Below are 72089 nucleotides of genomic sequence, written 5' to 3'. Positions count from 1 at the left end.
ATCGCGGGTTCCGATCCCCGTCACACCAAAGATGCTCGCCCTTTCAGCCGTGGGGGCATTATAATGTTACGGTCAATCCCACTATTCGTTGGTAAAAGAGTTGGCGGTGAGTGGTGATGACTAGCTGCCTTCCCTCCAGTCTTACACTGCTAAATTAGGCACGGCTAGCGCAGATAGCCCTCGTACAGCTTTGCACGAAATTCAAAACAAGTAAGCAATAAACGTTTCAGAACTCTAAAGATTTCATACTCTGCGCCTAAAGCAAAGATATAAGAGATACTGTTTGGTGTGGAGGGTTCTCCAACCATGAATAACATGCAGTTTTCATTTATTTAATATGCACAGTATTGTTATTGATGTTCCTCTATTTCCTACGTGTTTTTATTTTGGTTAAATTATCGTTAATGTATTTTAGTAACGCACTTAGGATTAATGTAACTTATTTATATTTTGCCCTAAATCATGAAGATGGAACCTGTAGATTTCCGAAGCAGCTATCCACATTCTTTGTGATATAAATAAACAGCGTTGCTCGTTGTAAGTGTGGTTTTAATTAGAAAACATAAAAAACTAACTATTTTACGAGCAGCGAACATAGAGGTTATGAAACCTACAAGATTTTATAACCTCTTTGTTCACAATTCCAATCTGTTTTCTAGTACAAGTTCAAGACAATATTGATACGTAATGAAAATTATGCCTAATTTCACAAATACACCCAGACAACAAAATGCGCTTATTAAAAAGATTTTGTTTTTGTTGAATTTCTGGCAAAAATACTCGAAGGCCATACTTAACTTTGATTTGTTTGTTTATAGCCACATTGGGCTAACTGTTGTGTTCACCGCAGGGAGTCGAACCACAGATTTTAGTGTTGCAAGTTCATAGACTTTCCATTATTTTTCGTGCAAAGAAGCACGAGAGCTGTCTGTGCTTGTCGTCCCTATTTCTCAACGGAAGGCAACTAGTCATCACCACCCACCGCCAACTCTTGAGTTACTTCTTTACCAACGAATAGTGGGATTAACCGTCACATTGTAACTTCCCCATCGCTGAAAAGACGAGCACATATGATGCGAGTAGGATTCGAACCCGCGACCTGCAAATTACGGGTCGAGCGCCCTAACCACCTGGCCATGCCAAGCCACTTACCATTGTCGCACCGGGCTCTAATTTTGAAATGAGAGACTAGGGAGATTCAAAGCCCGCAGACCTTGATATAAATTTAAAACAGAAAAGAGAGTACATGATATATAAATATCACAATAATTAATTACAAATAAAGGAATATCACATCACAGCTTTCCTTATTAGGTCTTTCCTGAGGAATATTCATATCAATAGTTTTATTTACTTAATTTAAGTCTACTTCCTTACCTTGCATAAATTACATTCCTAAAAAATAGTAATAGAATAGTTTTCACAAAAAGTAAGTGTTCTGCAGCTTTTTTCTTATATCTATTATTTCAAAGGCTTAGTTAATAATCAGTTAGTCCCCGAGAAAAGAATATTTTTTTCATTTTAATCATTAGATAGTTTAATTACTATCCTTAATTCCTAACCAGTGTTCTTTTCTCTGCCACAAAATAGTCCAATCCTGAAAGTACACTTTTCTGAATGTTTTGACTACATAAAAAAAACTATTTAGACGAGTTGGTTACATGAAACTATCAAATCTTCAGTTGTGACCACCAAAATCGTTAGACCAACATCTACTAAGATACAAATACTAAAACCATTTGCTCCTAAAATAAACCTGTTTGAGCCAGAAAATACTTGAATGAGCATGGTAAGACTAGTTTCAGGTTTTATGTATGGTCCCGATTGTTTATAGTAGGTGTTTGTGGCTCGTTAGCGATAAATTTTAACAATAAACAAGCAGCACACAATTCACTTGTTTAAAAATAATTTGTTAAAACAAGTCAAACGTATAAACAAATGTTTGTTACATCGTTGGTTATCACGGTAGGATCCAGAGATTTAATTAATTGTCTTTTCTCGTCAAATTCCAAACAGGATGGTTCAGTTATATTTTAAAAATAAATTGTTTTCTTTACTCTGTTATCTCAATAACATCTTCACCACTGTAACCAAAACTGTATTCAGAGCTTTAAATAATTGTCTCTTTTTACTTTTTTTTTATAAACCCAGTACAGACTGGTTCCAATACTTTGTAACACAAATAACGAAACAAATTATTCTGATATACTCTATTATATAGCTAATTAAACTCAAACTACATGTTCGACACATTTATAGCTCGACAAAAGCCTAAAACTTTTCACACACTACAAAATATTATAGTGTAATGATGCTCAGTCTAAAACAACGAGAAAACTTAGAAAGTTCTAGTAACATGATGCAATAATAGAACAATCACCAATTGACAACAACAAAACTAAACAACGTAAGATTACTAACGAGTTACGTATACAAAGTTGTGATGAACAATCTCTTTTCAAAATTAATTCAATTGAATACTTGCCTAATATTTAAATTGAAACAGCTCTGTATATATAACAATCAGTTACTACTGGAATGAACCAAGTAAGACCAGTTACTACAGGAATGAACCTGGTCAGACCATCAACTGTTTCAACTTCCAGCTACTATCAACAACAGTTGGAATTTCCATTTTAACAACCTACACATTCAGTGATATCCATACTATCTATTTTTTACTGTAATATATTGCAAGTCTCTTTGTGTGGTTGCTAAAAACTTAAAATAATGTTCAGCTTTTAACGGGCTATTAACATTCTCTGTCGTTTCCCGACCACCCATTATTTTTCTCTGTATTTCCTTAATTTTTAACATCATCCGTTTCTTGTTTGTTTGTTTTTTGTTAGCAGTTGATAGAGATGTGTTCAGATTCATTACATGGATAGCAACGAATACTATCTTGACTTCCATTTAGGCCTGTTTTGAATTTAACTGTTACTTCTGATTTATTATTTTCACAACTATATCAGTACAGTTTCACCAGTCTCAGAACTTCAGGATGAGAAATGGTATAATCTAGTTCCCAGTGTCTTCTCATTTGAGATATAATACATTTCACCATTTCTTCTTTTTTTTCGTGAAAACCTCCCCTCATCTACCACTCGTACTAAACTATCACAAACCAACTGATAGGTTAATCCACAACTGTTAAAATACTCCTATCACTTACCACTTGTACTCAACTATTGGGTGTCAATGTAGCGAACGAGTTTTTCAAACTTTGGTACCTCATCTTTATGTTTCCTAACTTTACCAATGGTTTGATAGTGACTTCACATGCTGGAATTTCAACAATTAGTCGGTTATAAATTAATCCGAAAGTTTGAAGTTACGCCTGTTCTTTAGAGTTTTCTTCGGCAGAAAAAAATTAGTTTAATCAAAACTTAATTCGTAAAAAAAATAGGAGTTGAAAAAGATATTTCTTTAAAAAAATCAGAACACAGCTGGTTTGCCCACTTAATGTCTGGTTGTTAGTTTTTAGCACAAAGCTACACAGTTAGTTCTTCACGTTCTGTACACCGTGGGGAATGGAACCCTGGATTTTAGCGTTGTAGGCTCGTAAATTTACCGCTGAGGTTTGCCAAATTACAAAACACTTTCAGTAGTCCACAAAATAAAGAAGAATTATTTTTTCTATAAAGAATCAAAATACCAAATTTTTTTAAGTTTTTACACGGAATGTATGTGCAACACACTTCACTGTATTTAGAGTAACATAATTCGCTGTATTTGTAGTGGAAAGTTAAAAAGTTTGAAACTCGGAACAAAATTTTATTGAATTAACATCATTTGTTAACTAATAAGGGTATTTTTCCAACATGAGCTAAATAATGATAATCAGATATTTGTAGAAGAATGACCTAATGAAACATTTAATATAATGCAACTGTCATCCACAGTTAAGTATTACTTCAATGTAATAGCGGATTTGAAAGAAACTTTAACATTCACAAAACCCCAAAAATAACTTACACCTGTGAGAGAAATGGAGAAAATAAATGAAGTGATACTGAAAATATAAAAGTTGTTTTCATTTTCATTATGATTTCACGTCTAATTAAATCGGGGTATCTGGCGATTAAAATTATGAGTTGCCCTGAGCAATTTTTTCATATAATTCAAATACACTATTAAATATTTTCTCTTTTTACCAATGCTTTGTGTCTGCGGACTTACAACGCTAGAAACCGTGTTTCGATACCCGTGATGAGCAGAACACAGACAACCCTTTGTGTAGCTTTGTGTTTAATTCTAAAACAGCATCCACTGCCTTGTAACTTATTTTCAGTTGATTATTATATTTATTTATGAAATTTGAGTCCTCCAAGATGAGGATGGAATAACTGGACAAAACATTATTAAAAATAACTAAGACAGTGTCGTTGTGTGTATGGTCCATGTTATTCAAGATGGACGTTTCCCAAAATACACGAGAAAATGGTCATCTTTGAAAAACACACAAATTTGTCCAGCTGTTGTCAGATATGTGCTTTGGTGGCCTCCAGTAATAACTCTGAATTTGTAAGTTTTACATCTTACTCGACTTTTATTACCAGATATGATAAGCCTCACTTTGCTAAAATATTGTTGTTATTTTTGTTTAGTTTCATTGTAATTAATTAATTGATTGTGTTATTTTTTTAGAATTTGTTATGCTGAAGTATATTTGTTGTTTTCTTTCTGTTCACGTAACAGAGCTACAAACGCTCACGCATTAAGCTCGAGACTCGAGCATCTGGGCCTATTCTCACGCTCACATCTATGAGCATAAATGTCTCACGTTTTGGCCAAATTAACAGCTTTTCATACCGTGTTGTGGTTGGTTGGATTCAAATCAAATTCACCTTCGCACTGATCCAGAAAACGAGCAAGATTGCATCATTTTGCTTGCAACGTCACACAGCAATCTAAAGTTTCACTTTTGCAAAAAGTCTTATTCAAACAGATTCCTCAAAAGTAGCAGTTCTCGCATTATCATACGCCAATAACTCCTTGACAATTATTTACTCTTTAAACATAAAATAAAGTTTTCCAGTATAAAACCTTGTTACTAAATCTTGTTTACAGTCCGTTGTTTGAATAAACATTTTTTTTTATTCTTTATTTTTGCCCTCCCCGGTATGTTTGCACAACTCTCAGTAGACACAACTAATAGTCCAACGTGCCAGGTATGGCCAGGTAGTTAAGGCACTCGACTCCTAATCCAAGGGTCGTGGCTTCGAATTCCCGTCCCACCAAACATGCTTGCCCTTTCAGCTGTGGGGGCTTTATGATGCGACGGTCAATCCTACTATTCATTATAGTCCAAGAGTTGGTAATGAGCGGTCATGACTAGCTTCTTTTCCTCTAATCCTTCACTACTAAATTAGAAACGGCTAACTCAGATTACCCTCGTGTAGCTTTGAGCGAAATTCAAAAATAAACTTTATTATGTTCGTAACAAATTACAAATTGGCCGATTTCACATATTTTGAGAGAACATTCTAAATTTGAATAGAAAAATAACGTTTTTATCAAACTGGCGATAACTTTGACTCGGACTAATCATCACACACCTTTAATGACTGACTGTTCTAAGACATTTTAAATTTATATAATAGGTATTTTGTAAAAACAAACAGGTTTAAAATATACAAAAACAGAGAACTCACCGATTCTCAAAAACATCAGATGGAGGGACAGATTCGTTTCTCAAAATAATAAAAATTCTTATTTCAAGCTTAGCTAAGAAATCTCAAGGATTAACTTAATAGAAGGAATTCTGATATCCTAGTAGTCAAACTAAATCATAATTAACTTTTCTTCAAGTTGTCATATTGACTGTTACTTATAGATTAATAAAGTTAATAGTAGTACTGCGCATAACGACAGAAATATAAGCATTAGAATGTAATGTGCTGATTATTACGATGGTGTATTTTCAATTATGTTTGTTTTTGAATTTCGCACAAAGCTACTCGAGGGCTATCTGTGCTAGCCGTCCCTAATTTAGCAGTGTAAGACTAGAGGGAAGGCAGCTAGTCATCACCCCCCCCCCACCGCCAACTCTTGGGCTACTCTTTTACCAACGAATAGTGGGATTGACCGTAACATTTTAACATCCCCACGGCTGAAAGGGCGAGCATGTTTGGCGCGACAGGGATGCGAACCCGCGACCCTCAAATTACGAGTCGCACGTCTTAACACGCTTGGCCATGCTGGGCCTTGTATTTTCAAACCAAACCTACAAATTCAGCCATCGTTCCAGCACAAGTTTCAACAAAATCAACGTTACTAACAATGGCAACAAATTATAACTAAGCCATAATATAACGTAAATATTCAGTTGTCTTTGTATCACGGATTTCCGACAGAATTAACGTTATTAACCGCGTCAGTAAATTCTAACTATGTCACAGAATAACTTAATTCGATCCACAGTAATGTGGAATTCACTTACATGTAATATCGGCAAATAAAGAAATAAATTATTTTACTGAAAAACACGGACTAGTCTTCATAAATGTAACAGTATGCAATTCATTTTTTTAAAAAGTTAGGAAATAAGTGGTTTAAAAATTTATAATTGAATAGTGTATAGTTACACATAAATTAAAAAACATTCTGTAATCTGATTAAAAAGTAAAACAGACTTAACTTTTTCTTCTATTTTTTTTAGAAAGTGAGAAGCAGAAATTCCTTAAAACGTTAAACCTGAGAAAGTGTCACCTGTAACAGTTCATCACTAATCAGTATTAAAAGCCAGGGGCACGGCATGGCCAAGCGTGTTAAGGCGTGCGACTCGTAATCTGAGGGTCGCGGGTTCGCATCCCCCGTCGCGCCAAACATGCTCGCTCTTTCAGCCGTGGGGGCGTTATAATGTGACGTTCAATCTCACTATTCGTTAGTAAAAGAGTAACCCAAGAGTTGGCGGTGGGTGGTGATGACTAGTTGCATTCCCTCTTGTCTTACACTGCTAAATTAGGGACGGCTAGCACAGATAGCCCTCGAGTAGCTTTGTGCGAAATTCAAAAACAAACAAACAAAAACAATTAAAAACCAAAAGAGGGCCTGAATCAGTAAGAATCTTAACTACAGTTATATGGATATAAATGTAGGAGGCCTAATTACTTTTTATGCGAGGGAGGACTCTGTTGTGGGTATGCCACTGACGGGAATGTATACTTTTTTATTCACTTGAACTTTTTAGATTACTATTGTATTCAAATTCAAGTATTAGTACATCGATGTTTAACTAAAGAATCTTGCAAGGTAAACCAAAGAAACATTTTTAAGCTAAAGCTTTAAGCAGTAGAACATGAAACCTGTGGTACGTCCATACAGAGGAATTTTTTCGTCAGCCTACCTGAATCTTACCAGCGACATAGAAGTAAGAAATCAACACTTGGCTTCTTTGGAAAACTTCCAGAGATAATGAACTGCTCTCTCAATGTAAAATTACGTTACTGCTAGAAAGTGTGAAAAGCTGTTGAGTCCTTATTTACAATATTTCATCTTTGAAATAACTTATTTAAAAATTTTCTCAGTGATTTCATTCACGCTCGTCACATTAAGATATCGTAAGAAACAAAATAAGTCAAGAAACTTTTCGAAAATGGAGATTAACGTTTAGCATTTATCTTTATTTAACAACAGGTGGCAGCACGTGCATGTACTTTGATTTTTTTTTTCCAATACAAATGTATATTTGATCTAATATTTTGCATTCCTTATGTTGAAATCCTTACCGCTTCTACAAGATAAAAAAAAAGAAGTGTAACCTGTACTATATACAAGAAAAACTGATAGTTCATTAAGTTGTCATGTTATTCATTGCTGTTTCTAAGAAACATTTTATAGTGGCACAAATATTTAACTTCTGTAGTAATTCTACCGTTTTCTTTTATTATTTTCAAAATCAACGTATTTACAAGAATACACAATTAATCAAATCGGGTTGAACAAAGTATGAAAACTCTTGAACACATGGTAAAGTAAAAAGAGAAAAAGGCTTATTAAAAGCAACAAAGCTGTTTAGTTGTTACTCGTGCTGACACTAATTAATCCATATAAACGTAATACAATCAGAATACTACACGATTAGCTGCTGCCTTCCCTCTAGTCTTTCACTGCTGAATTAGGTACAACCAGTAAAAAAAAAAAAATCTCGTGTAGTTTTAAGCGAAATTCAAAATCTCTTAAAATATTTATTGTGTCATCTAACAAGATGATAAATTCTCGACCTATAAGGGAAATAAAGCACAACTTTTTTAGGGTTGGTGCGAAGTATAAAGAGGGTGTATAAATTAATAAAACAACTAGCTGACAGAATCATGCGTCAGCACGTAATAAAATACATCGTTCAGTTCATAAAATTATATGCTCACTATTCGTGTGACATGTAATCTGATTGGCTGCTTATAAAATATCGTTATTTTGATGTGATTACACACAATACAGTGCTAGAATATTAAACATTTTTTGACACAAACTCAGGCAGGTTCTGCATTCGTATACAGGTCGAAAAGAACCAGATCAAACTTAATTAGCTTAACACTATGGTATTCTCTCAGCTAATACACTTGTATAGAATTACATTTAATTTCAATTACGTTTAAACTTGTAAACATCATGGTAGATTATTCAAACATTCATTCTGATAAAGATTTAATACTGTGCTTAAAAGTGTTGCTATCTTTGTTGAGTGTAGGTAATTACATTCAATGTATCTTCATAGTTGTTCTAAGATAAAACCAGCTATATGCATTACGAAGCTAGTTACCTTTCAAACTGATGCTGGTTTAAAGCATACTGACTTAATTAAACCCCCTTGCAACATCATTAGGCAGAGCATGCAACATCTCACGATGATCCAATTGGATTTGCAGTCAGTCAGGAAGCGTCTAGACTGAAAAGACAAAAGGTATATCAGTGATGCCCCAAAACTGTGTCTACTGGCTGAAGACTGTGTGTGATGAAATGTCATCATTACAATGAAAATTATAACACATCTTTGTACACTGAGCCATCCCACTCTGAGTTTAGCCAAAGGATATGTCATTCAGCAGAATGTGTTCATTTCTGAACTTAAAGGAAGTGAAGAAGGTTTTCCTTGGAACTTCCTGGACAGATTTCAGCAAAGAAGATGGTATAAGGAGCCCGCTAGCGCCATTATGGAATGATGCCAAACAGATATATTTGGTCACATTCAGGGGAAATGTGAAGGATGAGTTGGACCATTTCATAGAACATTTAAGTAAGTTAATAGAATATAATAGATCTGAGAAGGCATGTCTCTTAAAGATTGAGATGAGATTATCATAAAAAAGTTTATTGAGGTTTACGAAACAAACTTGTGTGGTACCACACTGGGCTAAGGAAAACTGTTTTCGAAACAGGCATTATTGGTGATGCAATTTAAAATAGTTGCATCAAGAAAGAAAACAGTAACTACAGAAAATAGTAACTACATCTACTTCAGTGTCTGTGATGAAACTTAAAACACTAAGAAGTAGAGAGATGTCACTCAATCAGGTCCACTCTATCAGATGCTACAAGGCATTGTGTCACACGTTTCGTGGTTCTTTATGAACCATCAAGATTTTCTAGTCCATTTGACATGTCCACTTTTCCAGTATACTATTTGTACTCTTGATAGTGTCATAGGAGTAAATGAGGAACCTCTTGGTTCAATTATGACATACCTGATCACTGGTTATAGAAATGCCCATACCCTTTGTCAGACAGAATTATTGGCATATGCTATTCAAATCCATACTGAAACAGAGTATATAACAAAAGCAGGAATATCAATGATGAATTATGGCTGTAGGCAGTCATGCTAGTTTACACTAGCGGAGTATGAGTTAGATTTTGCTAGGAGAGAGAGAGCAACAGTAAGAAAGAGAACCATAGATTGGCATCATGAGGTATGTGCTGATAACGATATACGGACTTTCTTCGAAAAAACCATTACCGCCACCCAAATCTTTATACGACAGCTCCAAAATCATTCCCTAGAGGCACCACAAAGTGGAGAAAAGCTTGGATGCTAACGCAAGACATTAGAGGTGAGTTTCTATCTCATTAATGAGCATTGGCTTCTTAACACATAGCCCTGCAGCATATTTTTCTATTGTAATTTTTTGTTGTAAGGATGTCGTGCCCAAAGGTCACCACTCCTTACTAAAGATTTATTATAGCCCATCTATTTCACGAGGATGACGATTTCTTAGTACCTGTTTCAACAGTTTGATCATACATAAATCCATAGATGTTGCATCATGTTACTTGACCAATACGTCTTTATTTTAAATAGCTTGAATAATCATTTCATTCTCCAACTGCTTCGCGTATGCAATAGTTGAATGGGAGGCATGAATATATGCTTTATCTTAGTGAATCATACCTTGTTGGCCTTTAAGGTGGAGATCATTCTTTATTATATTGCAAACCATTGAATGGGACATGTGAATGCCTTTTACGACGCTAATAATTTTTATATTTGTGAATTCTCAACTATTACAAAGCATCACACTTTGCTTAACCTTACTTTGGAACAGTAAGCCGTAGATTTCTTTCCAGAAGATCCTTGTCCTCATATTGATCAATAGTCCTTTGTTTCATAACACTGTTAAGTAAAGGGAATATATTCCTCTTTAAACTTCTAAATGCCCAATCTGTACACGTCTTTATAACCTGAGTGTATAGAAATGGCTGTTACATATTCTTCCCAAACAATTGTCATTTTTATATTATACCATCTAAGTAACACCAAACAATGTAAAAATGTAGTTCTGCTACGTTCTGTTTCACCTCAACTTTATATAAGCCGTTCTTATTATGTGAGTTGTTGATTTGGACACTAAAGGTATTTTTTTAATATAATATAACATATTTAACAATGTATAGGCAGAAAACTGAGTAAAAAAGGTTGCTCGTTTCGAATTTTCGCGCAAAGCTACACTAGGGTTGTCTGCGCTAGCCGTCCCTAATTTCCCAGTGTAAGACTAGAGGTAAGGCAACTAGACATCACCACACTACTTACCGCCAAGTCTTGGGCTATTCTTTTACCAAGGAATACTGGATTGACCGTCACTTTATACGTCCTCACGGCTGAAGGGATGAATTTGTTTGGTATGATAAGGATTAGAACCCGCGACCCACAGATTACAAGTCAAGCGTCCTTAACCACCAGGCAGTGCCGGGCCACAAGAGATTTTCGTGTGTGTATTGAAAGAGGCCACTGCTATTAAAGATGATGTTGATGCAAATACATTTAGTCTTAGCAACATTAGTATTTACGTAAAGAAATTATGTGAGGAAAAACAACTTTGAATCTCAGTTACGTAAAATAACATATTTATTTATCTCATCACCGAACATTGTCGCCCTTTCGGCTGTGGGAGCGTTATATTGTGACGGTCAATCCCATTTTTCTTTAGTAAAAGATTAATTAGCTCAAAAGTTGGTGATATGAGAAAATGATTGGTTTCCTGTCCTTTGATCTTTCATTGTTAAATTAGTGTATCTAGTTTTGGATGAGTTGGTTTGCTCTGAATTCAACAAAGGAATTTAAAATGTTTTAAAACCAAACGTAAAATCACTACCCGACTTTCTCAAATATATTGAACAAAATTCTAGCACAAGTCTCAGAAAATTATCTGACAATTCAGGTGGTTCATGTAATGAGAAGTTTGTGAATCCTTGGTTTAGCTCTATGAGTCCCTTAGGTTTGAGTTTCCATGGTAATACAAGACTATGTTAGCTTATGGGGCACATCACCGAAAAAAGTTTCTACAATAAAGCATTTGCCCACACTATTCACAAAACGTGAACTGAAGACTTGGTAAGCCAGGACTGTAAAGTTATTTTAGCTTCCTGGTGTGTCAGAGTTCACATTTATCACTTACTGACAAAACAGTCCATTAGTTTCCTGGAGTCATATCTCACAACCTCATCTGTTGTGTGGTCTGCTCATCAGAAATGCCGCTATAACACACTGGATGGATTGAGTGATTGTCCCAATCATAGACTATGGTGTGGGCACGTTGTCCACAAATCTTTGAGATTCTTCCTAGTGGGAATGAGCTTTACTTGGAGTTAAGAGTCAAAGTGCCAAGTCTTTCACAACAGGAAGCCAATCTAATTATTCCAAGAAGCAAACCTACGTTTCCATTATCTCTTTTTCTCCATATGATCACCAAACTGCTACGAAGCAATCACTAATTAGTTCAACTTATCTAGGAACTGACTACGTACAGTTTCTTTTTCCACTAAACCTTAGCAATCTCTACCAACATTTAAAAAACTAATATACCTAAATAGCGATACATTTATTTTTTATGTTACGAAATTATCACAGCCTCAATAATTACTCATTACGCATGCGCATGGAAGTAGTTGTTTTAAATGTTTAAAACTTTAGAATTAATAATAAATTTGTTATTAAAACAAGTTAACTGCAGACTTTTCCCCCGCATTGCTAATAACATTTATTCAGTGTGGGTTGAAATCAGAGTCATGTGAAAATAAATTCTCAGATCTATCGCTTCTCTACGACAAAAGCGTTCCCAGATGAGCTTGTCTTTTAATACCAGAACTCGTCCGTTGGGCTGGACGAAGAGAGACAAAAGATTCTGCGAAACTAATTTAATATATGCAGTACAATACTTGAAAAGGTACTGTTTAAAGGGCGAAAGCAATCGATTTTTCAGTATTTCGTTGGCTTTTGGAGTTTAAGCCTTAAATCTTTAGGGTTAAGTTCACTGAAGCATATTTTTTGTGATACCATTCATAAGCCTTCATTTATTGATTGATTTTTTTTTAGTGTAAAATATTGCCTGTCTAACTAGTAACGCTTAATTTTAAAAAATCTTTAACGCTGTTCATCACATACAGTTAGTTATATTAGCTTTCCTTCATAACCAATAGAGATGTTGTGTTGAAGCCGGAGATTTGGAATTTTCAAGACGTGAATAATACTTTGTAGTAATTCTTGTCATTAGATATGAAAGCAAAATTGATTAAATTAGGCTACGGGACCATCCAAAACAGGTGAAAATCAGCAAATGTTCATCGACGCTATTAAAGCAGAAACAATCCAGAAAATTGAAAAAAATTGAAAACATGAGCGTAATGAAATACACTTAATAAAGTAACAGTAAATATGAGCGAGCTGAAATTAAATATACCAAATGAAAAATAGAAAACGTAACCGGACTTAAATAAAATATACCAATTACAAAAACAGAAAATATTAGCGAAATGACATGAAATACACGAAATAAAAATAATAGTAAATATAGAGAAAATGAAATAGTATAAACCAAATAAAGAAAAATAGAAAACATGAGTAAACTGAAATAAAATGCACTAAATAAAATAACAGAAAACATAAGTAAACCTTCAACATAAAGTATACTTGAATAATCTAAGTTTATGTTAAAATCTACCTCCATTACGTGATTGGTTGTTTTCAGTGACCTCTATTATAAAAGTAATAATGGAAATTTTCTCAACAAGTTAATTATGAAATGTATAAATGTGATTAACGATTCGAAACTATTTATTTCAGGATTGTCTCTCTGTGCATGTTACGCGAACTACAGTTTAAAAGAAAACATATTTAATCAAGTGGAACTTTTTATCTTATAACTGTTGGATGTAACTTGTTTCTTAATGCGACAAAAAATAAAGTTCTCAGTTCATTACACACCTTGAAAGTGTATTTATTTGTCATCAAACGCAATATACTATAAATCAATTCTATAAGAATTGTGAGCAATTTCTTGCTATTAGAAAAACAACATATACCTCTTAAAAAAAAAAACATAAACAAACAAATTACAGCTTTAATGCATAGATGTTTAATTGTCATAACGTAATTGGTCCAAAAATTACAATTTTATGACACAACATAATTATTAAAAGTATAAAGCCTATTCATCTCTAGTACCATATGCTAGGCTTATTTTTTGTCATATAAACACGTCTAACCGATTCTCTATGTATAGTACTTACAAAAATATAACTAAAATGTATATAATTCCTTAGTCCCTGATGTGGTATTACACAGCTAAAAAAAGGGATACCAAAGAAAGGCGATATGTTTATTCGTTTCTTCACAAGAGTAATGGTTAGAGGTAGAACTTCTGTCAAGCGATAATAATAAATTAACATGAACCTTTTTGTTATCGTTCACTTTAATAGAGCTTTCTGCACGAGCGCAACACTATTAATTAACAAATTAACCTTTTGAAATTCACTTATTTTTATAAATCATGAAGTTTTCATTAGTTCTTAAACTTATTTTTCCTTTACTCTTGTAAGTTCACTAAAGGTTTATATTTAACAATTATACATGACATACTATTGTTGCGGATAGGGCTGTATGTACATATATAGATATGAATTAATAAAATCACCTACGGTACCGTGTTTCTAGTACCCTGAACCAGCTATTATTGTCACTAATCTGCTACGAAAATCTGAGAAAAGGTCGCTTATTGGAGGCTTAAAGCGCATGAACATTAGAAACACAATACCTTTATTACAAGTTACGAGAAAACTATTACGTGACTGAATGTTACCACAGGGGTTGAGTCAGTTATGTTTAAACGATTTTATATGCATGTCGGTGTTTCGTGATAATCACACTTGATGTTTTTGTAGGTTGTGCGTTGCCTCCGAAAATTAGTTGCTATCTAAAAGATATAAGTAATAGCCCTTACCAACACGAAGTATTCATGTATTTAAATCGCAGAGTTGTGTTGAAGTTGGAGATTTGGAATTTGTAAGACGGAGATAATATCTTGTAGTTAATGTCATTATAAAATAAAGGAGAAATGGGTTAAATTAGGTTATGGGGACCATCCAAAACAGGTAAAAATCACGAACACGAAGGGCAATGGCAAAAGCCGTACACGTGCCCTAGACAACAGCACACATTATAATAAAGAATACTCTCCGTCAAGGAAAGCGACATAAGTTATTTACCCGGCATATCAGATAAGTCGTAATATAACCCAAGCAATTACAGCATTGTAGAATTATTCATATCACTCCATAAAAAGACATACTGGTCTAATCGTCAGAGTCCTTGGACTTCTTTGCGTTCAGACTGTTAAAAGGGAGCTGGAAAATTGTCATCCTCGTACGTTGAACGACCTACTGAATGCATGCAAGAAAGAATAGCGTGTTTTAGACATGACAGTCTGCATTGGAAACTATGTTGCATAGCTATTGTCAAGATGCACGAGCATCAGACAGACCGTGAAGAGACGTACCGTGACTCTCCAAAAATCGTTTAAATATAACGTACTCAACCTATATAATTTAAGAAATTCACAAAGAAATGTTTGTCTATTTTATAAATGCGTGTATATTTAATATGAAAATATTTAATACATAAGATACAAGTAAACTTTTCTTCAATTATGAAAGGTAGCGTTAGACAAATAAACTATCAATACATATTTTATTCAAGTGATTTAAACGTCAAGTATTTTCATTCCTCACATTATAAAATAGATAGATGTAGCATCAGTCAGCTTTTATTAAAAGTAAAAGAGAGTATAATTTTAATCACAGCTTAACTAGCTGCAAATGTAAGTTGAAAATGAGTGGCCATTGAAACTGGAATCCACATATTATTGTTTTTTATTGTTCAGGCCTCCTTTAGAGCCCGACTTGAGTAGGTTATGGTTTACGAATAGGCTTAAAATTTTAAAAAATTAATTTCATCGTAATGATAAATCGGAAAAAAAATCTTCCCAAATGAACAGTTTTTTTGTTTTTTGCATACTTTTAAAATTTTCTTGAAGAAAAACTAATATTTCTTTACAATGTTGATATACGTTTTGAAAATAACAATAGACACTTGTAAGATATGAATTATTGCCAAACATTTCGATCTATCTCTGCAGTTTAACAGACAATGTCTAACGTTTGTTTGTTTGTTTTTGAATTTCGCACAAAGCTACTCGAGGGCTATCTGTGCTAGCCGTCCCTAATTTAGCAGTGTAAGACTAGAGGGAAGGCAGCTAGTCATCACCACCCACCGCCAACTCTTGGGCTACTCTTTTACCAACGAATAGTGGGATTGACCGTCACATTATAACGCCCCCACGGCTGAAAGGGCGAGCATGTTTGGTGCAACCAGGATTCGAACCCGCGACCCTCGAATTACGAGTCGAACACCTTAACACACTTGGCCATGCCGGGCCCATGTCTAACGTGAAAACGTGTCTTCTTTAGGTGCCTAGCAACACGTAAATAAACAGTAATACAAAAATAAAGAAAGTATCTGTAAATGGTTCTGTTTAATTATAAGGCACGATGTTAGCAGTTATATTTCATCCATTATCACACACACTTCAAAATGCAGAAAAAAACACTTTTATACAAGAACCATTGAACTTGGGTCTTTAAAATCTTATATTTCTGTCTCTCTCTCTCTATATATATATATATATATATATAAACTTCAATATACAAAAAAGTAATTCTATATATATATATTTACAATTTACAAAACCTAATATTACACAGAAAACGGAAGTCATGTATTCCATAGAATCCAAGATTTTTAAGTATGTAATCTGAGCGAATCCGCTCGTGTTACAAAATCTAGTCACCTATATATATATTTATATACATATACATATTTAATTAAGTTTGCGTCTGATAGTTCAGGTATAGCACGCTTAAAATATTAGGCTGGCACAAATTCGTGCCTTTGTCGAAATGTACAAAATTATAAGGATATAAAGTACTTTAGAAATACGTTTGCTTTCTTTCTAACTAAGAATATGATATATTCAGCTGGAATTAATCTAGCTTTCGTTCTGGAAACATAAATAGTAATCGACGACAGTAAAAACAAATGTTTTTATGCTCATTCTTTGTGTCTGAAATAAACGTTAAAAACATATTGTTTATTATAAGCTACTAAGTCAGATTATACGTAAATAAGTTAAACGTACAACCAACATCGGTGTAGGCTTTCCGATTAAAAACTGTATCACAGTTTTATCAGTAGCAGCACATCTTCAAGGCACTCTGAAACGTGATCACAGTACTGTTAGCTGTGGGGCAACCTTACATATTTCACACATTTTTACCCGATTGTTATTTTGTCCTATAAGAGGAAAGGAGACTAGGTTTTATTGTCATGTTGCTTTACACTTACAACAGCTACTCCCAAAAGATTGTTGGTTTCGTATCCACGAAGAGTTCCCGGCCTTAGTTTATGAATATTAAATGGTCATTGTAAAACGGATATAGATTTAGTTGGAGAAAAAAGCACTTTCGGATCAAACAGTGGATTCGGATGTGCCATGAATGGATTCAGCGATGGAAAGGCAGCGATTCCAAGGCTGGAATGAGAAGGGGGAAACTGGAAGTGAGCTGGTGATCCACTTGAGTAGTGAGGACTGGGCAGCGACAGAGGACTTATTGGAGTCCAGAATGGTAGCGGCACGATCGGCGAGTTGCTGTCAGAGAGAAACGGGCTGGCCAAAGTTACAACGGGAGTCTGAAGTGCAGAAAACCCGCCTGCTATCGGTCTGGGGCTGGTGGGGACGGGAAAAAACAACGAAGGTTTCGGTTTTGATTTGTTTAACAGGACGGTACTCTCTCCAACTGACGACGCGGAACTCGATGAAGACGGATCGGGAGAGAAACAGGGATCGCGGTGAAAATCGGTTTTTTGTTTCTTTGTAGGAGAAGACGCGTTGCATTTAGAATTGACAGAACAACTTCTAGCCGAATGATCGTCACTGTCCAGTCGTCTTTTCTCCTCGCGTTCACCCGCTTCTGATGCGCACAAAACTAACGCATTTCTATCAGAAAGGCTAGCAGTAGTATTTTCAGTTTCACGTAAAGCCAGTGCCCTTCTTTCGGCGTCTTCTCTGAGATCTAGGGGAGCTGTCTGATACACCTTTTCAGTCTTACTGTGATAAAGACTGGGAGGGCTGCGAGCTGCTCTGGAAGAAGCGTTGTGAAAAACGACGCCCTTGGCCTTGTTGATGCTTTCCATTTTCACGTGGAACGGAATCTTGTTTTCTGTTTTAACAGTTTCTGGAAAAGATACAAAACGATACACGAATTTCTGTCCTAAAACTTTCTTAATAATGTTCTTGTCGTAGTAGTACCTGAGGGCCCGACTAAGTTTGTCGTAGTTCATGTTATGCTTGTTCTTTCTTAGCCCCCAGAGACGAGCCACTTCTTCAGCGTTCACCAGCTTGAATTCGCCCTCATTATTTATCCATGTGATGATGTGGTTGTAATGGTCACTTAGCAACAGCTCCAATAAGAACTGCCAAAGCGTAACGTTGGTTTCCATTCCTGCACGAAAAAGTAAGAACATAATCAGTTAAGAAAGAAGTAACCACGCAATGTTTACAAGTTTCGGTAAGACTTAACCTCAGAAATGACAGTATATAAGCAATTTCTTTGTTAAGAAGCAATAGCTCTACGTCTGACTTTATTTACAATGATAGCTTTAATTCTATAACAAAAATGCACATACTTTTAGAGATTGCGACGAAGACAGATTTTGTCATTTCCAACTTCAGTTTTAAGAGCACCACCCCAATCTCTAGCGAACTTTCTGTAGATCACGATTTAATACGTGTAGGAAAAAAAAAGGCAAAACTGCATTTCCCTAAACAACGTCAACTTATAACATCCTTCCCGTCCTAAAGTGGGCTCTATGACTAGAAAAACTGTGTGGTTATTGGATTAAACATTGAACCGGAAACTAGTCATCGATTGGAGTGTAGTGAGACAAGAAGGAAATGACGTAAATAGAATCATAGATATATAATTTCCTCATCACATTCAAGGCACTTAACAGGTCAGATGTTGGGAGACCACATAATTCCGAGATTTAGAACCAAATTAGTAATAGAAAGTCAATTGCTAATGTCACTTTCTCTAACGTACTTAGTTTTGCCGCTAGAACTGAGTTTTTCGTATAAACAGTACATATATACATATCTCCTCCAGTACACTTCCCTTAATACACCAGGGAATGTAATAGTAATTGGGAGTTTTATTGAATATTTAAATACGTCCCATTTTTTCTTCTTTCGCTTCAGCATCACGAAGTTTCATCAGGCGGGATATCCGGCACTAGTTTTATAAACATGGATGCTAATACGGAATAGGAAACGGAATTCTAACAAATAGAATATGTGTCTTTAAATAATAAAATTGTTGTAAATAAACATAGTTGAAAAAAAAACCTTCCTGTGACAGGTGAGAAAATTGATATCTTTTCGTGTCCACCGGATTTACCAAACATACAGTAGTACAGTTCGTTTTTCTCTGTGTCCTTTTTTTGACCATGCGTTCACATACAAGATCTTTGGCCAATTTGACACCCCTTCCCCATCTTATTTAGCAGCGAGATACCAGAGAAAGGGCAGCATGTTAACACCATCCACTGCCTATTCTATTGGCTACTCCCAAAGAGCACAGTGGTATGATTTTTTTAATGCTAAAACCTTAGAACAACTAACACATATATCACTAATATTATATGCCACTCTAATGGCACAACGGTATGTATGTCTGCGGACTTATAATACTAGAATCCGGGTTTCGATACTCGTGATTGACGGAACCCAGACAGCCCTTTGTGTAGCTTTGTACTTGAACAACGACAACTTTTGTATATATTTGTATATAACACGCTAGGGAAGGACGTAATATATTATTATTTAATTCTGAATATTATTAATAATACGTTATATAAATTTACTTTACATAAGATTTCACTATGGTTAGAGAAAAAGCTACTTGACCAATAACTATAAAGTATGAAGATAGCTTCATTACGTAACGAAGAAACATTATCACCATATAATACACACATACACACACATTATTATCCATTCAAACCACCTGCACACTTTGTTGTTTTAAATGTGAGTTTAAAGTCATCATATTTGAAACCTATACCTATTTTTCTCAGTAAAAATAATCAGACATGAAAATTAACTAATGGATATTTGTACATCAGCTACAGTTTATTTAAAACTTGTGAAAGGATTTCGATTATTTTCGTCATCAAAGTTAACATTGACTTTTTTTTTTCATTTTTTGTGACAGCCTAATCAGACTAAACTGTTTCTGCGCGACCTGGTGGAGTTATTTTGAATTATACTGCAAAACACTATAATTACGTTAGGAATTAACGAGCTTTTCAAATATCTATTAGTCGCAGATTCGATTCCTACTATCGTTATAATATTAAACTATTAGTACAAAGTGGCCTAAAACTTGGAGGTGGGTGGCTTTGACTAACTGTCTTTCCTCAAGTCTATCAGTACTTTGTTAGAAATGGCTAGCGCAGAAAAACCTCGCGAAATTCAACCATAAGAAAAGCAAACAAGGAAGCTTTCAAATAACCTACATCATTCAATGAAATATCGAATATGTGGTGGCTTCTAATACTGTTTATGACAGCTTTACTGCATTGACACATAACTGTATATATTCGAATTCACCAAGAGCAATCTACACGACAGACACGAAAACGAACCGTCATCAAAATGACAGTTTTTGTTTTTTTAGTTTCCTTCATTAGATTAATTACGACGTTTTGGTTTATTTTGAATTTCGCTCAAAGCTACACGAGGGCTGTCTGCGATAGCTGTCCATAATTTTGCAGTGTAAGACTAGAGAAAAGGGAGCTGGTCATCACCATCCAACGCCAACTCTTGAGCTACTCTTTTACCAACGAATAGTGGGATTGACCGTCACATTATAACGCCCCCACGGCTGAAAGGGCGAGCATGTTTGGTGCGACCGGGATTCGAACCCGCGACCCTCGGATTACTAATTACGACGAAAGTTTAAATTATACAATGGTAATTATATCACTTATTGATATATCTTAACAGCTAAAGTATAACTGGTAGCCCGGCATGACCAGATGGTTGAGACGCTCAAGTCTTCATTTGCGCGAAATTCAAAAGAATAACTGTTAAGTAATTTCTTGGTATCAGAACCATTAAGGGAGAGCAAACCATGTCAGCTTTATAGCAAAATAACGACATTTCTAAATATTTGCTCTAACAATCATGTTTCATGAATTACTCATTCTTTTACGCATCTCTTTTCCAAAATGTGTATTTTTCGCCGTCTGAGCACTTTTAAGAGCTGGTTTATAACCAACTATAGAGACACTACTTGAAAAAAACCACAAGTTACGGTGAAAGATGACATATCCATTCTTTGTTTTTACAGTTACGTAAGCATATACACTGTACACAAGCTAGCCTATTGACTCAGCACTAAAGTGTTTACCAATTTTTGGTTTAAAAGAACTTTTTTTGATAAAGCAAGGAGAGAAAATTAGTAGTTAATTTCCAAAATTACACACTATCATAATTATGTAACATTTTCGTGCTTAACTAGAGATATTGTAACTATGGGATATTTATTTATAATTGTTTGCACAGTCCGTTAAGAGACTAAACCTTGTCTTTTCTCTAGACTTGTTAAACCTGTGCTCACTTTAGTTTTAGTTCTGCAAAACATTTCAGAAACCACTTCAGGTGAGTGGAGTTATTACCACTCGAAGCCATTGTTAAAAATGTCCTGGAAATATATTGTACTTCATATTAAGTCAGTTAATCGAGGACACCGTTATCGGATTTTGAATAAAACGATGTTTACTTAAATCCAACATTACTGTTTCGTCCTCACTTTTTACAAGCTAAAATACAAAAAAAGTTCAGGTTTTAGAAATGTCGTAAAAGTTTGCTCCTTAGTATTACAGAGTTCCCCCATCGTTAGTTAGAAGTGAGTTTGCGGACGTACGACGCTAAACCTGGGTTATATTCCTTTCGGTTGGCACTTGATCAGTTGTTTTTTTTATTTCACGCAGAAAGCTACTTAAGGGCTAACAGCGTTAGCCATTTCTAATTTAGCAGCGATAGACCAGAGGAAGGGCAGCAGGTCAGCACCACATACTGCCAACTCTTGGGCTACTCCTTTACCATTGTAAAGTACAATTAGCCGTCACATTATAACGCCTTCTCGGCTGAATGGGCAATAATATTCTATGACGGGGATTAGAAACCGCAACCCACACATCTCGAGTTTTGCACCCTAACTACCAGACCATGCCAGGTTCTCCTGTGGTGGCTCCCTATTGTCTTCAGAGTTACAACGCTAGAAATCAAGTTTCGATACCAGTGATGGGCAAAGCATAGATAGCCCATAGCGTAGCTTGGGCTTAATTGAATATAAATGAACAAATAAACAAACCTGTGTGGTGGACAAATCGCATATAGTCTACTGCATAAATCTGCACCAAACAAAAAAATAACTAAAATTACATAATCTGACACTAATAGGTCATTAATGCCATGTATAGCATCACGCAAATTTCATCCGCTTTCTTGTTACGTCAGGATGTTTCTAAATGAAGAAAATAAACTTACCTATAGGATTTCAATACATATACTGCTAACCCAAATCTTATAGCCTGGACAATTTTATTCGACGACGTATTGTTGGGATTACGACCGAAAATGTCGCTAGCAGCAAGGGTACCCAACAAATGATGAAATGATTCTCGAAGTTATATGTGCTCCTTTTCTAATTATTCTAGATTACTATACAGTTTCCTCTTTCATTAGTTTTTTTATGAAGTTCTGATATAGATAGTTATAATACTTTTTATCAGAATTCCTTAAGTTATGATAACAATATGATTTTGCCCTCGACACTAAATGCCATCTTTCCAGTAACAGGATTCTACTAATCATCTTGGCCAGGTCGTTAGGACGCTTGACCTGTGATAATGGTCTCATTCTGTGTACTAGAGGATTTTTTGATGCATTCGGGCCTTTTCAACCACATTTTTAGAGTAACTACGCCATAGAAAAAAAATATCTATTTCGGTTAATTTACCATTAAAAGAAGGTTTAACAAAACTGTATTTATCTCTCTGTGTATGTGAAAACACTGATCTTAATATCGTGTTTCGAACACAGTTACGACAGAAAGTGTTCGTACCCCTGTGTCCCGAGTGGTTTTTTGCTCATAACTTAAAAAAGTATCACGATTAGGCTAATAGACGTATAATATATTATAAATATTATACTAACACACATCTACATAATTTTTATGTAAATTAAATGGCAAATAAACTGTTTATAAACAAATAACCAAAAATAGGAGGAGCAGAAAGTGTTCGAACATTTCAGAACGTGTGAAAAAACTGATATTCCCGTCACAATTTTGTTTAGTTTGGCGAATAAACTACATTATACCATTCAAGAACTAGACACTGGGTTCATAATTATTGGAATTTAGCCAGCAAAAAATGTACTTCCGGCAATTTAGCGCCGTCTCCGTCATTATCTGCTTGGTCATCATGGCGAACAGAAAACAACTGTCCAGTGATTTAAAAAACCGAATGTCGTGTGTCTCTTTCCGGTATTGCTACACAACTTAATGTGCCGAAATCTACTGTTCAAAGCATAATTGCAAAGTTAAAGCTCACAGGATCAACTGCTAACCTCCCTCGTTCCGGACGCCCCACCAAAATTCCAGAGAGAACCAAGAGGAAGGTTCTCAGAGAAGTTCGTAGGAACCCTCGTTTAACACGTAATGACATACAGAAACTGGGGTTGAAGTAAGCACCTCTACAGTTACGAATATGTTACGCTCTTCTGGGTTCAAAGCATGCCGTCATCGTAGAACTCCATATTTAAAGCCTGTTCATTTAGAAGCACAATTGAGGTATGTAAGAAAGCATGAGATAAACCTATTGGAAGAGTATTCTTTAGTAAGACGAGACTAAAATCGAGCTTTTCGCCCACAATGATTTTCGCTATATTTTCCGTAAGAAGGGGGAACGAAATCTTCCGAAGAACACCGTCCCTACAGTTAAACACGGAGGTGCCTCGATAATGCTATTGGGTTCCTTCATCTCTTCTGGTGTAGGCAGCCTTCACCGCATCAACAGAATCATGAAAAAAGAAGAGTTCGTTAATATATTAAGCACTTATGTCAAGAATGCTGCTCGAAACTTGCGGCTTGGACGTCGTTGGATCTTCCAGCACGACAATGACCCTAAGCACACATCGAAATATGTGCAATCACGGTTGAACCACATAAGCGTTCTGGAATGGCCATCGCAGTTACCCGATCTCAACCCAATTGAAAACGTTTGGCATGAATTGAAGACCAGGGTTCATCAGCGTCATCCGAAAAACTTGCAAGAGTTGGAGGCCTTCTGTAAAGAAGAATGGAAGAAAATACCAGTCGAGTACTGTCAAACGATCATGGAGGGCTATGAGGAGAGACTGCGCCAAGTAATTCACCTGAAAGACTACACAACTGACCATTAAAGTAGACGCACGAACACTTTCTGCCCCTCCTATGTTTGGTTATTTGTTTATAAACAGTTTATTTGTCGTTCAATTTACATAACAATTTATGTAGATGTGAGTTAGTATAATATTTATAATATACCTTACTTTCATTATCCTAATCATGATACTTTTCATGTTACGAGGAAAAAGTACTCCCGTCGCAGGGGTACGAACACTTTCTGTCGTAACTGTATATTGACAGAGTGGGTAGCCCGACATGGCCAGGTGGCTATGGCGCTCGACTCCTAATCTGTGAGTCATGTGTTCGAATCCACGTCACACCAAACATGCTTGTCCTTTAACCCGTGGGAGCGTTATAAAATTACGATTAATTCCATTATTCGTTAGTAAAAGAGTAGCCCAATGGTTGGCGGTGAGTGGTGAAGACTAGCTACCTTCCCTCTTGTTTTTCACTGCTAAATTAGGGAGAGCTAGCACAGATAGTCCTCGTGTAGCTTTGCACAAAATTCAAACAAACGAACTAACTAATCATCTTGATTTTGTAATGAAAAGTCGTCCTAACATTTTATATTTTTCTGAACAAAAAAGTACAATTAAAGTTGTAATAGAACTCTGTCTTACTTAAAAGTAAATCATATGCTTATATAACAACCAGTGTATTTGATTGCTTCTCTTACAATCATCATGAATACTTTTGTGTGTGTGTGTGTTTGGAAACTTAAACTCGTTACTATCACGTGACTAATAACGTCATAAGTTTTACAAACAAATACCTTTACATGTAGGTATATGAACAGAAAAGGCAATATTAAAAATGTAATATATTTATTGATATTTCGAAGCCATGCTTCTGTGACGGCATCACATATAATGAAAGTTTGCGTTGCAGTATTCTAAACCTATATTTCTGCTCGAATAAATAAAATAGAAAAGAAAGAGAGGCACGAAATGTCATACCAAAAACTTACACAAGTATGACGTCGTTCCAACACGGCGAATAGAACTTAACAGCTTATTAAGTTGTGTGTACTAATGTACCCGCAGATAGTCAATGTTGTAACAGGTTACGTTAGCCCTATTTCAAGTAAAAGCCCTAATACTGTAAATTGCATTTCAATAAATGATTTATTAACTTCGGTTCCACTTTTGTCTAGAATCTTGAGATACTTAGGTCTTATAATTTTGAGATCCACATTACTGATTAATTTATTATGTATCTTTGCTACTTCTGATTAATAGTGTATAATCAAAATTATAAAACATTGATTAAATTGTTCTCATCCGTGTTCGTTTTGAACCTTCCATGACTCGCGGCTTTTATGTCCGCTGACAGATGGCGCCACAATCTCATTATATATCTTACACTCGATCTAGTGTTGTTAATTTAATTTTCGAACTTGAAATAAATACTAAGGAAAATTCACCAAAAAAAATCAAGACTAATGAGTACATAACCTTTTATTTCAAACTAAATATTTTGTCTTAGAACATCAGATATGTAAAATGTTAAAATATTGAACGCACGCGGCCTGAAGCGACACACATTACTACAACGTCCCATGCTGAAAATTTGCATCCCCCCTTATAAACTTGTTGAAGTTTACATTCGCTAAACAAATGACGGAAATGATTGTTCAGTAAACATTGTTAATATTATCTGCCTACATATTTTTTCGCACGATTCTGACAATAAAACAAAAAGGGGTAAAGAACTCAGAACAAGAAATTCCTAAAAGAGAATCACAAACTAGAGGGAAGGCAACTAGTCTTCACCACCCATCGCCAACTCTTGGGCTTTTCTTTTACCAACGAATAATGGGATTGATTGTACCATTACAATGCCCCCACGGCTGAAAGGGCAAGGATGTTTGGTTTGACCTGGACCCTCATTAGATCACGAGTCTAGCGCTTTAACCACCCGACCATGTATGGCCTTTTTACGTATAGAACAGCAACTGTAAATTTGATAGTTTTAATTGCACGAAATGTTTAAAAAATAAAGCAAACATCATTAAACTGAATAAAAGGTTTTACTTAACGCTTGATACTTTGTTTACGGTAATACTTTTCCAGGAGAGAGAAAAATTATAACTATATTATTGGAGGTGAAGATTTTGTAAACGTTGAACAAAATAAAAAGCAATTTGGATATAAAACTCTTTCCTACATTAATATTTCTACATTGGATAACACTACGTCCCACCAGCAACAAAACTTGTAATTGTTTCGATTTTAACCCCCTCCCCATATGAGCGGTTGCCTACGTTTTAAAATATGTTGTTTTCAAATTGTTAGTATAACAGTAATTATTATGATTAGTCGTTTACTGTGAAACGTCATTAAGAAACAAAAAATCGTGGCGTTTCGTTGGTCATTTACCGTAATAAATTAATAGGAAACGAATCGTAGGCCTCAAATTTGCCTTTTACTACAAGACACCAGAACGAAAGGAAACTAGTGACGTTTAGTCATTACACTGCTGCCAGGAAGGCTACAAGACACGTTACAAGGACGTTTCAAACTATATGGTGTTCACCAAAACAGGACTAAATATAGTGAACTGCTTCTAGAAACATTAGTTTGGTTATGGTTATTTTATATACGAAATGCATGAACTTTTCTTCTATGTAAGTTGATTAACAGACCACTTACCAAGTGAAGTTACACAACTGACACACGATTCTTCTTCCCGTAACGGCATAGTCGAGCCCTTCAATCAATACAGCCTTCTGAATATCAGTAAAGAAAGTGCTTTAAATATTACGCTTATGTCACACGCAATCAGTTATCCACACAAAGTGACAAGTTTGACGCAGAGTGAAACTGTGGCCGGTTCTTTACACAGACACTCGACAACTCAACGTTTGCCGAACAGGCTACTGATCTCTGTACAGGCTAAATTTCTAGTTCCGGCTTCTAGTCAGGCTAGTGCGTGACGCCTTCTCGACTACCGCAGTTAGCAACACACGACGGCAGATCTAATGTTACCGTAAACCCGAAAAGCGACCGATGAGCAACAAACCTCACTCACTTAATTAAAAGTAGAGAAAAAAGAAAAAAAGTCGCGCGTGCGCCTTCTCTTACTTTCTGTGGTTTGATTATGTTAGTCCATTTTATGGCGGTGTCTCTTGCTGGCCCGGCATGGCCAAGCGTGTTAAGGCGTGCGACTCGTAATCTGAGGGTCGCAGGTTCGCATCCCTGTCGCGCCAAACATGCTCGCCCTCCCAGCCGTGGGGGCATTATAATGTGACGCTCAATCCCACTATTCGTTGGTAAAAGAGTAGCCCAAGAGTTGGCGGTGGGTGGTGATGACTAGATGCCTTCCTTCTAGTCTTACACTGCTAAATTAGGGACAGCTAGCACAGATAGCCCTCGAGTAGCTTTGTGCGAAATTCAAAAACAAACAAACAAACAAACAAAAAAGTCTCTTGCTTTCCGTGGTTTGATTATGTTAGTCCACTTTATGGCGGTGTCTCTTACTTTCCGTGGTTTGATTATGTTAGTCCATTTTATGGCAGTGTCTCTTGCTTTCCGTCGTTTGATTATGTTAGTCCATTTTATGGCGGTGTCTCTTGCTTTCCGTCGTTGAATTATGTTGGTCCATTTTATTGCGGTGTCTCTTGCTTTCCGTGGTTTGATTATGTTAGTCCATTTTCTGGCGGTGTCTCTTGCTTTCCGTGGTTTGATTATGTTAGTCCATTTTATGGCGGTGTCTCTTGCTTTCCGTCGTTTGATTATGTTAGTCCATTTTATTGCGGTGTCTCTTGCTTTCCGTGGTTTGATTATGTTAGTCCACTTTATGGCGGTGTCTCTTGCTTTCCGTGGTTTGATTATGTTAGTCCATTTTATGGCGGTGTCTCTTGCTTTTCGTGGTTTGATTATGTTAGTCCATTTTATGGCGATGTCTCTTGCTTTACGTCGTTTGATTATGTTAGTCCATTTTATTGCGGTGTCTCTTGCTTTCCGTCGTTGAATTATGTTAGTCCATTTTATTGCGGTGTCTCTTGCTTTCCGTCGTTTGATTATGTTAGTCCATTTTATGGCGGTGTCTCTTGCTTTCCGTCGTTTGATTATGTTAGTCCATTTTATGGCGATGTCTCTTGCTTTCTGTGGTTTAATTATGTTAGTCCATTTTATGGCGGTGTCTCTTGTTTTCCGTGGTTTGATTATGTTAGTCCATTTTATGGCGGTGTCTCTTGCTTTCCGTCGTTTGATTATGTTAGTCCATTTTATTGCGGTGTCTCTTGCTCTCCGTGATTTGATTATGTTAGTCCACTTTATGGCGGTGTCTCTTGCTTTCTGTGGTTTGATTATGTTAGTCCATTTTATGGCGATGTCTCTTGCTTTCTGTGGTTTGATTATGTTAGTCCATTTTATGGCGGTGTCTCTTGCTTTCCGTCGTTGAATTATGTTAGTCCATTTTATTGCGGTGTCTCTTGCTTTCCGTCGTTTGATTATGTCAGTCCATTTTATGGCGGTGTCTCTTGCTTTCCGTCGTTTGATTATGTTAGTCCATTTTATGGCGATGTCTCTTGCTTTCTGTGGTTTGATTATGTTAGTCCATGTTATGGCGGTGTCTCTTGCTTTCCGTCGTTTGATTATGACAGTCCATTTTATGGCGGTGTCTCTTGCTTTCCGTCGTTTTATTATGTTAGTCCATTTTATGGCGGTGTCACTTGCTCTCCGTGGTTTGATTATGTCAGTCCATTTTATGGCGGTGTCTCTTGTTTTCCGTGGTTTGATTATGTTAGTCCATTTTATGGCGGTGTCTCTTGCTTTCCGTCGTTTGATTATGACAGTCCATTTTATGGCGGTGTCTCTTGCTTTCCGTCGTTTTATTATGTTAGTCCATTTTATGGCGGTGTCACTTGCTCTCCGTGGTTTGATTATGTCAGTCCATTTTATGGCGGTGTCTCTTGCTTTCTGTCGTTGAATTATGTTAGTCCATTTTATTGCGGTGTCTCTTGCTTTCCGTGGTTTGATTATGTTAGTCCATTTTATGGCGGTGTCTCTTGCTTTCCGTCGTTTGATTATGTTAGTCCATTTTATTGCGGTGTCTCTTGCTTTCCGTCGTTTGATTATGTTAGTCCATTTTATTGCGGTGTCTCTTGCTCTCCGTGGTTTGATTATGTTAGTCCATTTTATGGCGGTGTCTCTTGCTTTCCGTCGTTGAATTATGTTAGTCCATTTTATTGCGGTGTCTCTTGCTTTCCGTCGTTTGATTATGTCAGTCCATTTTATGGCGGTGTCTCTTGCTTTCCGTCGTTGAATTATGTTAGTCCACTTTATGGCGGTGTCTCTTGCTTTCCGTGGTTTGATTATGTTAGTCCATTTTATGGCGGTGGTTGCCGAACCTGTTGCCTCCCGCTAGTGCAGCGGTATGTCTCCGGATTTACAGCGCTAAAATCAGGGGTTCGATTCCCCTCGGTGGGCTCAGCAGATAGCCCGATGTGGCTTTGCTGTAAGAAAACACACACACACGCAAAGCCTGTTAGTACTTAGTCGCTCACAGTGAACAAATTCCAACGTCTTAAACCATACACAACATGCTTCAGCGTGAACGATAATTTCATATTATTCGTGATAGAACTATTTTTCTTATGCGTTAACGAAGTTTTCTCTCAGGAGCTACCTCATGCGGTCACGTAAAGTATGCACCTCCAGAACTGTGTGTGGAGGGGTAGCAAAAAAGACGCCCGAATCAATCACAATAGCAACTCTTATAATAGTAAAATAAATATAGGGGGGTATAATTATCTTCTATACAGAGGAGGGGGCAACTTTTGTGTTACGCCAAAAAAAAAGAAAAAAGGATAAGCATACGTAACTGAAACTTTTCTCTATGTTTTTGTGAAACATTTATTGTTATAGAGAAGTACCTAACGCAATTTAAGTAATAATTTTTGGACAACTCGTTTTGACAAACTTTACTTTCGTTACTTTGCTTGATTTGTTTGTTTGAAGTTAAGCATAATGCTATCTGTACGCTGCCCTCCACGTGTATCGAAACCTAGACTTTAGTGTTTTAAGCCCCCAGACACGGAAGGGGCTATGCTGACTAAGCAAGGGAAGAACCACAAGCAAATATATTTTTTCGTACTACGCAACAACTTATAGACCGTTATCTCTAAGTAAGTTTGTTTCTTGTTCGACAATTAGAAGAAAAAAAATCAAGGAATGCATTGTTAAAGAAGGTGAAATAAGAAAAAGACAAGTGCTCATTAATACCCCTTCTTTTAAACAGCCACATATGTCTTCGGCATACGGTTGGAACAGCTTCGATTTCGTGAAGATTCTAGAGAGTGTAGGGGTGTTATCACTTCCGGAATACATCACCAAGTTTTGAAATAATACACAAGCATTCTAACGATGGATACCAATAAACATACACGTGTGTTCGCGAGACTTGAAAGTTATTCGTTTGTGTTGAACGCGTGCTATGAATGCACTTAGTTAATTATAGATCGAGGCCAAACAAATGTTCGAACCCATGGCAAAGACAAGAGCGAAAACAGTTGGCGTCGTATTCTTTCAAGGCCTAACTGAGTCCATAACGTTCAAAGGCGACGAAAGATTTGTTGAAAGTGTCACTGGTCGGCGCCACTAGTACAGCGGTACATCCGGGTCATTGCCTGGGGTTTACGACAAGTGGGTATGAGCGATAATTAGGCCAGACAGAGACTATGATGACCAAATGTGGGACTTGATGATCAAATTCGCATGTTTCACTCGAAAAAGATAAAAAGCAAAGTTGTTAATCTAAAGAACATATGTGAAATTTACAGAAAGTATTTAATAAAACAGAAATTCCATTAGTACACCATGAAGCAAGCTAAATATTCAGTTTTAATCAGTTTCCCTTGTGCGAAAAAAAATTTTTCTATATATTTTGTGTAAGGTGTTTCACGTATTTTCGAAATACTCTGTTTCAATTTAACTATAATTTTCCAAATCAAAACCTTATAGCTAGCTACTCATGAAATGTTTTTCTTCAGAACCTTATCAAATTGCCAGATATGTGTATGACGTCATTACACCCATGGCTCATTTCCGAATTAACGCATGACGGATTTTTTTTTTTATCACAACACAAATCCATAATATTCGTTTGCTTATTGTTTTGTTGTTGTTGTGTGTGTGTTTTCGGGTGGGATCACACTGAACTTTTACACAATAAACAGCTGCTAATATGGTGAGGTTTCACTATGTACGTGACATCAAGGGACAGTTTTTAGAGTTAGCTATTACACTTGCTCTGGGTTAAAAATAGTGGAGATAGTCCTGTACAATAAATAATTTTTTTATTAGAAAAGAGGGTAGTGGGTCCCTATATCTACAGCTATTAGCATTAAACCAAATGACTTCAACACAAGTATAAATGGCTTAACATGACCTAACCACCTATACTAGAAAAAAGTAAGGCAACTATTCAACAGGACCCTCCGCCAACTCTTGAGCTACTCTTTTTACTAACGAAGATTGATTGCCATATTAAAACAACCTGATAGAGGAGTGTTGTTTTGCATTAAGAACAAAGCTACACAATGGGCTATCTGTGCTCTACCCACCACGGGTATCGAAACCTGGATTTTAGCGTTGTAAGTCCGCAGACATATCGCTGAGCCACTGGGGGGGGGATCCCGACAGAGGAAATAGCAAGCATTTTCCATGACAGGATTCGAACCTGCCACTCGCAGACTGAGGATCCAGTGACCAAACTAGCGAGCTATACTCTATACTTTCTACACTGAAAACTTGAACAGTGGGAGTTCATAACAAAAGAAAAAAACACAACCGTATAAAAATATTTTATCGCGAATTTGTGACCTTGAACTTACCAGTCAGTGTAGGACTATAAATAACAAGATCGAATGAAAAATTCATATAAATTGATCACGTAGTAAAAAACGCTAATTTGTCATTTTATTATTTAGTACACGCTGATTTGTTATTATATTATTTGAAGTATGCTGATTTATTATTTTATTATTTGAAGAACGCTGATTTGTCATTTTATTATTTGGTGCACACTGATTTGTTATTCTATTATTTGAAGTACGCTGATTTATTATTTTATTATTTGAAGCTGATTTATTATTTTATTATTTGAAGAACGCTGATTTGTCATTTTATTATTCGGTGCACACTGATTTGTTATTCTATTATTTGAAGTACGCTGATTTATTATTTTATTATTTGAAGAACGCTGATTTGTCATTTTATTATTTGGTGCACACTGATTTGTTATTCTATTATTTGAAGTACGCTGATTTATTATTTTATTATTTGAATAATGCTGATTTGTCATTTTATTATTTGGTGCACACTGATTTGTTATTCTATTATTTGAAGTACGCTGATTTATTATTTTATTATTTGAAGAACGCTGATTTGTCATTTTATTATTCGGTGCACACTGATTTGTTATTCTATTATTTGAAGTACGCTGATTTATTATTTTATTGTTTGAATAACGCTGATTTGTCATTTTATTATTTGAATAACGCTGATTTGTCATTTTATTATTTGAAGAACGCTGATTTGTCATTTTATTATTTGGTGCACACTGATTTGTTATTCTATTATTTGAAGTACGCTGATTTATTATTTTATTATTTGAATAATGCTGATTTGTCATTTTATTATTTGGTGCACACTGATTTGTTATTCTATTATTTGAAGTACGCTGATTTATTATTTTATTATTTGAATAATGCTGATTTGTCATTTTATTATTTGGTGCACACTGATTTGTTATTCTATTATTTGAAGTACGCTGATTTATTATTTTATTATTTGAAGAACGCTGATTTGTCATTTTATTATTCGGTGCACACTGATTTGTTATTCTATTATTTGAAGTACGCTGATTTATTATTTTATTGTTTGAATAACGCTGATTTGTCATTTTATTATTTGAATAACGCTGATTTGTCATTTTATTATTTGAAGAACGCTGATTTGTCATTTTATTATTTGGTGCACACTGATTTGTTATTCTATTATTTGAAGTACGCTGATTTATTATTTTATTATTTGAAGAACGCTGATTTGTCATTTTATTATTTGGTGCACACTGATTTGTTATTCTATTATTTGAAGTACGCTGATTTATTATTTTATTATTTGAATAATGCTGATTTGTCATTTTATTATTTGGTGCACACTGATTTGTTATTCTATTATTTGAAGTACGCTGATTTATTATTTTATTATTTGAAGAACGCTGATTTGTCATTTTATTATTCGGTGCACACTGATTTGTTATTCTATTATTTGAAGTACGCTGATTTATTATTTTATTGTTTGAATAACGCTGATTTGTCATTTTATTATTTGAATAACGCTGATTTGTCATTTTATTATTTGAAGAACGCTGATTTGTCATTTTATTATTTGGTGCACACTGATTTGTTATTCTATTATTTGAAGTACGCTGATTTATTATTTTATTATTTGAATAATGCTGATTTGTCATTTTATTATTTGGTGCACACTGATTTGTTATTCTATTATTTGAAGTACGCTGATTTATTATTTTATTATTTGAATAATGCTGATTTGTCATTTTATTATTTGGTGCACACTGATTTGTTATTCTATTATTTGAAGTACGCTGATTTATTATTTTATTATTTGAAGAACGCTGATTTGTCATTTTATTATTCGGTGCACACTGATTTGTTATTCTATTATTTGAAGTACGCTGATTTATTATTTTATTGTTTGAATAACGCTGATTTGTCATTTTATTATTTGAATAACGCTGATTTGTCATTTTATTATTTGAAGAACGCTGATTTGTCATTTTATTATTTGGTGCACACTGATTTGTTATTCTATTATTTGAAGTACGCTGATTTATTATTTTATTATTTGAATAATGCTGATTTGTCATTTTATTATTTGGTGCACACTGATTTGTTATTCTATTATTTGAAGTACGCTGATTTATTATTTTATTATTTGAAGCTGATTTATTATTTTATTATTTGAAGAACGCTGATTTGTCATTTTATTATTCGGTGCACACTGATTTGTTATTCTATTATTTGAAGTACGCTGATTTATTATTTTATTGTTTGAATAACGCTGATTTGTCATTTTATTATTTGGTGCACACTGATTTGTTATTCTATTATATGATGTACGCTGATTTATTATTTTATTATTTGAAGAACGCTGATTTATTATTTTATTATTTGAATAACGCTGATTTGTCATTTTATTATTTGAAGAACGCTGATTTGTCATTTTATTATTTGGTGCACACTGATTTGTTATTCTATTATTTGAAGTACGCTGATTTATTATTTTATTATTTGAATAACGCTGATTTGTCATTTTATTATTTGAAGAACGCTGATTTGTCATTTTATTATTTGGTGCACACTGATTTGTTATTCTATTATTTGAAGTACGCTGATATATTATTTTATTATTTGAATAACGCTGATTTGTCATTTTATTATTTGGTGCATACTGATTTGTTATTCTATTATTTGAAGTACGCTGATTTATTATTTTATTATTTGAAGAACGCTGATTTGTTAGTTTATTATTTGGTGCACACTGATTTGTTATTCTATTATTTGAAGTACGCTGATTTATTATTTGTTAGTTAGTTAGTTATCACCATTAGATTCCATCTAGGAACATAGGGCCGCAATCGCTTGCGGATTCTTCAACAAGTATTTAAGTGAGCAGGTTGTTAGCCCACTGCACCGAGCCGTCCCTAATTTAGCAGTGTAAGACTAGAGGGAAAGCAGCTAGTCATCACCACCCAACGCCAACTCTTGGGCTACTCTTTTACCAACGAATAGTGGAATCGACCGTCACATTATAACGCCCCCACTTTATTATTTAAAGAACGTTGATTTGTTATTTTATTATTTGGTGCACGCTGATTTGTTATTTTATTATTTGAAGCACGCTGATTTGTCATTTTATTATTTGAAGTACGCTGATTTATTATTTTATTATTTGAAGAACGCTAATTTATTATTTTGTTATTTGAATAACGCTGATTTGTCATTTTATTATTTGAAGAACGCTGATTTGTCATTTTATTATTTGGTGCACACTGATTTGTTATTCTATTATTTGAAGTACGCTGATTTATTATTTTATTATTTGAAGAACGCTGATTTGTCATTTTTTATTTTGAACTTTTTACGGTAATTTGGATAAACCGAAGTATAAAAATTTCGTAGCTTTTCAAATATAACGATTCCATATTATTCTTTACACCCATATAAAGATGAATCTCTTTATGAGTTAAAAGTTCGTTATTGGACAAGTATGCGCAACACGTGCAGTCCAAGCTGCCGTCGTTACAATTGAAATCTTTCTTTTCGTGTCAAAAATGACGATGGGTCATGGAAGTGTCGCTCTTCAAGAAAAATGGTTATCGTTACGTACGCCTACCCCCAAGTTACCTCGTTCGGTTATGTGACCAAAAGAATATACAATTTCTTTTTTTGGTTGTACACTGGACGGGTTTACACTGTGACCAAATAAATAAAATTTAGTCCTGAAACAAACGAGTCAGAGTTTTCGGGAAACACCCTCTTCATTTGAAATCTGAGGTACGGCGTACACCTTTTCGGGTTTGGTCTAACAAGTAGACGACCGTAAGCCAACTTACATGTCTCAGACAAAGTGCTGTAATGATATTAGTTTGTCCCGATCACGATGTTTCTGATAGCGAACATTATGGGATGGAATAGAAATTAAATGGGTGGCAGTTATCTGCGTAAAGCTTAAGCAGGAAAAAAAAAAAAAAAAAAATAAATATATAAATGTTTTTTGATTTTTGTTTGTTGGACGTTATCATTAGTCAGGGGTTTGGATTTGCTTTTTTTAACACAGTCTTTCCTTTCGATTATGTTTTATTCTACTTGTCTGTTGAGTATTAATATTTATGTGTGTGTGTGTGTGTGTGTACAGATGGAACTAGCACTCAATAAATGCACATGTGGAAGAAAGAAAATGGATAACATGCAGGATCAAACGGATATGTCTGAGAAAGATCAAAATGTGGGTATGACAATGAGTCATGTGGAAAAGAAGGAAACCGTGTGCCACAAATAATTCAAAGGCCAAGAAGGAAAGAAAAGGAAACCGGGCAGTTACGAATAGCTAAACGGCCTTGAGAGAAAGAAAGGGAAACCGGATAGCACAAATAACCAAACGGTCATAAAAGAAAGTTTGTGTGTTTGTTTGCTTTGTATTTCATCAAAACTACACAAGGGCTGTTGCGCTAACGTCTCTAAATTAGTGGAGGGAAGGTAACTAGTCATCATCACCCACCTCCAACTCTTCGTCTACTATTTTACCAATGAATAGTGGGATTGACCGAACTTTATAACGTTCGCATGGTTGAAAGAACAAGCATGTTTTGGTGTGACGGGGATTCGAACCCACGACCCTTATATTACTAGTCGAGCGCCATAACCTCCTGGTCAAGCCGGGCCAAAGGAAAGAGAAGGAAAGCGAATAGCACAAATAATCAAACGGCAATGAAGGAAAGAGAAGGAAACTGAGTAGGACAAAGAGCCAAAACAGATACACAGAAAAAGTAGCGCATATAATACAAGAGATAAAAGGTGTTACAAAAAATAAAACAGTAAACACAAGGGGGGACAGGTAGTTCAAAAAATCACTAGGAAATACAGCAAAAACAAAACAGAAACCAAACAGCAGAAAGATGCAAAGGAATATGCAGGTCAAAAATGCCATACAGGATAAAAAGAGACGAAAATCAGGCTTAGTAAATAATCAAAGAGGAATTTGAAACTAATAAACTAAGCACGGTTAAACATAACTAAAACAGAAAACCTATAGTCTAGGTGACTGACGCACAACTGAACAGAGACGTTTTTACAATTTCTTTATAAATAATTTTGTAGTTGTTGTTTTTACTCATTCATATTTGATAATTCATCACAGGAACGACCTATACACTTTTTCGATGCCAAAGAACGTGATATTTCTAGAAAGTATTTCAAAATTACTCATTCAAAAACTACAGGAAAAAGTTATTTAAGTATTTGTTTAATAAAACACCTCACACAATCTTAGTTATTACCAATCCGCACTTAGTCAACAGAATCAACAACGATTCATAGGCTAAACATCTAATTTAATGTAAAGTCACATAACGGTTTATTAACATTTCTGTCATGAATAACTCACGTAAATACATTTAGTTCGATAATACCTTCTTTTCTAAGTCACAAAAATCATAAAAGGTAATTATCACAAACAGATATAAATATGTACAAATCGAGATACTTTGAATTTAAAAAAATCTTATTTTATACTAACAGTCAGAACAATGAAAAAATAAAGTGCCAACAGTAACTGCAAGATATGGTGATAATATAAGGCCTAGAATGTTACAACTGAAATAACGTAAATTTTCAAATATTAATTTTCGAGATTTTTTTTTTCGTGAATAATTTATTTTGGCTAAAGATAGCAATAAGCCTTTCTGCAAATCTCGTACTGACGGAACATTTTAATCTTCTGCTAAATTTTTGGCAGAATGATACCCAACCAATTATAATTTGAGGACAGTTTTTTAATAGTTTAAAGTATTTTACACACAGAAAAATATCATTTAGAGATGTTAAGTACCAGATTAGAAATTATCTTAACGAACTGGACGCGTAAGAAATTCCTGTTATAAGAACTGTTAACCAATATTTATAAACATAAAATTGAAAGTAAATATTCCTGTTGGTGGTGGTTTTTGTTCTTGTACATTACATGATTGGTTTGAATTGATTTTAATTTTGTGATAGCCATTTCTAATCCATCAGTGATAGACTAGGGGGAAGGCGACTAGTTCAACACACAACCACCGTCGACTCTTGGGCTATTTTTTACCAAAGAATAGTGTGGTTGATCGCAACATTATAATGCCCCTACGGCTGAAAGGGCGAGCATGCTTGTTAAAGAGGATGCAAAACCTTGACTCTCAGATTACGAGTAGAGCGTCCTAACTACCAGACTGTGCCAAAAATGTTGTATGATAACATGTGAAATACTTGGTTTAATCAGTTTAGCAATAAGCAAAAGCTAAGAAAAATGAAAAAATAACCACTATAATGATTATAGATACCTTCTCCAAATAATAAACAACAAGAACAGCTCGAACCTCACATTCTATTAAAAGATATATAAATGTATTATATTTTTAATAATTTCGGCATTAAATTTAGTAAAAATTAACCTTTCTACTCTGAACATTAATAACGATAAACGTTTTTACTTCAGCCAATGTTTCGACGTTTTGGTTTCATATGTTTTTAAACTGATTTTCTGTTTTATTGCTCAAAATTTTGGTAACATGGTTTTAACAATAGTTGTTTTTTTTATTAACTTTAGAACCCAAATGTCTAAAACTTGTATGCACAACAATTTCTGAAAAACGACAGAATATTTCTAATAAGTTTTCAATTTAATTCAGTTATATGAGCAGTCTAAAATCTGAATTTTGTTTTAAAGTCTCCCTAAAATTTCTTTTCTGCGTAAATCAATATTATTCGTACTTTTATCCAATTCTGCAGTTTCTAATAGTTGAAGCGTTTTTTGTTTTGTTTTTTTATCAATGGTCATTTTATTCTAGAGTACGCTGTAAAGCTATTAACTGATATAAATGGGTTATGAATTTTAACCCACATCACCTAATATATTTGCTCTTTCAGTCGTGTGGATTATCTCACTATTTGTTGGTAAAAGAGTAGACCAAGAATTGGCGTTGTGTGGTGTTGACTATCTGCTCTTCCTCTAATCCATGCCAGGTGGTTAAAAGCACTCGACTCATAATCCAAGGGCATGTTTGATGTAATCCCAGTTACATCAAACATGCTCGCTCTTTCAGCCGTGGGAGCGTTATAATGTGACGGTCAATCCCACAATCCGTTAGTAAAAGAGTAGCCCAAGAGTTGGCGATGGGTGATGATGACTAACTGCCTTCCCTCTAGTCTTACACGGCTAAATTAGGGACGGCTAGCGAAGATAGCCCTCGTGTAGCTTTGCACGAAATTCAAAACAAACTAATTCTCTAGTCTATCACTGCTATTTTTAGGGATGGTTAGCGCCAGTAGTCCTCTAGAAACTTTATGTGAAATCAAAAAACAAAGCAAAACGGAAACAAATAATACCTCGAACTGTGCTGAGATCCACAGGTTTTGTCTGTTCCTTCATCATGTATGGCAAATTATCGAAAGATAGTACTCTTCTAATAAATCTGAAACGCAAAAAAAAGAGAGAGAAAGAAACAAATTTATGTGCATATAAATATATTATTTGTAAACATAAATATGCGTGTGTACACAAAATAATAACATGTACTTAAATCAAAATTTAGCTTTGTTGTTTTGTTGTAATCAAATATTGTTCATAAATTATTATTAATTTTGTATCAAAATTTTAGCTTTTCTCTATAAATATTTAATTAATTTCCAGTTAATTTCGGACTTGGATGATGTACCTATTTTGTTAAAAGTAAATATTATTTACGCAAAACATTTAATTAAAAATAACTGTACAACGCTAATTAGACGTACTAGAGATTAAATTGTTTGCCGCTTTTTACTGACTATTGATACACGTAAACCTGCAGAATCGCCTTCAAAAATACGAAGAAAAATTCATAGTATTTCTTGGGTCTGCCACAAGTTTCATTTTACGACTTACATTCGAATTTATTCTCTTTTATTAGCTTCTCTATATAGCTTTAACTAAACCATGTTATTTTTAACAAGTGTAAATTCAAGATATATCATTGTTGTAAAATCGCAGCATTATTAGTGAAAAAGAAATGTTGTTTAAACAGCCTTTGTCACAACGCTACCTAATATATTAAATATTTTTAACAAATCACAAGGAATTTAAAAGAAATGCTCATTTTATTCGCTCTTGCATACTTCTAGTGCGTTTTTTTTGTTTGAATTTCGCGCAATACTACACGAGGGCTATGCGCTTGTGAAACAAGAGGGAAGGCAGATAGTCATCACCACCCACCGCCAACTCTTGGGCTGCTCTTTTATCAACGAATAGTGGAATTTACCGTAACATTATAACGCTCCCACGGTTGAAAGGGCGGGTATGTTTGGTGCAACGGGGAATTCGAACCCGCGACCCTCAGATTACGACTCGAAGTGCCTTAACCATCTGACCATGCCGAGCCGTTTCTAGTTTTAGCCAGAGATTATTGGAAACAAACACTACATCCATCGGTATCATATCTTAAAGAAAACAACTTGAAAAAGAAAATTTTAGAAAATAAATATCTTCCAAAATTTCTAAACTCGAAAGCCATAAAACTATGATGAATATCTGATAAGTACAATCTTTAACACTCCTACGAAAAGTGGGGCCTAATAGACCCCAGGGCAACTTGAAAGGTTATTAATATTAGGCTAATAATTTTGTATTTAAATGAAATTGCCATTTAAATCCATTAATGAATGGATTAACGAGATTCCCACTGTCCCTATCTACTATCTAGCGAAACCACAGCCAGGGGAACGGGCTTGGAGAAATCAGGACTAGAAACGTCTTTTCGTAGGAGTGTTAACAATCTTGCAAAATACGATTCTGTTTGGATGCCATTTCGGTTTGAGTTGTCAATATTTATTATTTGTGACATAAATTATTAAAATAATTCAAACAATCTGTATTACCTTCCGATAACAGCAAGACTAAAACTAAAAACCAACCTACTGACTGAGTGTAGCTAATTAAGTATACTGTTTGTACTCGTAAAGTTCAGAATGCATTATAAGGTGAGTACCCTTGCTGTCAACGACATTTTAAGCCAGCATATTACAAGTTTCTTAAGCATGTCTCTCTCTCAATAAAAACTATATTATAAGTAACTAGTAGTTTAACAAATAGAAATGCAAAAAAACCAGCAACAACAGATAAACTAGTTTATTTTTTTAAATGTATTGGAAATACGTTATTTATAAAATATTGTATACATCTGCTATTTATGTTTATATTTCGGTATTTCAATTTTGCACGTTAAATTCAACATTAAATGTGTGTGTGTTTTTCTAATAACAAAGCCACATCGGGCTATCTGCTCAGCCCACCAAAAGGACTCGAACCCCTGATTTTAGCGCAGTAAATCTGGAAACATACCGCTGTACTAGCTGGGAGCCTTAACATTAAGTAATGACTTTTTAACGTTTTTCTTTATTATTTTTTTTAACGATAACGTTTACGTAAATAAATAGTCGTGTGCTAATTAATCATTTTACTTTGAATATAATAAAGAACATGGGCCCGGCATGGCCAAGTGTGTTAAGGCGTTCGACTCGTAATCCGAGGGGCGCTGGTTCGAATCCCGGTCGCACCAAACATGCTCGCCCTTTCAGCCGTGGGGGCGTTATAATGTGACGGTCAATCCCACTATGCGTTGGTAAAAGAGTAGCCCAAGAGTTGGCGGTGGGTGGTGATGACTAGCTGCCTTCCCTCTAGTCTTACACTGCTAAATTAGGGACGGCTAGCGCAGATAGCCCTCAAGTAGCTTTGCGCGAAATTCAAAAAAATTAAAAAATAAAGAACATACCCTTGAAATTTTCATTTATTCAAGAACCCACGTGTGAAAGCAAAGAAAAATATGTCAACCGCATAGCATCTACTATACGTGTTTTGCTTTTTATTTTTTGTATCGCTAACGTTTGTTTAAATAAATAAAAGAAAATATCTGCTTTCTTGTAAACCTTTGTGGTTACAAACAAATTCAAAACCAATACGGGATATTTTCAGTGGAAAGCTAAAACATGATTCACCAAAACGTTCGCTAAAAATACTACACAACACTAACAAGGGCAAAGTAGTCCTAATTTATACCCGCTAATTTAGTATAGGATTTTATACGGAAGTATCTTCGTTACGGTAAATGACCTTCTTACTGTATCGAAAGAGGCCATTTGATCAGAGCATTGACTCTTTTCTTTCCACCCAAACACAGCAGCTTCTTCGTGGAAAGAAAATCAAAAATGTTAATATGATTGTAAGTTAAACAAATACACATATTAACGAACTATGATTAAACGTACAATAATTGACAGAGAGATGAAAACAACAGCTGATAACCCTGTAATTCATGTAGGCATGTCAAGTAATCAGTTATAGTGAAAACATATTTTAAAAAATCGACTGTTATTCATTCATTCACATTTTCATTTCTTAAAAAATTATAATAAATTGACTAACAGCAAATTTAGGATTTTGAAAAGTTGAAGTCCAACCCTTGAAGCGGAATATAATATTAATGATATAAAAGCTTGTTCTACTGATAAATTTAATTCCTTAATAATGCATTGATTAATAATTTTACTTTAAGAATTATAACATCGCCCATAATTCTCATTTATTCTAAGGACTCGTGAGCGAAAGCAAAAGAGAATTTGCTTAAAAATAAGACCACCGCAGTACATCTGCTACACCCAGTAACAGGGAATCTCCCGCCTCACACCAAAGTTCATCAGGTCGGTTTATAAACCACAGAACAACAATTTGTTGTAAGTGCTATATACATCATACCTCCATGTTATAACAAATGTTGTTGTTACTCGAAAGTGACATTTATAATACATAACTAATAACATATTATTTTGTATTTTATTCTTATTTTGACACCATTCTTTATGTTATTTACTATCTTTTATTGTACCTGTATGTGCATTGATTTGCTCTCGTTCACAATGGGATAGCTACTTATTGTCTCAGCTGTACAACTCTGGGCTCAAGATGCTAAAAGAACAACAAAATACAATGGTATGCAAATGTATTGCTTATTTTAGAGCTTCACAACCTGATTAACAAGGTTTTGAGTATGAATATACATATTTTTCATTTTTACTCTAAGAAATGACGGTTCCTGACCACCACTATCAACCATCCTTTTCCTCTCCTGTACACACTCTTGTTTACCAGTTATTTTGTAGAATATTATAAAAAAACGGTAATCAGCATTTTAAAAGCAGGAAAATCAAATATTTTAGTTAACTGTTTTAATACAAAGATGGATTTGTTATATTAGAATTATTTACAGTTACGACAGAAAGTGTTCGTACCCCGGCGTCCAGAGTAGTTTTTTGCTCATAACTTACAAAGTATCACGATTAGGCTAATAGACGTATAATATATTATAATAAATATTATACTAACACACATCTACATAATTTTTTATGTAAATTAAATGACAAATAAACTGTTTATAAACAAATAAACAAAAATAGGAGGAGCAGAAAGTGTTCGTACATTTCAGAACGTGTGAAAAAACTAATATTCCCGTCACAATTTTGTTTAGTTTGGCGAATAAACTACATTATACCATTCAAGAACTAGACACTGGGTTCATAATTATTGGAATTTAGCCAGCAAAAAATGTACTTCCGGCAATTTAGCGCCGTCTCCGTCATTATCTGCTTGGTCATCATGGCGAACAGAAAACAACTGTCCAGTGATTTAAAAAACCGAATGTCGTGTGTCTCTTTCCGGTATTGCTACACAACTTAATGTGCCGAAATCTACTGTTCAAAGCATAATTGCCAAGTTAAAGCTCACAGGATCAACTGCTAACCTCCCTCGTTCCGGACGCCCCACCAAAATTCCAGAGAGAACCAAGAGGAAGGTTCTCAGAGAAGTTCGTAGGAACCCTCGTTTAACACGTAATGACATACAGAAACTGGGGTTGAAGTAAGCACCTCTACAGTTACGAACATGTTACGCTCTTCTGGGTTCAAAGCATGCCGTCATCGTAGAACTCCATATTTAAAGCCTGTTCATTTAGAAGCACAATTGAGGTATGCAAGAAAGCATGAGATAAACCTATTGGAAGAGTATTCTTTAGTAAGACGAGACTAAAATCGAGCTTTTCGCCCACAATGATGTTCGCTATATTTTCCGTAAGAAGGGGGAACAAAATCTTCCGAAGAACACCGTCCCTACAGTAAAATACGGAGGTGCCTCGATAATTGTATTGGGTTCCTTCAGCTCTTCTGGTGTAGGCAGCCTTCACCGCATCAACAGAATCATGAAAAAAGAAGAGTTCGTTAATATATTAAGCACTTATGTCAAGAATGATGCTCGGAACTTGCGGCTTGGACGTCGTTGGATCTTCCAGCACGACAATGACCCTAAGCACACATCCAAATATGTGCAATCATGGTTGAACCACATAAGCGTTCTGGAATGGCCATCGCAGTTACCCGATCTCAACCCAATTGAAAACGTTTGGCATGAATTGAAGACCAGGGTTCATCAGCGTCATCCGAAAAACTTGCAAGTGTTGGAGGCCTTCTGTAAAGAAGAATGGAAGAAAATACCAGTCGAGTACTGTCAAACGGTCATGGAGAGCTATGAGGAGAGACTGCGCCAAGTAATTCACCTTAAAGGCTACACAACGGACCATTAAAGTAGACGCACGAACACTTTCTCCCCTCCTATGTTTGGAGGCCCGGCATAGCCAAGCGTGTTAAGGCGTGCGACTCGTAATCTGTAGGTCGCGGGTTCGCATCCCCGTCGCGCTAAACATGCTCGCCCTTTCAGCCGTGGGGGCGTTATAATGTTACGGTCAATCCCACTATTTGTTGGTAAAAGAATACCCCAAGAGTTGGCGGTGGGTGGTGATGACTAGCTGCCTTCCCTCTAGTCTTACACTGCTAAATTATGGACGGCTAGCGCAGATAGCCCTCGAGTAGCTTTGTGCGAAATTAAAAAACAAGCAAACAAACAAACAAACAAAATCCTATATTTGGTTATCTATTTTTTATAAACAGTTTATTTTTCGTTCAATTTATATAAAATTTATGTAGATGTGTGTTAGTATAATATTTATAATATACTATACTTTCAATATCCTAATCCTGATACTTTTTGAGTTATGAGGAAAAAACTACTCACGACGTAGAGGCACGAATACTTGCTGTCGTAACTATAGAACATGCAAATCATATGACAATCACACCTGATATAAAATAGCGGTGGAAAGGAATGCATACAATTTACATTTTGTAAGTATTATATTGTCACCGAAGTTTGATCAAATTTGAGAAGAATGTGTAACAGCCATTCTTAGTGGAAAATATTCATACGCTCAGTTCATAAAAATATGTTCAGCATGAAGGTTCAAAATTTCCAAGAATGTGATATCACTTGTATCTTCGCATTGGGAAACAAAGGAATATATGGATCAACTTGTGTATCCAGGACCATTCAGAAGGAGACCTGCAACTAGTCATTCCCCAGTTGTTGTAAGCAAAAAGAGAATTCATTAATACTGGAAAGGTCAGTGGCAAGAACCGTTCATGAGATACAGGCAACGGTACGCAGCTTAATCAAAAAACTTCTTTTTATTGAGATCTGGCTAACAGAAAGTGGGTTCATTCACATAAATCTTTCAGTTATACCTGTAGTTCAACCGTCGAAACTTCAAACAGCTGGACAATAAAACGGGATATTCATGCTGTTTCGTGAAGTTAGCGTTTTATTAAAGATTAATAAAGATAAAATAGTGCCTACGCTTAAGGTGTTTAAAAAACCACATAGACAAATACAGAGGTGATTATGTGCATTACTTTCTAAACAGTTTGCGATTCAAACACGTGTACGCGAAAATTAAACCAAACTCTTTGAATTAAAGTATTTATGTCAACCAAATGCACTCTTCTTCGGTATTTTACTCGGAAACGCAAAGCAATGTGTTAATGTGTATTGTGTATGATAGGAAAATAAACTAGTATTATGTTTATACAAATACAGAAGTGAAAAAACGTTCAACGTGCACTTTTCTCAACGACTGCAAAACTACGACATTTATAAGATTAACTTTAAAGACAACTAAATTACTTTAGTAACATAAAAACAAACAAACAAGGAAAAACATTAAGTTAATTCTTTACTTTTCCATGGCTTATAAATAAAACAGTATTATTACAGCTCAATACAAATTCCAACAAGTGCCTAAAAATCGACAATTAGGCCTAAAGTTTAAATACGCTTCGTACTCGAAACACGTGTGTACCAGCTATACAATCAATCTACAGCTATTAACCTTAATAGTCACTGCCTCAAACAACTTCGTTCATTTGTGGGACTCTACAAATGACAGATTGCGTAAAAGAAATAATTACCCGTTTTAGGTTATATAAAAGTGCTATTTATAATTTTAAAAGCTGCTTAATTACATGGTATTAAAATTCACTATTTTATAACTATTATACATTCCAACAATCTGAATATAATTAGTTAAAAATCGACAATTAGACCTAAAGTTTAAATACGATTCGTATGCAAACGAAAACGAGTTTATTCGCTTACTAGTGGAATAAAATATTACATTACTTTCATTATTAGTATCTAAAAATCGACAATTAGGCCTAAAGTTTAAACACGATTTATAAGCAAAAAAAAAAAAAAGAATTTATTCGCTCTCTAGTGGAATAAAATATTAGAATATTTCCATTATTTGTGGCTGCAGACCAGTCCCTTTATTAACATTTTACAGGTGAGTAAAAAAATAAAGAAAAAAACAACACGTTGATACCATTATGGAAGGAAAAAGCAAAAAAGTAAAATACCGAAAAATGAAGAAAGTTGATTTTTGCACTTCTTCATACGATAATTTTAACAATTCATTATTTTATAATGTTACTTTATCAATAAGTTAGATCGAGTAGATTATCAAAATCTTAATGAAAATTTCTCATATATATATATATATATACACACACACATAATTATTCCACTTAATAATACCACGTATGCATTCGGGTGATTGAGTATTTAAACGTGTATACGCTTTTTTTTTTTAGAGTGTCTCGGTAGTCATATAATTCTGTTACATACATTGTACTTTATTTATGTTCTTATAAACATTGGAATATTAACCGTATCTTCTGCCTTAATCCCTGTCGTATATCGCGATGATATGTCAGCTTAAAACAGCATAAAATATGCTGGTTTCTAGCGTTGTTAGGGTGGAGACATACTGCTTCGCCTTAACATTACTAGGCCTACTACTGTTTTAACCTTAACACTGCTAGGCCTACTACAGTTTTATTCTTAACATTATTAGGCCTACTACAGTTTTATTCTTAACATTATTAGGCCTACTACAGTTTTAATCTTAACATTACTAGGCCTACTACAATTTTACTCTTAACACTACTAGGCTTACAACAGTTTTAACCTTAACATTATTAGGCCTTCTACAGTTTTAACCTTAACTTTACTAGGCCTACTACAGTTTCAACTTTAACATTATTGGCAGTAAGAAAACAATATATATTTGCGACAAATTATTGGAATAAAGAATAACGTTCTAACTGTGGCAGCCTTTCTACAATTTTAAGAAAAAACAAACGAATGTTAAGCAAACATTTTAAGAATAAATCAAAGGGGTTCAATCATCAACACATAGGCAACCTAGAGTTCGCTCACCTGCCCTTATTTTCATGAGTTGCTCCAGAAATCTTGCCCGAATTTTGTGCGTATAACTTTGAAATACAAATATAAGTTTGTCTGTTTGTTTTTAAAGAAAATGCACAGTTTTTCACTTCTAGATACGTGGGAAACTAACAACGTAATATGCACCTTGAGCGAAGGCAAAGATACATAGATGTTCTGTAGACGGTTTCAGCGATGAGACCACGCGCACATACGTCGAGCACGAGCACCTGCTGATGTTCACACCGTACTTGGGAAACACTCCTGTACACAATGATACCTCCTTCCTATCATGCATACTTCTCTCTCTGAAGCTCACTCATGGGCAGGCGAGGTACTCGTACACGTCATTGCCGATATAAATAATTCATTTGAGTAGCGCTTTAGGCTTTTTCCGGGGAACATAACCGCCAGCTTCACGCTGTTAGTTTTTTTTTTGTAATTTTTTTTTTACTTACTCGACAAAGAGCTCGTTTACCTTAGCCAAAGGCAACGGAGTAGATGGCCTTGCGGCGAACATGATGAACTACAGAGGGCTAGCTTGTATGCCCATGTTTGAAGATATATAAGGTGGTTGGAAAGATATGGTTTACGTAGGTTTTATAGCTCTAAACACAGAATATAGCCAACACAGTAGGAGGCAAAGAGTCTCTTTACAATAACAACTGATTCCGTTGAAGTTCTTGAAGAAGCGATTCCATTTACTACGGAGACTCCCCGAGTGGCTTCCATACAAACCGAAGTATTAGTTTATTGGTCTTTCCTTTTCATGCATATGTTGTGTTTCGGAATTCATTATGATACGTGATTAGCTTAAAATAATGGAGAATTTAAATTTTAATATCAAATTAACAATCGAAACATAAAGCTCCATCCTCCTGAAGGAGTTTAAAATGTAGCCCTTCAAGTGGCGTGTTTGGATAGGGGCTAGAGGAGGCTCAGACCCAGGGCCCATGGTCTTAATAGAGGCCCATTGATAATTTTATTCTATGTAAAATTACATGGAATGTAGGACCCACAGGAATTATTAGCCCCTGGGCTCATACAAATTTAAATTCGCCACTGTAGTCCTTACAACATCATGTGTTATACTTCTATAGATGACTAATCTATAACTTCATCTAAGATTTGTTTAGATACACTCTCTACAAAATCCATTCCCCTCAGCATTCAACTTTCACTATAGTTTTCTGTTGGTGTTTGAGACACGTATTTATTACACTTGGTATTTTTACACGAAACAGTTCTTCAGTTTAATTGTTTATCATTATTAAAACGATAAAACAATAAGTATATCTATATTATTAGAAATCAACGTGATCTCAAAGGACGCCAGGCGCGTTGTTGGTGATATTTAGATGGTTATCTCTTCACATGGGCGGAGACCTATTAAACTTCTGTGAGAGCTGTAGGTATTATGTCTTCATTTTACGTGTATCTATATATGTATGTGTGAGAGAGAGAAAACTTGTGTTTTAATTTATCTTAAATATTTTAGCGTGTCATTCGTTTTGAGATCATACGAAGACAGCGCTGAGCTCTGCGTTAATAGATATCACACGGAAACAATGCTCAGTTCTGCGCCAATAGAGATTACACGGAAACAATGTTCAGCACTGCGTCAATAGAGGGATCACCTGGAGACAATGCTCACTCTACGTCAATAGAGATCACATGGAAACAACGCTCAGCTCTGCGCCAATAGATATTGCACGGGAACAACGTTCAGCACTGCGTCAGTAGAGGGATCACCTGAAGACAACGCTTAAGGGTCGATAGATCATGGAATTGTGCCGTGAGATCTTGTAATGAACTATACCGCTTAACTTAAAAATCATGTTTCGATACTCATGATGAGAAGAGCACAGACAGCTCATTTTGTTGCTTTGCTTTAAAAAAAACAATTTTTTTACATATAATATTATCTCTCTCTCTCTGATATTTGGATATATACAATTTTTATACCCAGGAGGGTCAGGTACACCGATACTTATACCTCCTTCCATTGCATTGTTGGAATTGACTGAATTTTATGGATTAATATTAACATTAGACTGGTCCTTTTCAGGGCAATGTTCATTTATATTTTTCTTTTTTTATGTCTATTACGTAGGTGGCTGTTGTACTTTAGCATATTTTATTAATTAATATTATTTAAATTTGATTTTATCAGATATACAAATTTAACGGGAACCAATAGCACTATGGATATTGATATGTAATACTGTGAATTTATCTATGTTTAACAGAGTTCATTATGTATGTTAACATTTGTGGTAGGTATTTCTCGATGTTTTTCATAATTATTTTAATGATTATATCTGTTAGATTGTTTTCATTATTAGGATTTGTGTATTCTGTGAATATTTCAGAAAATGTGGAAGTAATGGCATTAGTTAGTGTGTTTTCAATATTCATAGGCGTGGTTTTATGTGTGTCTTCAGTTGTTTTAGGTAAATCTTCATTACTTGTTGATAATTTTTCCTGCATGAATGATGTTTTCTTGACTACTGTAGCACATGAGTTTGTGTTTTGTGGTATTTGAGTAGTAGTTGATTTTGATTTTTCTTGGATTTTGTTTGTTTGTGGCTTATTCATGTTTGGATTTTTAAAGTTGATATAAGTGTGCCTTAATAGATTTGTATTTTTGGCATCCTTTGTAATTAGCCGTGTGTTCTTCCCCACAATTACAGCATTTAGGTTTGGGGCAGTTTGGTGCACTGTGATATGTAGTTATAATATTCCTCAAACAAAATAGTTTGATTTGAATTTCGCGTAAAGCTACACGAGAGCTATCTGCGGTAGCAGTCTCTAATTTAGCAGTGTAAAACTAGAGGAAAGGCAACTCTGGTCGTCACCACCCACCGCCAACTTTTAAGCTCTTCTTTTGTCAACGAATAGTGGAATTCACCGTAACATTATAACGCCCTCACAGCTGAAGGGGCGAGCATGTTTTAGCTTGATGGGGATTCGAACCAACGTCCCTCAGATCGGGAGTCGAGCGCTTTAACCACCTGGCTCAAATAAGAATAAAATGCACTAAAACGAATCAACAGATCTAACTGCAGCTAATAAGCAAGTGAAATAAGTTAAAGACTTTTATTCTGAAGTTTTCATCTCTTATACATTTATAAAATGATTCTGAAACGCATAAAAGCGGCTTAGTAGACGTAGTTGATAACCAGTGAGTGGTTATTAAGACGGTCAAAGATATTAAAAAACGAAAACATCAGAGGAGACTTGTGGTTTAACAGAACCAAAGCTTATACAGATAAGGCAATAATTAGGAAAGGTGTTACATTCTTAGGGAGAGATGATTAACATCTGAAAGCCGTGTCTCTAGAAATGATATACTACAAATAATGGATTTGGGAAACAGATAATATTATTAGATTATTATTATTTTTAACGCTATTGTTGTTTTTCAGTCTACTTTTGGTGACTCAACCAAGACCCTGCCTGACCTGAAGGAAGTACTTTCCGTTCGTTCGTTATGAAATCTCCCCTTCGGCTCCCCGCTACGCCCAAGGACCAAGATTTTCGCAGTTTTTGTTAGACACAATTGTCGGTACTATTTGTCTCACTGAACAGTGGCTATAGTTCCGGCAGAGAGGGAGGTGAGGGGTCAGAAAAATGCAAGGAATTTACAGTGGCGTGTTATATAGACTGTCTTAGGAACTGAGAATTAGAGGGGTCAAGGGCACAGGTTACCACTTTTTATTTTACTAAAAATAAGGGTAGTGTTTCCACACTTCTATCTTTTCTCATAGCTCACTTTGCGAAAACAAACAAAGAAAAACGCTTTGAAATTAAAGCATTAATATTTGTTGTTTTTCCGGATTATGGAAAGTTATCGGCTTCATATTTAACTTGCTTTATCGTGGTATTAGCTCTTGGAAAATCTGACAGACTAAACTTCGTGTAAATTATTATTGGTTTGAATTTTCTACGCTACACGATTTTAGTTCTAATGTAAAGTTAATTACCAAAAACCTGTTTAATTCTTAAAGTGTACAGCTTAGGGTATTATCTCGAAAAGTCATTTCTCTTCTGTGAATCTTGCAATGATCCATGCAACCGTCATTACGTCTGACGTAATCTTCGTTTAATAAAACCGATATCTGTGTGTTGATATCGTGCTCAGTTTGAATTCAGTTCTGTCTAATGGAAGTACGAAAGAGAGTGGCGTGGCTTTTAAATTGAGAAATAACAACCACGTTGTCACCCTTAACCTTACAATGATACGGTAGAATTCTGTCGAGGTACACCTGCATTCATTACTTGTTTTTTAGGAAATTTCAAGTGGAGTATCGCTTTATTTTCTGAAAGAAAAATAGTACCACGTTCTGTCATCTTTGTATTTCTTGAGATTTCAATTTGGTTAGTATACGAAGAAGAACCGTTATCATGCAAGAAACTTGATTTTCCAACATGTTTATTATTATTGTTATTTTAAGAATCACTTCAAAATCGTTATTTTCAAAGAAAATTCGACGCTTTTTTCTCACGTGAAAGATTGCAGTTTGATTAATTTTCAATAGAATTTAGAAAAACAAATTGTATATAGAAACATATTTTGTGCAAAGTTTAGTAACTTACTACTGTTGGCATGTTTTATAAAATTTTGTGTGTTTGAAATAGTACTGAGCATAAAGAATAAATTTCCAAATGATGCTCGGGTTTGCTATAAAACGGTCTTGACGTAATAATCATGAGTTTGAGTTTAGGTTCAGTTTGCAAACGGGAAAACCATGTTCTGTTTATGAACATTACGCACTGAGAAACAGACATATAAAGTGAAGACACACAAGGGTTGGTGGTTGCCCATGTCGGTGTTTTGACATTTCAAATCTCCTCCCTGGGACCGACCTGACAAGTGCTGTTACTTCTGCTAGCTGAGCAAGTGATAGCCAAAGAAAGTCAGGACAACAACAGCTTGTTTGTTATTAAAGTATTCAGTGGGCTATATATGCTGTGCCCAATAAAAGTATCGAAGCCCAGATTTTTAACGTTATAAATCTTCTCATTGATGTGCTAGAGAGCTGGCAACAGCTTCCCACGTGTTTGGGATACATAAATTTTAGGTAAATTTTTGTTTATTTAAAAACGTGTAACATGATAAGACTCCAAACAACAGGTGTTGTTTAGCGCCATTCTTGTCCTCACTCTGATGAAGAAACTAATGACGATAGAAACATTTTAAAAAATCGTAATAAAGATACGATTTTACTTCCTTCGAAGTGTATTAAAGAGGAGTTATATAAGAACGGGACATTTTAAAACCACTCTCATTAAACAAGAGAAACGTATGTCGAACAGTAAGGAGAATATATCTCTAAATCAAATTTTAGAAAGAATTTCGAATTAATAGTTTTCTTGCAACGTACACAAGACAAAAATAAATAGAATAATTGGGTGAGACACACGTTCAAGTTTATGTTTCTCAGGACGGCTGAAAAGGTCAAAACGTTGTTCTCTGCTTTATTAGTAAAAGTGTTAATACTCATACCAGCCGTTCTGACAAACATGTTTACTTCAAGTGGGTTTCTTGCCATTACGGACTCGCCTAAATTGTCCTTCTCGATTCCTCGCGGCAAGTGTATATATATTGAAACTCTCACTTGATAATAATAGCCTATTTATTATCTTCTCATATAAAAATACGACATATTACGTCCCTCGGTAGGACAGCGGTAAGTCTTTGGGTTTACAGAGCTAAAATCAAGGGTTCGTTGTGCCTTTGCTATCAGAAAACATACACACGACATATTACATGGCAAAGTGGTCAAAAACATCCATAAAGAACTGTCTCTAAACATTGAAAGCATTGTCCGGAAATATTTTAAAAATACGTTAATCGTGTCGTTGTTGATGTCGTGCCAACACATCTTAACAGCTTCTTCTCTATTACTCGCTTTGTAATCTTTCTTGAATCGAGTGGAATTGACATTGTTCCAAATGTGTTTTTCGATGATTTGTCAGTTTAGCAGTCGTTAAAATAAAAGTAAAAATTTAACTTTTCATTTCGAATATTTCACTGTTTATAAATAAACCCTAAAGAAGCCACGGTTCGTTTGTTTTTGAAATTTCGCGCAAAATTACACGAGGGCTATCTTAGCTAGCCGCTCCTAATTTAGCAATGTAAGACTAGAGGGAAGGCAGCTGGCCATCACCATCTACCGCCAACTCTTGGGCTACTCTTTAACCAACGATAAAACTGGCTTTGCGAAAATAATCTTTATCAAACTGCCTGCAATAGAAACAAATAAAAAATTAATAAAGCAATGATTAAAATGAAATGACACAATTTAAGACAAAAATAAGCTGTTACTTAAAAATTATATAAATGAATATCTGGCGTTTACTATCCTTTAAAAGGTTTACACGATAGATCTATTTTGAATAAATTACCTTTCTCCTTTATATGTAGTAAAAAGTCCTTTATTATTTACGCGTATAGTTTATTAAGCAAAACATGAAACATCTACAATTATGTACACCAAAAACAAAGTTAATTTAATTGGAAAATCTTTTTCACCTTCGCCAGCGAAAATAACGGAGGTTATGCTTTCACATCTTGGGTTTGTGTGTTTATTAGCAATATTTCTCAAAAAAGGCTGAATGGACTGGGACGAAAGCTCATGTACATTTGGACTATGAACCTACTTAGAAGCGATTAGTATTTATACGGTCAAGGTCACAGCTAGACTTATAAAATACAAACAAAAACAATATGTTAACAAGGGGACCAATTTTTCATGCTAACTAATCTATAACTCAGCCAAAAATGATCGAATTTTCATGCAATTTGGTGAAGTTATGTAGAATATTACTCTGCGTTATTTCGCCAAAAATGGTTCGTGTCCTTTGAAAACGACGAACGTATAGACACATTTCAGTATTTTTTTGAGAGCCGAGTACGATTAAGATTGCCTGATGGAAGTGTTTGCTCTTCTGAGTGTCCCTCAATTTTTTTTCAGAATTTACAAAATATAAAACGCGACGTAAGACTTTACTCGTTTGTAAAGAATAAGTTTGTTTTGAATTTCCCGCAAAGCTACACGAGGGCTATTTAACTAACCGTCACTAATTTTGCAGTATAAGACTAGAGGGGAGGCAGCTATTCATTATCACCCACCCACACAACTCTTGGGCTACTCTTTTACCAACGAATAGTGGGAGTGACCGTCACTATATAACGCCCCCACGGGTGGGAGGGCGAGCATGTTTTGGCTCGACTCGGGCGCGAACCCGCGACCCTCAGATTACGAAGCGCACGCCTTAACGCGCTAGGCCATGCCAGGTCCTAGCATGTTTGGTGTGACGGAATTCGAACCCGCGATCCTCAGATTACGAGTTGAGTGTCTTAACCATCTGGCCATGAAGAATAAGAAGAAAAAAAAAAAAAAAGAGTTTGTGACAAATTACGTGTGAATTACCTGAACAACGAAGGGATTATCATTCATAACAAATTCACTCTAATGAAGTATTCACGAACAGTTGACACCTTAATTTATTGTAAACATTGTTAGACAGATGGCCTCACTCAGTAGGCCCAGCATGACCAGGTGGTTAAGGTTCTCGACTCGAAATCCGAGGGTCGCGGGTTCGAATCCCCGTCACACTAAACATGCTCGCCCTTTCAGCCGTGGGGGCGTTATAATGTGACGCTCAATCTCACTATTCGTTGGTAAAAGAGTATCCCAAGAGTTGTGGGTGGGTGAAGATGACGGCTACCGCATATAGCCCTCGTGTAGCTTTCGCAAAATTTAAAAACAAACGAGCCGTGGCTTCTTTAGGATTTGTTTATAAACGGTGAAATTTTCGAAGTGAAAAGTTAAATTTTTACTTTTATGGTCAATCCCACTATTTGTTAGTAAAATAGTAGCCCAAGAGTTGGCGGTGGGTGGTGGTGACTAGATGCTATCCTTCTAGTCTTACACTGCTAAATTAGGGACGGCTAGTACAGATAGCCCTCGTGTAACTTTGCGCGAAATTCAAAGCAAACATAAAAACCTCACTCAGCCAATGGCACATGAGAATATTCTGTAAAAGTAAGAACACTTGTAAAAACCAAACGTTCTATCGTCTAGTTTTTCGAATTATAGGTCTCTTCTGGCTGATTACATTTGCATCTCTGAATCGTAAGAATGTAATCATTGGAATTAAAGCGAATCCCAACCTTTACACTGTATCCTTGTGTGTCAATCACTTCCACTCGAATACTCCTTACTCAACACTATTCTGTTATTCAAGTGTGTCATCATTACTTCAACATGTCATTATTAGCACTGATGCAAACCTGTAATGCCTTGAAGTAAGTTGAAGTAATGGCTTTGAATTTAGATTTTGAAGAGGTTTACCATTTTAGCAGCATTTTTTCTTATTTCTGACATCAGAGCGAGTTTTGCAAATTTCTCCTTTTCTGGAAGTGGTTAACAGGAAAAATGTACATTTTAAAACTTTATCTTATAAATAATAATATACATAATAGGGTTAAAACGTATAGTTATATTCCACATTTGCAAATCATATATATATATAATAACTGGATTATCCCTTCCCTGGACCGACATTATATAAATTCATGATCAGTAAAAGGTTATTTTAGGACATGAAAAATTACTTCACAACTATGTAATTGCAAAAAAACACCAACACGCGCATAAAAACTGTAACAACCGAAATGTGAAACCCCTACTTTGTATGCATCTCCGCATACACGCAACAAACATTCCGGCCAAATTTGGTAAAGATTCATCGACAGAGGGCGAAGTAGTGGTAAAGAACATGAAAACAAAATTGTCCGTATAAAAACACAAAATACAAAATTTGTATACACACCTTCCCATTGACCCAATAAAATTCCATATAAAATTTGGTAAAGATTCGTCCACATGAGGTCATGTACTGATACAGAACGCAAAAACGCTCATAAAACAAGAAATGCAAAATTGAAAATATCTCTCCATGTACAAAATAAATTTCTGCACCAACTTACGTAAAACTCTATCAATAGAGAGCGAAATAGTGATGCGAAAACGTAAAACTGAAAATTTGTATGCATTACCCTATTGACCTAACAAACCTTCATACCATATCTGAAATCTGAATTTCAGAATTATAAGCCTTTGGACTTACTACTAAACCACTGTGGTACAACAGCTTTTAAAAATATTAACTGGATCTAAGAAACTTGTGGTTTTTAACCACGACTAAAGACTTAGAATCAACACATAAGCAGGACTAATATGGAAAATCACTCGTAAAACTTAAGTATCCTTTCGCCCCTAACATAGTTCATAAATATTAAGATAAATTGCTTTTTTGTAGTATAAATTACAATATGAAATAAAACGTCGCAAAACAAAATATCTAAGAAGACCATTAAATATTCACTATTACAGTAATATAAATAACCATTCGTTATTTTGTAGTTGAGGCTATGACTCTACTTGAAGTTTAATTCATTCCCCTTCCAAGTGGCATAGGGGTATGTCTCAGGACTTAAACCACTAGAAACCGGGTTTCAATACCCGTGGTGTGTGGAGCCCAGATAGCCCATAATGTAACTTCGTGTTTAACTACAAACATACCATTTTATTTAGTTTAATATATACATCTACTTTCCGCGTGCCCACCGTGAGTACGGCGGTTAGTCCACGAATTCATAACGCTAAAATCAGAAGTTCGATTCCTCACGGTGAGCTCAGCACATAGTCCGATGTGGCTTTCCGATAAGAAAACACACCCACTTTTCTACGTGCAGAGTCCACTTGCTTAACCAAACTACACACTCCTGCAAACTTAAACTTCACAAACGTTGGTTTGGTTTTGATAACGCATTTTCTAAAATTCAGCTATGTAGATTTCGAAAATAATGCTCATATTTCTTTATCATGTAAAGATTTTTTCTTTCTTTACAAATCGGGAAGAAAAACTCCAACTTAGATCAAATTATTATTTTGTCTACCATGATGGACATTTTTATTATTATTGCATTTGAAATCTAGAATAATCGACAAGACTCTCACGTCGCGATTTGCTTACAGAAATCTATAGCCAGTGGTGTCAACATTTTAAATATAACAAAATGTGAACCGATTTAAATAAAAAAAGATTCAATTATGTAAAAGTACATACGACGTTTTGTGAAAACTCTGTACGTGATGGAGAAAAATGAATATTATTTTCAGACTCAATACACAGGAATTACTGCAGAACATAATTTTTTTAAGATGACTGCAGGCCTGTTATCTGCTATATATCTAGATTATAAATACAAAAGAGAAGGAAAAAAAGGAAATCGCTTATTCTTAAATGTTTATAGATTGTATTTCTTAAGTAACCAATTGAGATTTTACATTAAAAAATAAAACTTTTAATACAATTCATATACTAAATCTAATTAAATTATTTTTATATTTCGACATTTTAGGCTAAAAGCAGAAGAGTGATTTATTTCTTAAGTAGCTTACCAAAATCTTGCTCTACGATGAATAACGTGTGCTTCCTTCTGGTGGCAAGGATTTCGAAAATATGTGTGTAAATCCAGTGCAGTCAGTGCAGTATGTTTGAACTAGGTGGTACCTAGCTTCCCATGTGTTATAACCCTAGAATAATATTATCTTTACGAGACCGAGTTTACTGACTCGAATGTTTTAGTGTTAGTGAAAAAAAAAAAAAAGAGGAAAAAAAGACGTTCAGGTAACTGTACGAATTTGAAGAAAATAGAAGTTTACCAGTTTTCTGAAACGTTTTTAGGTCGCGCTGGTCGGAAGACAATGGTTACTTGCGAGTAGGCACAGTGGAGCGTAGCCAACAGCCACAAGGACGAATTTTCTAGCTTCCAGAGTAACGTTTGATCAGCTGCAGTAAATTAAGCCTACTTCGTTACTTAATTGTATCATAGAAAGTTGGTAGTTCTGGTGACCTTGGAAACAATATCTTAATATGAATCGGTATATAAATTAGATATGAAGTGCACGTTCTTGCTATAAAACAAGTTCAAAATACCAGTTCTGGTCAATACTGGATATGATCAGGGTAATAAAAACAAAATAATAATAACAGTAATAATAACACCAGCACAGTTGTTGTCCTTACAAGGAACCGCTGTTGTTGGTCAAAAAGAAAAAACAAAACAACTTAATTTCTACTAGTTTTTCAATAGTGATTTCAACATTGTTGAAATACATGAAAAAACTTCAAAACATGAATTACAAATTTTATTCATGTTTCCTGACGGTGTATTCATATGAAACCTCCAGTCTGGCGAAAATTTGATTTTGTTTTATTTTTTCATTTCGTTCAAACCTGCACGAGAGCTACTTGCGCTAGCTGTCCCAAACTTAGCAGTATACGACTAGAGAGAAGGCAACTAGTCATCACCCCCCGCCACCAACTCTTGAGCTACTCTTTTACCAACGAATAGTGGAATTGACTGTAATATTATAACGTTATAACGCCCCCATGGCTGAAAGGGAGAGCATGTTTGATGACGGATGTTTGAACCCGCGACCCTCAGATTACGAGTCGAGCGCCCTAACCACCTGGCCATGCCACGTCTAATGTGAGAAATAAACTATGTCCGAAATAGTTATGTATGTTGGTTTGAATCCCATTTTTTATCGCTTTGCAAACAAGCGGATCCATAAACGAGTCGCAGAACTTTAAATGCCCACCTTATTTCAGAGACTGATATTTCACATTTCTTAACACTATGTAAAAACCAGTTTAATTCGTTGAGATTTCTTTCGGTTAGCCCGGCATGGCCAGGTGTTTAAGGCACTCGACTCATAATCCGAGGGTTGTGGGCTCGAATACCAGGCACACCAAACATGCTCGCCCTTTCAGCCGTAGAGGCGTAAAAATGTGACGATCAACCCCATTATTTGGTGGTAAAAGAGTAGTCCAAGAGTTGCCTTCTCTCTAGTCTTACACTGCTAAATTAGGGACGGCTAGCGCAGATAGCTCTTGTATAGCTTTACGCAAAATTCAAAACAAACAAAAAAATCTTTCGGTTAAGTAAAACGTGGTTTCATTAGTCGAGATTTCTTCCAATTTTGTAAAACGTAGTTTCATTAGTCGAGATTTCTTCCAATTTTGTAAAACGTAGTTTCATTAGTCGAGATTTCTTTCGACATACACTTTTATATAAAATATTTTACTACATTTTGAACAACCTCAGTAAAATATAAATTAATTTTATTGAATATGATAACAAATAACAATATTCAGATAAAATAATATTTTCCTAGAAAACGCCTATTGAAAGTTCAATAATAGCGTTTGTTTGCTGTTAAGCGCAAAGCTGCATAACGGGTTTTCTGAATTCTATTAACCATAGATATCAGAACTCGGAATTTAGCAAATAATTTTGGTAACAAACACTTCAATTCTCGATCGATACCTCTTTTTTTATTTTTTGACAAACTCAGATTTATCCATTAAGATATTATTGAGTTTTTGCATTTATTTTGTCCACCTATTTTTAATTGCTATTTTATTATTGTATGAATTTAGGTTCTTTCTTTCTTGTTTCACTTTATTGTGCAATTTAGCATTCCCAAAGTGTGGGTGGCAAGTGATCTCTTGAGGGGGCGCGAGCGAGTTGGCCGGAGTCAATAGTGCAATAATGCAAAGTTATATTTTTAATAAATTTCTTATTAATGAAAACAATAAGTTATTATTACAAAATGTTTGAAATTTAAATGTGTAACCGTGTATTACATCTGGTCACTTAAGTCACTCTTTCGTTAGTTTAGAAAGAAAAAGGGCAGTATGAGAAACCGCATTTCTTAAGGCGAAACGCTGGTTTATATAGTCCATGTTTATAAGTGATTGTCACTCATTATTCTTTGGTAGGATTTGTGTATGTTTTCTTATAGAAAACCATGGGCTATCTGCTGCGTCCACCGAAGTGAATCGAACCCCTGATTTTAGCGTTGTAAATCCGTAGATGTACCGCTGTACCAGCCGGGGACTCATTGGTAGGTGGACAGAAAGTTGCGTTTGCGCTTGTATGTAGTTTTAGTTTTAACCTGTAAATGTTCAGTCACATTTAATTTAAGTGTTGAATGTTTGGCATATAGGTCAACAAGGCAAACCTTGCAATTTAAAGTTGAATAAATATTATATCGATAAATAGAACAGACTATAACTGTTCTACTGATCTTAATAACAGTTATGACTTATAAACAGCAGTTTTTATAATTCTACAGTTTATCTCTCTCTCGTTATTTGGGTAGTTATATATACCCAGAACGGTCAGGTGCACGTGACCTCTTTCTCCTTCTACAGTTTATTAAGTGCAATTCATTTGATTTTGAATTTCGCGCAAAGCTACACAAGGGCTATCTCCACTGGCCGTTCCTACTTTAGCAGTGTAAGACCAGAAGGAAGGCAGCTAGTCATCACATTATAATGCCCACATGGCTGAAAGTGTGAGCATGTTTGGTGTGATGAAGATTCGATCCCATGACCCTCAGATTACGAGTCGAGAGTTCTAACGGCCTAGCCACGCCGGGTCTGTTTAATTGTACACGGATATTAAAGAGAAAAGACTAGAACAGGTGTATGTAAAAGTAATCGCTACTTACAAACAATTAAAAAAAGTAAATAAGGGTTTCATTGGTGGAATTAAGCTTGTTGCTAAAAAAACTCATCATCAGAATTGGTGCAGCATACACTTAATTAAATAAAGAATTCAAACAGATAAAACTGGACACGCTATAAAATCTTTTTAAAATTGCCCGACAAAATGAAAGTATCAAAATTTAAGCAAGCACTATTACACGATCCAAAGAAAAATCAGACAAGTGAACGCATATTAACGAAATGTGGTGAAGTTATAATCAAAGTAAAACTCATTGAGCTAGCTGTGTGAGCCCAAAGTTACACAATGGGCTATCTGTACTCAGCCTACCGCAAGTATCGAAACCCGAGTTTTAACACTATAAACAAACTATTTGCCAAATACGTACATACCTTAACGTTAAATTATTTACTTGCTTAAAAATGTATGCTATCGTATTTTTTACATCTACGAGCATAATTAAATATACATAAACCAGTCTATACGTAATGAGTTTATGATAACAACATACGTAGGTAGTCTAGCATTACATAACTAATCACAAGCTAAAGTTGTTACTGTTCTGTAATAACTTCTACTGAAAGAGTTGTAAAACTTCTCCAATAATAATTACAATTAATATTAATTAGTCTTAATTATGATTAACAAATAAACAACCAAAAGCTTCTGCAACCTAAGGTTATCAGCTGAGTTGTCTGATGTTAGTAGGAATTTTCAGTCAATTATTAACAGCATCCCCAAGAACCATTGCGATCTATGGCAATATCAGACATTACTACTGCTGCCAAATGGCGTTGTACAGTTTCAGGCTTTACTTTATTGAGTCAATAACTCAAATCTAAACAAGACTAACTACAGACGGAAATCAGCCTAAATTTCCACAAATCATCATTGATATTAGAGTTTTTCCAAACCTTTATGAGTTGTCGACCCCTTAACGAACTTATAAATTTGTCATCGACCCCAAGATAATATTTTGTAAGAAGCATAAAAAACACATGATTAAATTAAAATTTATTTTTAACATGTGCATTTTGCGTCACTGGGTGCATTTATACAATGTGGAATATTCGAGACACACACGGTTCTATGTTGTACAAGTCATAAGGATGACAGCAGAAACAGAGTCACTGTAAGTGTACAGTTGATCTAGGTTTCAAACAAACAAGAAAAACATTTCAGATGGGAGTTACTCACATTCCATCAAAACTTATACACTTAATGTCAATGTTTATGCTAAATTGTAACGCAACACTCTCAATGCATCCCAAAAAGATTAATAAGTGTTGAAAGGGCAGCTAAGCACCTGGGTGCATTTTGCTCTGTAATAAAATCTCTTTTCGTGCACATTTTATAAGTGAGCATTTTCAACAATGGCCACAAACCATAGTCGTCGTCCTCAAAAGGCAAGGATTGGAAAAATCTTTTCAGTCTGCTTGTGTATCAAAGATTTCATTAGTTATCAACTTAAACCAAACTATTGGTGTTATTGAACCATATGTGTCATCCTCACCTATTCTTCTTGCTGTGATTCTTTACGAGTGTCTTATGGCCTGAATCAATACCACTGGTAACCATAAGATTCTTTAAGCAGTTATTACAAAACTTCACAGAAACGTCTTATCACTTTAAAAAAATCAAGTCTGAATGGCTCAGAAAGTGACGTTTGCAACTCTCTTTCAGCATTGGTTATCCAACCAATCGACTTTCCTAACTGTATCCGATAGGTTTTTCATGCTACCCTGTAGACAACATCATGAACCACAGTTCAGTAGCCCACAAAGAAAGGTTACACCATTCCCCTTAAGTCATTGATTTATTAATCAACTGACCATCCTATTGACAATAAAGAAGTTAATCCCAACCATGATAATTTGGAAATAATCGTTGGTGTCTCAGCTGATAACCAGAGAAGTCAAACTTTTCATTTGCTGATGATAACACATCTAATGCACCATGGACTGTGAAACGTATGCTTTTAGAACCTATCTTTTCATAAGTTGAGTCTATATCGTACAACTCAGTATTCTTGTCATCAGAGTGTTAACTTCCTCAACTACCGTTAACACATGGAGCAACCAGTTGTTGAGAGGTTCACTAGACGTATTAAGCTTCAACTGGTCACTTAGCCATCAGAGTACAGCCAACTGAGTGGTCCACATATTATAGGTGTATAACATAGTACAGCCAACTTAGTGGTCCACATATCATAGGTGCATAACATAATACAGCCAATTGAATGGTCCACCTATTATAAGTGTATAGCATAGTTCAGTCAACTTAGTGGTCTACATGCTCCAGATGTATAACCTAACTATACCCAGTCATTTGTCTGCAGTTTTTATTCTGTTCCAGTTTCGCCGTGAATTCATTTTCAAATTTTGTTACAAAATTCCCATCGTACCAAACATGCTCGCCCCTTTCATCAGTGGGGGCGTTATCAGTGACGGTCAATTCCACTATTCGTTGGTAAAAGAGTAGCCCAAGAGTTGGCGGTGGGTGAGGATGACTAGCTGTCTTCCCTCTAGTCTTACACTGTTAAATTAGGGACGGCTAGCGCAGATAGCCCTCGTGTAGCCTTGCATGAAATTAAAAAATAAACAATTAATTACAACACACAGCTATTCCACATCTTCCTGTGACAGGATATTTAGAAAACAGCAAAGAAGCTTTTGTTCAATTACTTGGTATAATATGAATACATATGATAAATATTCGTCCCAATCAGTTCATTTAGACTTTGCACGCTTAGAAATCATCAAATTGATGGTCTTTGTTACTCATCCAACCAGTTCATCGGTCTAAGGATTTGTGGCTAAGTTGACACTTTAAACAAATTCAAACACGATCAGTCTCGGTAAATTACTGGCTATTCATGTTGGCGTTTTGATCCAGATGCTCAATACCATGTCATCCATTGTTCTTCCAAAGCATCAGTGATGGGCTGTGGTGATAAGTGAACCACAGATGAGCTATGGCCCACTAAATGAAGTAAATGATAATGGAAACTGACCAACGATATTAAGAGCAATTATTTCCATGAAAAAACCCATAACTTCATTAATAATTGTCCTTGACATGTCTCTAGGAAGTGCTTGTCATAGTGTTTAAACCATTCCTCAAAGCTTTTATATGAAGATGGCCGGAAAAACACTTTCTCCACACTTTCAGTAGTGCTCTCTAGTCATTAAATTATGCAAAGTTTGAAGTGTTTTTTTTAGACCTTTGGGGTCCACTAAAAGTATTACAAGTTGACTGTCATATCTTGGTGATCCATAACAACGGTCGAAAAGTGACTATACATGTGTCAGAGGATGCATTAAGCAGTTTCTGACAATCATTTGTCATTTTATTCCAGAACAAATTGCACCGAAGTACTTAGCTGCCCTTTCAACACTTATTGATCGAAATGGTGTATATCCCCAAACTGTTTTCTCTCGTATGGTATGTTGTCATAGAAACTCTATGGTGTCCAGGATATGCATACTTAACGGATGAGACATGCTCTTAGTGATAGGTTGTGGTCTTAGCATTAGTATCCAACACGTGGTCATACTTCCTACTTGCTCGGCATGGCCAGATGGTTAAGGCATTCGACTCCTAATCCGAGGGTCGCGGGTTCGAATCCCCGTCGCACCAAGCATGCTCACCTTTTCAGCCATGGAGACGTTATAATGAACGGTCAATCCCACTATTTGTTGGTAAAAGAGTAGCCCAAGAGTTGGCGGTGGTTGGTGATGACTAGCTAGCTACCTTCCATCTAATTTTACACTGTTATATTAGAAACGGCTAGCGCAGATAGCCCTCGTGTAGCTTTGCGCGAAATTCAAAACAAACCAAATTTGAGTGAAAAATTAGAAGATCAAACAGTTTCGATTTTGACTCCCTGTAATTATGAGCATGGAAAGTTTTTATCTGTAGGTAAGCTCTCTAATGAATTTCAAAAAATACTCTGGAATCAAGTTAGATTTGTTTTATCTTATGGGTTTGAAAATTATAGGAATTATCTTTTACTGGATTGTCAATTCTTAAAGGAACTTATAAACTGTAATGTTTTTACCACTTCTAACGTCCCTCGCTGATACAGCGGTAACTCTACGGATTTACAGGGAAAATTCATCAGTAATTAATACATTAGTCAGTAATTAATGACGGCTGTAAATATTAAACTAGCTACTATTATAGATTCGAAGAAGATGACGTCTATGATATGGAGTATAAGGAGATTGTGAAGAATTCGTTCTTCAGGTTGGTATAATACATGAGTTGTTATATGTGTCTTATCATAATTAATATGTTTTTTTATTGTTAACCGACTGGTCAATTCTTTCAATGTATTTTGATTACGTTATGTATTTAATGAACAATATTTTAATCCTGAATTCGTAATTAAAACAAATCAAAATATCTTATGATAAATATTATAACAATCAGATATAACGGCACTTATTATCCATTTTTAAATGCTCTATTGTATAGTCTTTGTTCTTAAAGAGTCTAAACCCAGCCAAAACAATATAAACTGATTTTCACACAGCTTCGAAATTGGTTGTTAATCTATTTGAAGACAGATATTTAAATACAAACAATAATCAGAAGTATTTGAATAATGGCAGTGAAAAACAGTATAAAAAACGTTACAAAATATTTTAGTACAATGTTTGTTTGAAGTTAAGCACAAAGCTACACAATGGGCTAGTGTGCTCTGCTCATCACAATTATCGAAACCCAATTTTTGGCTTTGTTAGTCCGCAGACATACTTCTGTGATACTGGGGGGTGGGGTACAAAGGGAAACAATGGATGAACGTCGTTAACATCTGACTTGCTATCTGCGACATCCAATACAGCAACAGATCTTGTTGTGGAAGGAGATGAATCTTTCTTCTTTTCACTTATAGTTTTCTTTCTATTCTGTTTTTAAGATTACCTTGCCTTTTTTACATCGATAAAGTTATTTTTAAATTATGTTATATATTTGTTTTCTATATATTAAGCCTATATCGACACCGAAAAGTAAATAAAATAATCGGATGTTGTCAAGAAAATGGAAGACATCAGACAGGAATGGAAAAGGACGTTGAAAAACAAAACTAAAACTTATTGGCATTTCGTCTTTAAAGAGTGTAAGCCCAAATTCCTACATAGCTATCTTTTCAGCATATTTTTAGTCAATCTTAAAATGTTTTTCGATGTTACATATGGCACACTTGTGAAAAAGTTAGGGTTATATAAGAAACTTAAACCAAAGAAAGCAGTTATTAAGAGCATTTATATATATATGTTTATATATACATAATATAAGTATTTATAGACCTTTTACTTCATGTTGAATTAATGAGATTAAGGGTAAATTTGTGGAATTTGTTTTATTTTTTGTTTAGAGTTATTGGAACAGATACACCCACGTGACTCATTAATATAGCTATAAGAACGGGTATTTTTCCGTACTTACCAGTCTTACAAACTCGTGCGATAGATCATGGACTTCAGGATCTTTTTAACATCTATCGATTATAGCTCTTTACAAAATATCGTCCAACAGGCTTTGTGTTTTATTTATTTATTATAAATAACCGTTTTCAATTATGACAAGTGACACGTGGATGTACAGTGAGGTGGTTACAGAAACCTTGCTTGCAATTATTCTATAACATAGAATGTAGGAAATTAGATTATTTCAGCCCCCCTTCCTTTCACACATATGCACGCACGCACACACAAATCTGGGAAGCGTGCCTCCCTCTTCTGGAAAGTAAGTGTGGTTCTTCTGAGCAGTGCTGTTGACTATCCTTGTGTGAAATATGGTCAACGTTTTTCACTCCGCTGTTAAATTACCTTAATAACACACTTGCTTCAGAAACTGCCTTTTTAGCTCTTAAGCTTTGGAAAAATTGGTGCTTTAGGATAGTTGATACTCATTAAAACTGGGAACAGCGATAAGTTTACTGACTTACAAAACACTAAAATTCGGGGCTCGATTCCCCGTGGTGGACGTAACGGATACATTGTTGGCAAAAATCTTTAAGCCAATGAATATAGAGAAAAAATATGCATTTTGTGTTGTTAGATTAAACCACTTATTTGAGTAGAGCTTCGAAAGATGAAAATAAGAAAAGGAAAATAATTTTTTTTTTTTTTTTTAGCATTTAATAGGGAAAATGTGAACACTATGAAATTAACCTAAATACTAGCTGGTCAAAAGTTTAAGACCATACTGAAACGAAGCGTTAATCAGTAAACACGTAACGAAATTTAGTCATTTGTGTTCAAGCATTAGCGTTGTCAACATCTCCCACTGACATCTCCTGTGTTACATTGGGTAAAAACATGGCAAAGGCTAAAAAGTTGACAGAGTTTAAAAGTGGCAGAATTGTCGAGCTGCAAAAGCAAGGGCTCTCTCAACGTGCCATCGCTGGTGAGATTGGGCGTAGTAAAACTGCTGTTGCAAAAGTCTTAAAAGACCCTGAAGATATATGGAACGAGAATTTCAAATTGTCAGCCCAAGAAAATTTTGCCGGCGTTAAGCAGGGGGATTCGAATGGTTGTCTGACAAAACACCAGCCGATCGTCGAACCAGTTTAAGACCCTTACGGACGCAGAATGCAGCTCAAGAACAATAAGACGGCATATACGAGAGAAAGGCTTTAAAAACCGTAAACGTCTTCAAAGGCCACACCTTCTCCCACACCACGAAACAGCTCGGTTAAACTTTGCTGAGAAGCACCAAACATGGGACGTAGAAAAATGGATAAAGGTTTTGTTCTCTGATGAGAAAAAACTTAACCTGGATGGTCCAGATGGCTTCCAACATTACTGGCACAATAAGGATATCCTACCAGAGACATTTTCTACACAACACAGTGGAGGAGGTTCCATCATGATCTGGGGTGCTTTCTCCTTCCATGAGAACAATGGAACTTCAGGTTATACAGGGGCCTCAAACAGCAGCTGGCTACATTGGCATGTTGGAGAGAGCATCCTTACTGACTGAAAGCCCTCACTTGTGTGGAAATGACTGGATTTTTCAGCAGGACAACGCTTCAATCCACAATGTCTGCAGGACAAAGGACTTTATAATGGCGAATAACGTGATTTTTTGGACCATCCAGAGTGTTCGCCCGAACTGAACCTCACTGAAAATGTTTGGGGGTGGATGACAAGGGAAGTTTATAGAAATAGACGTCAATTCCAAACAGTGCATGATCTTCGTGAAGCCATCTTCATTACTTGGAATAACATTCCAGCTAGCTTTCTGCAAACGCTTATATCAACCATGTCAAAGCGAATGTTTGCAGTTATTCGTAATGACGGCTGTGCAACTTGTTGGGCATTTCCTACCGTGTTTAGGATTTTTTTTCTGGTATGGTCTTAAACTTTAGACCAGCTAGTATTTCGGCTAATTTCATAATGTCCACATTTTCCCTATTAAATGTTAAAAAAGTTTTTTATTTTTATTTCCCCTTTTCTTATTTTCATCTTTCGAAGCTCTACTTAAATAAGTGGTTGAGTCTAACAACGCAAAATGCATATTTTTTTCTCTATGCTCATTGGCCTTAAGATTTTGGCCACCAGTGTAGCTCAATGTGACTTTGGCGTAAAATAAGCAAACCAATGAAAAAAAATTAAAGTAGATTTTTATTGGGGGGGGGAGGTAGTTAAGAATTTTGTGCCTATTTTAGTTTCGTGTGTGTGATCTTATCTTTTTTTCAATGAGATTGATTGTATTGAAAATAAAAATACAATTCTGATTTGCGATAGAGGTTATTTTTTTTATTAAGCATGAAATATTTGGAGCAAGTAGGTTTTATCCCTTGTGCGGGGTATAACGTGCTTTTTTATCGTTTTTGTTGTTATTTGTACCTTTTGCTCTATGTATGGGTCACACAGCAGTAATCGATGTCTTGTAAAATTGGGCTTGGTGACATTTCTTGGGCTGACTACGCAGTTACCTTTGTCTGTTGGAAAGATTCCCTGCTCTGATTGGTTATTCAAACATAAGTTTCTTATACCACATTGACTTGTTTCCACTAAAACGGATCAGGCACGACCAAATATTAATATGTTACTTGTCATGTTTAATCTAAGGTCATTGATTTCTTTTTTGGAAGACCTGTTTTGAACAAAAATCGAATTTTACGAATTACAAGTATGAGAAAAGAAAGACATTTTTTTCAGATTCAGCAATAAAAATTTTTAGATCAAATTACGATACATCCAGTTCAAAGGTCAAATGATAACTGAAAATCGATCCCCAGGTAACAAAGCCTCTGAGAGTAATTATTCCGGTCTCAGGGTTAATCATGTACATATGAGCTTCTATAATATCACTTAACCATAAAATGAAACTTTCCCAACCCGTTTTCATGGCCAATTTTTAATGCACTCTGAAAATTCGATATGGCGAGTTTTTATACGAGATCCATCTGATGACTCCGGGGCTGGGGGATAGACCCCCGTTATCAGTCCTGCCCAGTAGCACAGCGATAAGTCTGCGAACTTATAATGATAGAAACTTAGTTTCGATACCCATGATGAGCACAGAATAGATATCCTATTTTGTAGCTCTGCTCTTAACTTCAAACGATCACTGAAAATTACTGAGTTTTTTGTATTATTTGACGTATGAATTAATTCGGCACATGTGAGAGCATTTTATTTAAGATGCATATATGCGATTATCATACTGATGTACCAAGTACTTTGACATACTTTGCTTAGAACTAATAACAGTTTCATTTATATATAATTTTTTATGGCTGAGTTTTTTATTGCTGTGTTTTTATAAGGTAAGCGATAAAAACTAACCCTGATATGTAAAAATAGAATGGTACGTTTCCATTATACCCCAACAAGTAGTAACTTTTTAAAATATACATACAGTGCTTATTAATATATTTTGCCCGGCATAGCAAGGTGGGTTAAGGCGTTTGACTCGTAATCTGAGGGTCGCGGGTTCGAAGCTCGGTCGCACCAAACATGCTCGCCCTTTCAGCCGTGGGGGCGTTATAATGTCACGATCAATCCAACTATTCGTTGGTAAGAGTATCCCAAGAGTTGGCGGTGGGTGGTGATGATTAGCTGCCTTCCCTCTAGTCTTACATTGCTAAATTAGGGACGGCTAGTGCAGATAGCCCTCGAGTAGCTTTGCGCGAAATCCATAACAAACAAACAATTAATATATTTTTAGAAATTTATTATGGATATTTACTGTAAGAATATAATCCTTATATAGTTTAGTTATTAATATTACGGGCGAAATGACTGAAAAGTTATTAAAATGTTTGTGGGCATAACGAAAAAAATGCCAAATTTGATCTTTTCAAAAAAATATATACATATATATACAGCATTTCCACCATCGATTATTTCCTGCGCAAACATTCACGAAAGAAAAAGCGATAAGCAACGACCTTGTGCAGAGGGCGCTGCCACAAACACGCACAGCTCAATAACGAAATTGAACGTAATGTTTCTGTTCCCGGAAGCGGGTAATTTGGTTAGATTAGACAGACAAGAGCAGAAAAACCGACGTGCCATAATGGGGCATTACTAAATCATACGTACGAAGCATGCTCGAAACTTTCGGTTGCTCCAACAACCAAAGTAAAGCAAGCGGTGAAGTCGGCATGAGACGGCACCGCCTGTCCACTTCGCACGTACCGTTTTATTTGTTGACGTAACGATTCTTTCCGGTTAACTGACAACAATTTGACAGCATACCTAAATGTATATTGTTTTTTATTATTATTATTAAAATTATATACAATGAAAAGTAAGATGAAGGAAGAAAGAGGAAGAAAAGGTTATTATTAAATTAACAGTTGAAAATGCATGTTAAATGTAATATAGTGTTTTTCAGTATATCAACAGACCGGATGAACAACAGTTTTTTTTTTTTTTTAATGGCGAAGGAAATAAATAACTTACGTAAACGATTACACATGTTGAAAATTAATGGCGCCATCCAGTCCACTAAAATTTTAAATTAATATATATGTGTATGTCATAAGTCTAATACAGTGCACGTTTCTCCCCTAACAAGTTTCTTTATTTCATTTATATATCGGAATTAACGAAAATATTCTTTGTTTGTTTCGTGCAATGCAAGACAAGGGTTATCTATTTGCGCATGTCTTCATAATTTCGAAGTGACATACTAGAGTGAAGACAGCAAGTTAACAACACTTAAAGCCACTCTTGGGCTACTATAATCGAAAATTCGGATTTAATTGTAACTCTTATAACGCACCCACAGCCTGTTTTATTTCTCTTGCGGTAAGAGGGAACGAACAATGAACCATCGGATCTACAGACGGAAACGTTCAACCACATGGCCACACCCAGCCGAAAAATTATTAAATAAGACGACAAATATTTTTTGGTAGAGATGTGCGACCCATATCCTCAGAGATGTTTCTAGAATAAACAGATATTACCGAAAATCTTCAAATAAAAATGTCATTTATTATTGCCTGGCGATGAATGATATTTTGTGCTGTAAAAAAAGCAAGTATAATGTTTGTTTTATATTCACACATTATAAGTTGTTATAATGTAAAAAATCTCATTGAAAAATAGTAAAAACATGTATGGACTGAAAGATTGGTTTGTTTTTTAATTTCGCGCAAAGCTACTCGAGGGCTATCTGCGCTAGCCGTCCATAATTTA

General features: G+C 35.3%; 1 protein-coding gene across 5 annotated transcripts; it reads right to left on the bottom strand.

Moving 5' to 3' along the window:
• Window positions 1–13687: 13687 nt before the first annotated feature.
• Window positions 13688–58613, bottom strand: LOC143222125 (uncharacterized). Of its 5 annotated transcripts, none has more exons than XM_076448120.1 (3): window positions 58301–58613; window positions 39518–39603; window positions 13688–18330 (listed from the first exon to the last, which is right to left on the bottom strand). In XM_076448120.1, exons 2-3 carry the CDS (start codon window positions 39561–39563, stop codon window positions 17249–17251), a joined length of 1128 nt encoding a protein of 375 aa, XP_076304235.1. In that variant the 5' UTR covers window positions 39564–39603; window positions 58301–58613; the 3' UTR covers window positions 13688–17248. The 5 variants fall into 5 exon arrangements, with proteins under 5 accessions (XP_076304235.1, XP_076304234.1, XP_076304237.1 ...); XM_076448119.1 differs by lacking the exon at window positions 58301–58613 and adding an exon at window positions 47817–48325; XM_076448122.1 differs by lacking the exons at window positions 39518–39603; window positions 58301–58613 and adding an exon at window positions 47817–48089.
• Window positions 58614–72089: the final 13476 nt, after the last annotated feature.

The sequence above is a fragment of the Tachypleus tridentatus genome, chromosome 8 (assembly GCF_004210375.1).
Source record: "Tachypleus tridentatus isolate NWPU-2018 chromosome 8, ASM421037v1, whole genome shotgun sequence".
NCBI lineage: Eukaryota > Metazoa > Arthropoda > Merostomata > Xiphosura > Limulidae > Tachypleus > Tachypleus tridentatus.
Note: the sequence above shows the minus strand (reverse complement) of the source record. Positions and strands in the feature narration are given on the sequence as shown.

What these genes read in the sequence shown, in the direction of transcription:
- LOC143222125 (XM_076448118.1), bottom strand. Translation starts at nt 27,045, where the DNA reads ATGCCGTTACGGGAAGAAGAATCGTGTGTCAGTTGTGTAACTTCACTT. An exon ending in CAGTTGTGTAACTTCACTTG is followed by an intron (nt 18,331 to 26,996) that starts GTAAGTGGTCTG and finishes TTTTTCGTGCAG; the next exon opens with GAATGGAAACCAACGTTACG.